This window comes from Lolium rigidum, chromosome 4 (assembly GCF_022539505.1).
Source record: "Lolium rigidum isolate FL_2022 chromosome 4, APGP_CSIRO_Lrig_0.1, whole genome shotgun sequence".
In the NCBI taxonomy this organism is placed as follows: Eukaryota; Viridiplantae; Streptophyta; class Magnoliopsida; order Poales; family Poaceae; genus Lolium; species Lolium rigidum.
The window spans coordinates 9,546,312-9,617,176 of record NC_061511.1 but is presented as its reverse complement, the minus strand read 5'-3'; the positions used below and the strand labels follow the sequence as shown (position 1 = coordinate 9,617,176).

General features: G+C 43.9%; 5 protein-coding genes across 9 annotated transcripts; all 5 read left to right on the top strand.

Moving 5' to 3' along the window:
* Nucleotides 1–21,551: 21,551 nt before the first annotated feature.
* Nucleotides 21,552–28,404, top strand: LOC124708188 (arginine--tRNA ligase, cytoplasmic-like). Its single transcript, XM_047239875.1, has 18 exons — nt 21,552–21,669; nt 22,184–22,302; nt 22,380–22,504; nt 22,582–22,657; nt 22,803–22,904; nt 22,994–23,209; nt 23,655–23,735; nt 24,560–24,643; nt 24,726–24,830; nt 25,580–25,758; nt 25,933–26,017; nt 26,179–26,380; nt 26,458–26,527; nt 26,642–26,711; nt 26,985–27,074; nt 27,281–27,349; nt 27,784–27,882; nt 28,019–28,404. Exons 1-18 carry the CDS (start codon nt 21,579–21,581, stop codon nt 28,127–28,129), a joined length of 1,974 nt encoding a protein of 657 aa, XP_047095831.1. The 5' UTR covers nt 21,552–21,578; the 3' UTR covers nt 28,130–28,404.
* A 382-nt stretch (nt 28,405–28,786) lies between these two features.
* Nucleotides 28,787–30,047, top strand: LOC124649259 (protein REVEILLE 5-like). Its single transcript, XM_047188911.1, has 2 exons — nt 28,787–29,034; nt 29,124–30,047. Exons 1-2 carry the CDS (start codon nt 28,883–28,885, stop codon nt 29,743–29,745), a joined length of 774 nt encoding a protein of 257 aa, XP_047044867.1. The 5' UTR covers nt 28,787–28,882; the 3' UTR covers nt 29,746–30,047.
* A 19,044-nt stretch (nt 30,048–49,091) lies between these two features.
* Nucleotides 49,092–50,256, top strand: LOC124646666 (protein REVEILLE 6-like). Its single transcript, XM_047186754.1, has 4 exons — nt 49,092–49,362; nt 49,457–49,649; nt 49,725–50,009; nt 50,128–50,256. Exons 1-4 carry the CDS (start codon nt 49,208–49,210, stop codon nt 50,254–50,256), a joined length of 762 nt encoding a protein of 253 aa, XP_047042710.1. The 5' UTR covers nt 49,092–49,207.
* A 2,215-nt stretch (nt 50,257–52,471) lies between these two features.
* LOC124650283 (probable E3 ubiquitin-protein ligase RHG1A) lies at nt 52,472–60,656 on the top strand. Of its 5 annotated transcripts, none has more exons than XM_047189828.1 (7): nt 52,472–52,604; nt 57,935–58,052; nt 58,139–58,825; nt 59,335–59,789; nt 59,877–59,975; nt 60,072–60,221; nt 60,320–60,656. In XM_047189828.1, exons 2-7 carry the CDS (start codon nt 57,971–57,973, stop codon nt 60,455–60,457), a joined length of 1,611 nt encoding a protein of 536 aa, XP_047045784.1. In that variant the 5' UTR covers nt 52,472–52,604; nt 57,935–57,970; the 3' UTR covers nt 60,458–60,656. The 5 variants fall into 5 exon arrangements, with proteins under 5 accessions (XP_047045784.1, XP_047045783.1, XP_047045786.1 ...); XM_047189827.1 differs by lacking the exon at nt 52,472–52,604 and adding an exon at nt 54,180–54,701; XM_047189830.1 differs by lacking the exon at nt 52,472–52,604 and adding an exon at nt 55,827–56,096.
* A 1,631-nt stretch (nt 60,657–62,287) lies between these two features.
* On the top strand, nt 62,288–63,249 carry LOC124705332 (fasciclin-like arabinogalactan protein 11). The gene has a single exon (XM_047237069.1). The coding sequence runs from the start codon at nt 62,301–62,303 to the stop codon at nt 63,084–63,086; it is 786 nt and encodes a 261-aa protein (XP_047093025.1). The 5' UTR covers nt 62,288–62,300; the 3' UTR covers nt 63,087–63,249.
* The last annotated feature ends 7,616 nt before the right edge of the window (nt 63,250–70,865 follow it).

Below are 70,865 nucleotides of genomic sequence, written 5' to 3'. Positions count from 1 at the left end.
AGTTGTCAAAGTCCTTGCAGGAGCTGTCCTTCGGAGTTTCTGACGAAGACATGACACCTCTAGATCCGAAGCAAATCCTGGCAGAAACAACTCAAAACAAAACACGTCGAGAAAACGATATACGGACCTCCAGGGGTCCGGGGGATTATATAGTAAAAAAATTCACAACAAACGGAAAGTACCAGGTCGAACCAGAGTCGGAGAGGGGCGACGAGGCGGTGTCCTCATAGGGCGGCGCGGCCAGGCTGGGGCCCGCGCCGGCCTATGGGGGCACGCCCTCGTGCGTCTCCTCCACTCCGTTTCGATCTCGTAATTTTTCATATTTTCCAAAAACAGCAAAAACATTGTTCGGAAAGTAAATCGCGAACTTTTTATTACCCGTACTTGTTACCTATTCAAAGTCGGGTTACGGCGGATCGTCAATTTGACCTTTGATGAAAGCCTCCGGTGTTTCCACTCGAATAACATCAACATCTACATTATAAGAATCACCTGAGATATAATGCTTGAGTCTTTGTCCATTCACCACTTGCGTGGCATTGCCTTGGAGAGAACTAATTTTAATTGCTCCTGAACGGTACACCTCCTCAACAACATATGGTCCTTCCCATTTCGAGAGTAATTTCCCTGCAAAGAATCTGAGACGAGACCGATACAATAGGACTTTATCCCCAATATTAAACTCTCTTTTGATAATCCTTCTATCATGCCATTTTTAACTTTCTCTTTAAAGAGTTTAGCATTTTCATAAGCTTCGCTTCTCCATTCATCTAGAGAACTTAATTGCAGCAACCTCTTATTACCGGCTAGTTTAGGATCTTTATTTAGTTCTCTAACAACCCAATAAGCCTTGTGCTCTAGTTCTAAAGGTAAATGACAAGCTTTTTCATAAACCATTTTATAAGGTGACATTCCCATGGGGTTTTTATAAGCAGTTCTATAAGCCCATAGTGCTTCCTTCAATTTACTAGCCCAATTCTTTCTAGTTTTATTAACGAGTCTTTTGCAAGATAGATTTAATTTCTCTATTTGATAGTTCTACTTGCCCACTAGTTTGAGGATGATAAGCGGAAGCAATTCTATGATTAATACCATATTTAGCAAGAGTTTTTCTAAAACCACCATGAATAAAATGAGAACCTCCATATGTCATAATATATCTAGGAACTCCAAATCTAGGAAAAATAATGTCTAAAAGCATTCTTAAAGAGGTCTCACCATCAAGCACTTTTTGTAGGTATGGCTTCCACCCATTTAGTAACATAATCAACAACAACAAGTATATGAGTGTTACCTTCCGAAGAGGGAAAAGGTCCCATGAAGTCAAATCCCCAACAATCAAATGGTTCAATAACAAGAGTATAATTCATAGGCATTTCATTGCGTTTGGAGATATTACCAACCCTTTGACATTCATCACAAGATAAAATAAACTTCCTTGCATCTTTGAAGAGAGTTGGCCAATAAAAACCTGATTGTAGAACCTTTTGCGCGGTTCTATCTCCGGCGTGATGTCCTCCATAAGCACTAGGGTTGAAAATGAAACGGAAACGGACGGAAACATGCTTTATCGTTTTTGTTTCCCTCTATCATGCCGGAATCGAAAATGGAATCGGAATCCCCGGAAACGAATATGGAAACGGAAATCATCGGATACGAATACAAAACGAATATGTAGCGGATACGTTACGAAAGCGGATATTTGCCACAATACAATATGGCATAATATCTTGATTCGTAGACCGAAAGAGACACATAAAGAAATAAACAATAAGATAATAAATATCACTTAACTTCGACAAGCGGCAGTTTAGCATAAAGTAACACACATAGTTTAACACTTTAAGAAGCACGGAAGTTCACAAGAGATTTTCGAGTAGACACTAAAACTCACAATCCTCATGAAAAATATAGAAAACATGGATGCTTCAGCAGTAAAGCACCACGTAGGCTTGATACAACTAACCCGTGGGCCAAAATAAGGGTTAGAGTAATTAGTGGACTTGATACGTGGCAAAGCCTGGTTTCATGTGTAAATATAGGCCTACTAAATACACATGCCTCTCTGGGTTATATTTTCGGAAATTTTCCGTATTTATTTTTCCGGAATTTCCTCTGCCGTTTCCGTTTCCGTCGGAAAGAGCTCCCTCGTTTTCTTTTCCGTTTCCGTTTATGCTTTTGCCATTTTCGTTTCTTTTCCGCAAAATGCCGCTTCCTTTTCCGTATTTGGCCCTTTATTTTCTTTTTTTTCGGAATCGGACGGAAAGTTTCCCTTTCATTTTCAACCCTAATAAGCACTACCATGACATTTACTCAATATCTCTTGTTGTTCATATTCGGGAACACACCTTCGCAGAATACCATCCACTCCTTCTTTATATAAGTGTGGGTCATCCCAAAAATAATGCCTCAAGTCATAAAAGAATTTCCTCCTTTCTTTGAGTTGAAAAGGTTGGAGGCAAGTACTTGGAAACAATAAAGTTAGCATAATCGGCATACCAAGGACTATCTCACGAGCTCACCTTTATTACAGCCAATTGTTCATTTGGAAAACTATCATTAACGAGAACAGGATCATAAGCAATATTTTCCAATCTAGACAAATTATCGACAACGGGATTATCGAGCACCTTTCCTATCTACAATATGTAAATCAAATTCTTGCAAAAGAAGTACCCATCTAATAAGCCTTGGCTTAGCATCTTTCTTTGTCATAAGATATCTAATTGCGGCATGATCGGTATGAATTGTAACTTTTGAATCAACAATATAAGATCTAAACTTATCACAAGCAAAGACTACAGCTAACAGTTCTTTTTCAGTTGTAGCATAATTTCTTTGAGCAGCATCAAGAGTTTTGCTAGCATAATGAATAACATTCAGTTTTTTATCTACTCGCTGTCCAAGAACAACGCCTACAGCAAAATCACTAGCATCGCACATAATTTCAAATGGTAAGTTCCAATCAGGAGGTTCAACTATAGGAACAGTTGTTAAGGCTTTCTTTAGAGTTTCAAAAGCTTCCTTACAATCATCATCAAAAACAAAAGGTACATGTTTTTGAAGAAGATTAGTAAGAGGCTTTGAAATCTTGGAGAAGTCTTTAATAAATCTCCTATAAAACCCGAGCATGACCAAGAACACTACGAATACCTTTAACATCCCTAGGATAGGGCATCTTCTCAATTGCTTCAACCTTAGCCCTATCAACTTCAATACCTCTCTCGGAAATTTTATGTCCCAATACAATTCCTTCATTAACCATAAAGTGGCATTTCTCCCAATTAAGAACAAGGTTAGTTTCTTCACATCTCTGCAAAACTTTATCAAGATTCCGCAAGCAATTATCAAAAGAATTTCCATAGACGGAAAAATCGTCCATGAATACCTCTACAATACTCTCACAAAAGCCATGAAAAATAGCAGACATGCATCTTTGAAAAGTAGCAGGAGCATTACATAAACCAAAAGGCATACGCCTATAAGCATAAGTTCCATAGGGACAAGTGAAAGTGGTTTTCTCTTGATCTTTAGTTTTAACGACAATTTGTGAAAACCCAGAATAACCATCAAGAAAGCAAAAATGAGTATTTTTAGATAACCTTTCTAACATTTGATCAATAAATGGTAAAGGGTAATGATGTTTCTTAGTAACCTTATTAACTTTCCGATAATCAATGCACATTCTATAACCTACAACTACTCTTTGAGGGATGAGCTCATCATTATCATTAGGCACAACGAGTCATTCCTCCTTTCTTAGGAACACAATGCACAAGACTAACCCATCTACTATCGGCAATAGGATATATAATACCAGCTTCAAGGAGTCTTAATACCTCATTTCTTACCACATCCTTCATCTTAGGAATTAGACGACGCCGAGGTTCAACAACGAGCTTCGCATCATCTTCCATATTAATGGCGTGTTGGCAAATAGAGGGAGAAATCCCCTTCAAGTCATCAAGAGTGTAGCCAATAGCACCTCGGTGTTTCTTCAATATTTCCAATAACCTTTGTTCTTCAAACTCTGAAAGCTTAGAACTAATAATAACAGGATATATTTTCTTATCATCAATATGAGCATATTTAAGATTATCAGGCAATGGTTTTAAATCAAAGACATGATCCTCCTTCGGTGGTGGTGTTGTACCCAGATCTTCCACCGGTAAATCATGCTTAAGAATAGGTTGACAAAGGAAAATTTCATCAAGTTCATCTCTTTCTTCCCTGAAAACTTCACTCTCACTATTCTCCAAATGTTGCTGCAAAGGATTACTAGGAGCAAGAGCAATAGATGCACACTGTTCAACTTTAAAATCACTATTAGGCGAATCAATTTTATAAGGAGTTAAACTCATAAGATTCACCAGCAAATTTAGTCAAAATTTTCTCTTTCTTGCAATCTATAATAGCTCCACAAGTATTTACAAAAGGTCTACCAAAAATGATAGGACAATATTTACTAGCAGCAGAACCAAGTACCAAAAAGTCAGCAGGATATTTAATCTTACCACATAGAACTTCCACATCTCGAACAATACCAATTGGAGAGATAGTTTCTCTATTAGCCAGCCGAATAACCACATCAATATCTTCAAGTTCACAAGAACCAATTTCGTGCATAATCTCCGTGTAAAGCTCATAAGGAATAGCACTAATACTTGCACCAATATCACATAAACCATAATAACAATGATCACCAATTCTAACGAGATAGCATAGGAACACTAGCTTTCCTAGACTTATTAGGGTGCGAAACAATATTAGAGGCATCTTCACGAGAAAATAATATGACCATCCTCCACATTTTCGGTCACAAGATCTTTAATAATTGCAACAACGAGTTCAACTTTTATTTGTTCTTCGGGTTCTACAGGTTTCTTTTCACTTTTATGAACCGCACTATTTATAACAGAGTACTCCTTCATTTTAGCAGGGAAAGGAGTTTTTTCAATATAAGCTTCAGGAATAACATGATCAACAGTTTTAACTACAACACATTTATTTATAGATGAATCAATTTTATATTTATACGGTTCATGATACTTATCAAAGTTCTTCTTAGGAAATTCATAATGAGAAGCAAAAGCCTTATAAAGATTTGCAGCAACTTGAGAATCAAGACCATAAGTAGCACTCATATTACGAAATTTATCAGTATCCATAAAAGCTTCAATGCATTTATAATCATAATTTATACCTGATTCTCTATCCTTGTCGTTCTCCCATCCTTCGGTATTTTCTTGGATCCGATTAAGAAGGTCCCTTTTAAACTCTTCCTTGTTGCGTGTAAATGATCCAGAACAAGAAGTATCCGAGCAAGGTCTTGTCTTGAAAAGAAAGTCTTGCATAGAAATTATCAATAATAATATTACCAGGAAGCTCATGAATGGGGCATTTGAGCATTAAAGACTTCAATCTCCCCCAAGCTTGGGCAATACTCTCTCCTTCATGAGACCAAAAATTATATATGCGATTCCGATCTTTGTGAATCTCACTTGGAGGATAGAACTTAGAATAAAACCGGGGCACAATATCATTCCATTCAAGAGAATCCCCATTATCCGAGTAATTTATACCAATGCGCCGCTTTACCGGACAGCGATACGGAGAATAGTTTCTTCCTCACTTCATCCATAGCAATACCTGCACACTTGAATAAACCGCATAATTCATGTAAGAACAATAAATGATCTCCATGGTGGACGGTTCCATCCCCAGTATAACGGTTACCCACTACACGTTCAATAATTTTCATAGGTATTTTGTATGGTATTTCTTCCTTACCAGCGCCTCATCCACTACCTTTGCAGTAGTAGTAGATTTCCCAAATAAACACTCAAGAGAAGATCTCTCCATAATGAATTATAGCAGCAGACAGAAATAAAATCAGCACAAACAGTAGAAATTTCCCTTACCAATTCCACTTACCAATAGCGCTTCACTCCCCGAGCAACGGCGCCGGAAAATAGTCTTGATGACCCACAAGTATAGGGGGTGTATCGCAGTATCTTCGATAAGTAAGAATGTCGATCCCAACGAGGAGCGAGAAGGTGTTGACAAGCAGTTTCGATGAAGGATTCACTGTAAATGCTCACAGACAAGTATTCAGGGGGTTTTGATGTAACAGATGAATAAAGTACGAGTAAATAAAGTGCGAGAGTAATAATTGCAGCGAGTGTCCCAATCCTTTTTAGCACAAAGGACAAGCCGGTTTGTTTTCTTATAATGACCAAACGTTCTCGAGGACACACGGGATTTTAGTCTAGTGCTTTCGCTACATACGGCTAATTAATCTTCATTGTTTTGATAAGTGTTGTGTGGGTGAACCTATGCTAATGTACCGCCCTTCCTAGGACTAATACATACTTGTGATTATACCCCTTGCAAGCATCCGCAACTACAAGAAAGTAATTAAGATAAATCTAACCACAGCCTTAAACTCAGAGATCCTGCTATTCCTCCTGCATCGATATACCAACGGGGGCTCAGGTTTCTGTCACTCCGGCAACCCCGCAATTGGCAAACGAGTACAAGATGCATTCCCCTAGGCCCATAAAGGTGAAGTGTCGTGTAGTCGACGTTCACACGACACCACTAGAAGAATAACACCACAACTTAAATATCATAACATTGAATATTACTCAACCATACTTCACTACTAACATTTAGACTTCACCCATGTCCTCAAGAACTAAACGAACTACTCACGAGACATCATATGGAACATGATCAGAGGTGATATGATAATGAATAACAATCTGAACATAAACCTTGGTTCAACGGTTTCACTCAATAGCATCAATAACAAGTAGAAATCAACACCGGGAGAGTTTCCCCTATCAAACAATCAAGATCAAACCCAAATTGTTACAGCGGTGACGAGGTGCAGCGGTGGAGACGGCGGTGATGATGATGAAGATGATGGTGATGGTGATGGAGATGATGTCCAGCTTGATGACGGTGACGATGGCGTCGATTTCCCCCTCCGGGAGGGAATTTCCCCGACAGATCTCAGCCTGCCGGAGAGCTCTTTTCTCTCTGGTGTTCTCCGCCCCGCAGAGGCGGCTGTGGCTCTTTTCGACGTACCCCTCGAGCTTAGCTTTTCGGGACGAAGGCGTACACGAAGAATAGGAGGCGAGAGGGGGCTGTGGGCCCCCTCCTCATAGGGCGGCGCGGCCAGGCCTTGGGCCGCGCCGGCCTATGGGGTGGGCCCACCTCGGGTCCCCTCGGCTCCCCCTTCTGGCTCCCTTCATCTTCTGGAAAAATACGATTTTTCATATAATTTCCGTCAACTGTTGATCTTCCGAAATATTGCATTCGACGGCGCTTTTTGCGACGGAATCCCGACTCCGGTGCGCGATCCTCCAATAATCATGAAACATGCAAAATAGGTGAAATAACATAAGTATTATCTCCAAATATGAAATATATCAATGAATAACAGCAAATTATGATATAAAATAGTGATGCAAATTGGACGTATCACGCGGCCAGGGGTGGGCCCGCGCCCCCCTATGGTGTGGGGGCCCTTTGGCCCCCCTCTGGCCCTTCTCTGGCTCTCTGGGTCCGTCTCGGCAAAATATTGATTTCTGTCTTCGTGGGGTCCAATTCCGAGAATATTTCCTGTGTAGAATTTCTGAAACCAAAAACAACAGAAAACAGGAACTGGCGCTTCGGCATCTGGTTAATAGGTTAGGACCGGAAATATTGATTTCTGTCTTCGTGGGGTCCAATTCCGAGAATATTTCCTGTGTAGAATTTCTGAAACCAAAAACAACAGAAAACAGGAACTGGCGCTTCGGCATCTGGTTAATAGGTTAGGACCGGAAAATGCATAAAAATGATATAAAGTATGAATAAAACATGTAGGTATTGTCATAAAACTAGCATGGAACAGAAGAAATTATAGATACGTTGGAGACGTATCAGGCTACCTCCAGCGGTCCGACGCATCTTGGACATGCAACTGTTTTTTTTGTGCTACTTCTTTTCAATTTTGTTGAATGATCAAGTTTTAAACGTGAAAAAGTTGTACTCATGATGTCATGTTGGTTCAATCGAATAGATTATAGCCTAAACAATTAACCGGATACTTCAATCGACTAGATTCAAACATATTTAACATACAAAGAAGAAGAAATTTAAAAACATATAAACTAAAACTATTTTTGGCCTTCTTGTTAGAAGGCCCTGCCTCGTCGTCGTCGTGGAAACTCCTGCGCCTCTTGCTTGTCACCTCCTCGTCGGAACTGGAGGACGACACACCCATCGAGGAGTTGAAACTGGAAGACATGGCGTCTTCGTCGTCGTCGTCGGTGAACGGACGACGACGCGCCGCCCGCGTCAGCGCCTTGGACTTCTTCCTTGCCGCCGCCTTGTCGTCCGCCGCCTCCTGCGCCTCCAACCGGGCGAACTTGCTGTCGGAGTCCTCCTCCTCCTCCTGGCCCTCCTCCTCGTCATCGGCGTCGCTGGCAGCGCCGCCTCCGTCCTCCTCCTGGCCTTCGCTGCCATTGCCGCCTCCGTCCTCCTCGTCCTCACTCGGTGTGGAGGAAGGGTAGCTGGGCGTGGAGCCTGGATCGCGGGGCGTCGCCGGGGATTCCCACCAATGCAGGAATCCGGGCGACTTGCCCTCACTCTCCAAGTCAGACGGTAGCGTGTAGTCGCTCATGGCGTGCCGGTGTTGGAGAAGAAGAAGAAGAGGAAGAAGAAGGAGGCGGTTGAACTTGAATTACCGTAGACGCGAGGGTTATAATGTGCGCGGATTAACGGCGGCGCGTATAACGAAGAGGCCGGCGGTTGCTCTTCCGCGGCGGTTCGGCACTCCATTGCGGCGGTTGGTCGCCACGGTTGCCACACCGGCGCGCGTTGTGAATTCGAGACCGATCGAACCTAGGTCGCTGCCATGAGGGCCCGTGGGGACGCGAGCGGACGCTCCGCGCGACCGCCGAGCGGTCACTTTGCGTCGCCTTGCCGGAGGTGGTGCCAGACGCATTTCCGGTCCACGCGGACGCAAACGGTCGCTCAACGTCCGTTTGCGTCGCGCCGCTGGAGATGCCCTCAGGTGAAGTGAGCGTGTCTGAACTTGATAACTTAATTTTATTTTTAGATTCTTTGATTCAGTATACACGGTTTGGTCGAACTGAGCTTATGTGCCATGCATGCTTGGGAATACATATCCACTCGAAATTGAAAAAGTTGAGTCATCTAAATATACTTGAGCTGCACAGTCAATATGTGACTATATATGCAATCCAGTATATTTACAGGACTATATGTATCATGTGATGGCACCACATTATTTGTCGACATTTGTCACATTTCTGAACAATATTTTGTACCACTGAATCTGAACATTTTCTTTTATATGGTTCAATGCAATCTGTCCTTTTGATTGATTCATTTAACGAGCCTGCATGTACCATTGGCATGACAGTTCAATAATTATAGAAAAACCTTTCATTGGTGGTATTTACAAGTTTGTGGTTTTGTATCTACGGTCATTAGAAAAATACAAGATTATGTTATTTAAAAAGAGTTTAAAGACCTTAAAGATTTGCTTTTTTTTTCTAGACTTTATTTTGTGTCGTGTATCGTTTATGGCATTGATCGAAAAAATTCCAAGCTACCCGTGTTCCTGAAAAAGGAGAAAGAAAATTAGTGCCTGTTTGGATGTTAAACCGGAGCATGGAATTTGGAAATTCGTATTTGTCAGCTCCAATTTGCCTTTGGATTGTCAGGGAAATCGGCAGACTACCCTTCTCGCCCCTGAAAACAGAGTGAGCACGGGAGACGGCCAGACGGGACTACGGAAGGACTAGCCAGGAGGCAAGGAGGGGCGGCGGCGCAGGTAAGTCCTTCTCCCACCTCGCCCTGCCTCCTCAATGTTTTGTCTAAGGATAATTTTATTGTTTATTTTACACATATTGCTTAATGCGACAATCTGTTACTTGTAACTTAATACTAGAAGAGGTTCGGATGATAACCTGAAGGTGGATTATTAGTCATAGACGCAATTGGATTACATCTATGTATTATATGTTGTAATGTCCAATTAAATACTACAGTAACATTTATCTTATCATAGCATGCATTGTCATGCCCTCATAATTATCAATTGCCCAACTGTAATTTGTTCACCCGACACATATTATTTGGAGAGTTACCACTAGTGTAGATAGCTGGAAACCCCGATCCTTCTATCATCATCATTGCTCTACAGTCAACTAAGCACTGGAATATTTTCCGGTGCCATCTCCTCTGTGCTACTGCTGTTTTGTTACTATTGTCATTGTTCTCATATTACTGTTGCTTTCACATCACCCCTGTTACTAGTGCTTTTCCAGGTGCAGATGAATTGACAACTCCGCTGTTAAGGCTTATAAGTATTCTTTACCTCCCCTTCTGTCGAATCAATAAATTTGGGTTTTACTTCCCTCGAAGACTGTTGCGATCCCCTATACTTGTGGGTCATCACGGCGTCACGGGTATCTCTGGCCATCGGCCTCGACCTTTTGGGAGGTGCGACAACGGAGGGCGGTGGCTGCGGCATGGAGGTCTTCCTCCTCATCAAATCTGGTTCGTGTCTCCCCGTTCGGATCTCTCTCCTCCACCGGTTCAGGCTGATGGCGGTAGTTGCTCCCTGACCTGGAATGTGATGGGTGCTGGTGGTAGGCTTGGGACCAGGGGAAACCCTAGGTCGGCTGGCCCGACCCAGCGGCGGCGACGCCTTCAGGCGTCGTTCTCCTTCCTTGGAGGTGTGGCTGAGGTCCCCCGTTTACACCCGACCTACCTGTCGGGCGCAAGCCCAAAATCCCGCGGATTGTGCGACGTAGACATGATACACGTCGTGTCCTCGTTGAGCGTCGCCTGGGGATTGTGGTGCTCGGTAAGAAGAGTTGTAGTTGGGAGCTTTGGTCTGTGTAGTTGCCTCCGGTGGCTTTCCTGTGTCTCTCAGGCTCTCCAGGGGGCGGCAGTTGTTTGGCCGGTGTGGTGTGTTCCATTGCTTTAGTGGTCGTGGTTTGGGGTTGTCCTGGAGCTCGAGTACAACACCTCTCCAATTCCCGGGTGAGCTGATCTCATGTTCGATGGTTCGACGCCTTCGAGCCAAGGTGAGGGGGTAGGGGCACTCTTCGGAGTGAGAACAGGAGGGTGTGTGGTGCTTGTAGTCCAGGATGTCTGATGGGGATATACCATAGGGGATTCGTCACCATGCTCACTCTCCAAGGAGATCAAGGCCCAGGAGGGAGCCACTTGGAGGCGACTGGCCCAACTACGCTGGCGACTGAAGCCTGATACGTCTCCGACGTATCGATAATTTCTTATGTTCCATGCCACATTATTGATGATATCTACATGTTTTATGCATACTTTATGTCATATTTATGCGTTTTCCGGAACTAACCTATTGACGAGATGCCGAAGTGCCGATTGCTTGTTTTCTGCTGTTTTTGGTTTCGAAATCCTAGTAAGGAAATATTCTCGGAATTGGACGAAATCAACGCCCAGGGTCCTATTTTTCCACGAAGCTTCCAGAAGTCCGAAGGGGAAACAAAGTGGGGCCACGAGGTGGGGACACAGTAGGGCGGCGCGGCCCAAGCCCTGGCCACGCCGGCCTAGTGTGTGGTCCCACCAGGACTCCACCGACCTTGCCCTTCCGCCTACTTAAAGCCTCCGTCGCGAAAACCCTATCACGTTTGACGAAACCAGAGAAAACCTTCCAGAGCCGCCGCCATCGCGAAGCCAAGATCTGGGGGACAGGAGTCTCTGTTCCGGCACGCCGCCGGGACGGGGAAGTGCCCCCGGAAGGCTTCTCCATTGACACCACCGCCATCTTCATCAACGCTGCTGTCTCCCATGAGGAGGGAGTAGTTCTCCATCGAGGCTCGGGGCTGTACCGGTAGCTATGTGGTTAATCTCTCTCCTATGTACTTCAATACAATAATCTCATGAGCTGCCTTACATGATTGAGATTCATATGATGATGCTTGTAATCTAGATGTCATTATGCTAGTCAAGTGGGTTTTACTTATGTGATCTCCGGAGACTCCTTGTCCCACGTGTGTAAAGGTAACACTGTGTGCACCGTGTGGGTCTCTTAGGCTATATTTCATAGAATACTTATTCACTGTTATGAATGGCATAGTGAAATGCTTATTTATATCTCTTTATGATTGCAATGTGTTTTGTATCACAATTTATCTGTGTGCTACTCTAGTGATGTTATTAAAGTAGTTTATTCCTCTTGCACGGTGTAATGGTGACGAGTGTGTGCATCGTGTAGTACTTGGCGTGGGCTATGATTGTGATCTCTTGTAGATTATGAAGTTAACTATTGCTATGATAGTATTGATGTGATCTATTCCTCCTTTCGTAGTGTGAAGGTGACGAGTGTGCATGCTATGTTAGTACTTGGTTTGGTTATGTTGATCTGTTATGCACTCTAAGGTTATTTAAATATGAACATTGAATATTGTGGAGCTTGTTAACTCCGGCATTGAGGGTTCGTGTAATCCTACACGCTTAGTGGTGTTCATCATCCAACAAGAGGGTGTAGAGTCTAGCATCTATCTATTTATTCCGTTATGTGATCAATGTTGAGAGTGTCCACTAGTGAAAGTATGATCCCTAGGCCTTGTTCCTAAATATCGCTATCGCTGCTTGTTTACTATTTTATCGCATCTTACTTCCCGCAATATTACTACCATCAATCGCACGCCGACAAGCACTTTTCCGGCGCCGTTACTACTCGCTCATATTCATTCATACCACTTGTATTTCACTATCTCTTTGCCGAACTAGTGCACCTATTAGGTGTGTTGGGGACACAAGAGACTTCTTGTATCGTGATTGCAGGGTTGCATGAGAGGGATATCTTTGACCTCTTCCTCCCTGAGTTCGATAAACCTTGGGTGATCCACTTAAGGGAAACTTGCTGTCGTTCTACAAACCTCTCGCTCTTGGAGGCCCAACACTGTCTACAAGAATAGAAGCACCCGTAGACATCAAGCACTTTTCTGGCGCCGTTGCCGGGGAGGAAAGGTAAAAGGCTCTCATACTCCGGTCCCAGGTAAAGTACTTTTCTGGCGCCGTTGTGTGTGTGCTCGAAGCTATTTTCTTTAGATCCTGCAATTGCATCTTTTTGTTTCTTGTTTACACTAGTTAGGCATAATGGACAACAATGAGCTTCTTATTCTATTTCCTGATTTAAGACATGGATGGTTTGATGCGAAAATTAAAAAACCTATGGAACATATTAATATGAACGCTTTGAACACCATTGTTGCTAATGATATGGAAAATTCTAAGCTTGGGGAAGCTGGCTTTGATGAGCATGATATTTTTAGTCCCCCAAGCATTGAGGAGAAAATTTACTTTGACGATACTTTGCCTCCTATTTATGATGATTATAATAATATTGGTCTTTTAGTACCGCCTGTTATGGAGGATAAATTTGATTATGATTACAATATGCCTCCTATATTTGATGATGAGAATAATAATGATAGCTACTTTGTTGAATTTGCTCCCACTACAACTAATAAAATTGATTATGCCTATGTGGAGAGTAATAACTTTATGCATGAGACTCATGATAAGAATGCTTTATGTGATAGTTATATTGTTGAGTTTGCTCATGTTGCTACTGAAAGTTATTATGAGAGAGAAAAATATGGTTGTAGAAATTTTCATGTTACTAAAACACCTCTCTTTTTGCTGAAAATCTTGAAGCTGCACTTGTTTTATCTTTCTATGCCTGTTGCATCATGCTTCATGAATTTGTTTATTTACAAGATTCCTATGCATAGAAGCATGTTAGACTTAAATTTGTTTTGAATTTGCCTTTTGATGCTCTCTTTTGCTTCAACTACTATTTCTTGCGAGTGCATCATTAAAACTGCTGAGCCCATCTTAATGGCTATAAAGAAAGCACTTCTTGGGAGATAACCCATGTGTTTATTTTGCTACAGTACCTCTATTTTATATTTGTGTCTTGGAAGTTGTTACTACTGTAGCAACCTCTCCTTATCTTAGTTTTGTTGCATTTTTGTGCCAAGTAAAGTCTTTGATAGTAAGGTTCATACTAGATTTGGATTACTCGCGTGAAACAGATTTCTTGCTGTCACGAATCTGGGCCTAATTCTCTGTAGGTAACTCATAAAATTATGCCAATTTACGTGAGTGATCCTCAGATATGTACGAAACTTTCATTCAATTTGAACATTTTCATTTGTGCAAGTCTGGTGCCTCAATAAAATTCGTCTTTACGGACTGTTCTGTTTTAACAGATTCTGCCTTTTATTTCACATTGCCTCTTTTGCTATGTTGGATGGATTTCTTTGTTTCATTAATGTCCAGTAGCTTTGTGCAATGTCCATAAGTGTTAAGAATGATTGTGTCACCTCTTAACATGTGAATTTTTAATTATGCACTAACCCTCTAATGAGTTTGTTTCGAGTTTGGTGTGGAGGAAGTTTTCAAGGGTCAAGAGAGGAGGATGATATACTATGATCAAGAAGAGTGAAGAGTCTAAGCTTGGGGATGCTCCCATGGTTCATCCCTGGATATTATAAGAAGACTCAAGCATCTAAGCTTGGGGATGCCCAAGGCATCCCCTTCTTCATCGACAAATTATCAGGTTCCTTCTCTTGAAACTATATTTTTATTCGGTCACATCTTATGTACTTTACTTGGAGCGTCTGTTTGTTTTTGTTTTTGTTTTTGTTTGAATAAATGCTTGTGTGGGAGAGAGACACGCTCCGCTGGTTCATATGAACACATGTGTTCTTAGCTTTTAATGTTCATGGCGAAGGTTGAAACTGCTTCGTTAATTGTTATATGGTTGGAAATGGGAAATGCTACATGTAGTAATTGATAAAATGTCTTGGATAATTTGATACTTGGCAATTGTTGTGCTCATGTTTAAGCTCTTGCATCATATACTTTGCACCCATTAATGAAGAAATACATAGAGCTTGCTAAAATTTGGTTTGCATAATTGGTCTCTCTAAGGTCTAGATAATTTCTAGTAAAGAGTTTGAACAACAAGGAAGACGGTGTAGAGTCTTATAATGTTTACAATATGTCTTTTATGTGAGTTTTGCTGCACCGGTTCATCCTTGTGTTTGTTTCAAATAAACCTTGCTAGCCTAAACCTTGTATCGAGAGGGAATACTTCTCATGCATCCAAAATCCTTGAGCCAACCACTATGCCATTTGTGTCCACCATACCTACCTACTACATGGTATTTCTCCGCCATTCCAAAGTAAATTGCTTGAGTGCTACCTTTAAATAATTCAAAATTTATCACCTCTGATTTGTGTCAATGTTTTATAGCTCATGAGGAAGTATGTGGTGTTTATCTTTCATTCTTGTTGGGCAACTTTCACCAATGGACTAGTGGCTTCATCCGCTTATCCAATAATTTTGCAAAAAGAGCCGGCGCGGGGTTCCCGACCCCCAATTAATCAACCTTCATTAATAATTCTCTTCACATGTTTTGCTCTGATTCATCAGTAAGCAACTTAATTTTGCAAATAGACACTCCTTCATGGTATGTGAATGTTGGAAGACACCCGAGGATTCGGTTAGCCATGGCTTGTGTAAGCAAAAGGTTGGGAGGAGTGTCATCCATAAATAAAACTAAAATACATGTGTAAACAAAAGAGAAGAGGGATGATCTACCTTGTCTGGTAGAGATAACGTCCTTCATGGGAGCCGCTCTTTGAAGGTTTGTCCGGCAAGGGGTTAGAGTGCCCACTACCATTCGTTGACAACAACAAACACCTCTCAAAATTTTACTTTTATGCTCTCTTTATGTTTTCAAAACCAAAGCTCTAGCACAAATATAGCAATCAATGCTTCCCTTTGCGAAGGGCCATTCTTTTACCTTTTATGTTGAGTCAGTTCACCAATCTCTCTCCACCTCAAGAAGCAAACACTTGTGTGAACTGTGCATTGATTCCTACATACTTGCATATTGCACTTGTTATATTACTTTACATTGACAATATCCATGAGATATACATGTTATAAGTTGAAAGCAACCGCTGAAACTTAATCTTCCTTTGCGTTGCTTCAATACCTTTACTATGAATTTATTGCTTTATGAGTTAACTCTTATGCAAGACTTATTGATGCTTGTCTTGAAAGTACTATTCATGAAAAGTCTTTGTTTTATGATTCAGTTGTTTACTCATGTCATTACCATTGTTTTGATCGCTGCATTCATTACATATGCTTACAATAGTATGATCAAGGTTATGATGGCATGTCACTCCAGAAATTATCTTTGTTATCGTTTACCTGCTCGGGACGAGCAGAAACTAAGCTTGGGGATGCTGATACGTCTCCGACGTATCGATAATTTCTTATGTTCCATGCCACATTATTGATGATATCTACATGTTTTATGCATACTTTATGTCATATTTATGAGTTTTCCGGAACTAACCTATTGACGAGATGCCGAAGTGCCGATTCTTGTTTTTTGCTGTTTTTGGTTTCGAAATCCTAGTAAGGAAATATTCTCGGAATTGGACGAAATCAACGCCCGGGGTCCTATTTTTCCACGAAGCTTCCGGAAGTCCGAAGGGGAAACGAAGTGGGGCCACGAGGTGGGGACACAGTAGGGCGGCGCGGCCCAAGCCCTGGCCGCGCCGGCCTAGTGTGTGGTCCCACCAGGACTCCACCGACCTTGCCCTTCCGCCTACTTAAAGCCTCCGTCGCGAAAACCCTATCACGTTTGACGAAACCAGAGAAAACCTTCCAGAGCCGCCGCCATCGCGAAGCCAAGATCTGGGGGACAGGAGTCTCTGTTCCGGCACGCCGCCGGGACGGGGAAGTGCCCCGGAAGGCTTCTCCATCGACACCACCGCCATCTTCATCAACGCTCGCTGTCTCCCATGAGGAGGGAGTAGTTCTCCATCGAGGCTCGGGGCCGTACCGGTAGCTATGTGGTTAATCTCTCTCCTATGTACTTCAATACAATAATCTCATGAGCTGCCTTACATGATTGAGATTCATATGATGATGCTTGTAATCTAGATGTCATTATGCTAGTCAAGTGGGTTTTACTTATGTGATCTCCGGAGACTCCTTGTCCCACGTGTGTAAAGGTGACGAGTGTGTGCACCGTGTGGGTCTCTTAGGCTATATTTCACGGAATACTTATTCACCGTTATGAATGGCATAGTGAAGTGCTTATTTATATCTCTTTATGATTGCAATGTGTTTTGTATCACAATTTATCTGTGTGCTACTCTAGTGATGTTATTAAAGTAGTTTATTCCTCCCGCACGGTGTAATGGTGACGAGTGTGTGCATCGTGTAGTACTTGGCGTGGGCTATGATTGTGATCTCTTGTAGATTATGAAGTTAACTATTGCTATGATAGTATTGATGTGATCTATTCCTCCTTTCGTAGTGTGAAGGTGACGAGTGTGCATGCTATGTTAGTACTTGGTTTGGTTATGTTGATCCGTTATGCACTCTAAGGTTATTTAAATATGAACATTGAATATTGTGGAGCTTGTTAACTCCGAGCATTGAGGGTTCGTGTAATCCTACACGGTTAGTGGTGTTCATCATCCAACAAGAGGGTGTAGAGTCTAGCATCTATCTATTTATTCTGTTATGTGATCAATGTTGAGAGTGTCCACTAGTGAAAGTATGATCCCTAGGCCTTGTTCCTAAATATCGCTATCGCTGCTTGTTTACTATTTTACTGCATCTTACTTCCCGTAATATTAATACCATCAACCGCACGCCGACAAGCACTTTTCGCGCGCCGTTACTACTGCTCATATTCATTCATACCACTTGTATTTCACTATCTCTTCGCCGAACTAGTGCACCTATTAGGTGTGTTGGGGACACAAGAGACTTCTTGTATCGTGATTGCAGGGTTGTATGAGAGGGATATCTTTGACCTCTTCCTCCCTGAGTTCGATAAACCTTGGGTGATCCACTTAAGGGAAACTTGCTGCTGTTCTACAAACCTCTGCTCTTGGAGGCCCAATACTGTCTACAAGAATAGAAGCACCCGTAGACATCAAAGCCCAAAGTTGATTTCTTCGAGAGTAGGTTAGGGCCGATCAGGCCTTTTAGCTTGCAGCAACCCCAATGCTTATCCTTGTAAACCCTAGCCGGGGTGCTCATATAAACCTCCAGACAAACCCTAGAAGGGATCCGATCTCATCTCCACTGTACGCCACAGCTCACAGTCACCCTAGCCAACTTGCCGAGAAACCCCATTGTAATATGTCCAAAGCAATAAAATCTAGCATGATGTATGCCTTTTAATCTTCGGAGGGGCCGAACCTGGGTAAAATCGTCCACGTGTGCAATCTCGTCCCGCAAATGGCTTCGTCCTCTCTGCCTCGCACCAACGAAGTGCTACCCCTCTAGCACATGTCGTGGTTAAAACCACGACAGTGTCTTCCTCGCGCATAATCTCCATTCTGCACCATGGCGGTGCCTCGTCGTGCCTTCTTTGCTTGTTGTCTTGGTGTCGGAGCATGCTAGTATTCACCTTGCAAGTTGCTTCATGCTTGCCTGTAGTATTGAGTTGTAAGTTGTTCAAGGTGCTCCCTTGTATCGTCCGGTTGTTGTCGTGTGTGGTGTTGTGTTGTGGGTGTGTTGGGGTTCTGGTTTCGGATGAAACACAGGTACCTCGGCGAAACCCTTGAGGTTATCAGACCACAGGGGGCTAGAAGCAACGCTCCAAGCTCAACATAGCCATGGCGAGTGATGTCTACGGGTGCTTCTATTCTTGTAGACAGTGTTGGGCCTCCAAGAGCAGAAGTTTGTAGAACAGCAGCAAGTTTTCCTTAAGTGGATCACCCAAGGTTTATCGAACTCAGGGAGGAAGAGGACAAAGATATCCCTCTCAAGCAATCCTGCAATCACGATACAAGAAGTCTCTTGTGTCCCCAACACACCTAATACACTTGTCAGATGTATAGGTGCACTAGTTCGGCGAAGAGATAGTGAAATACAAGTGGTATGAATGAATATGAGCAGTAGTAACGGCGCCAGAAAAGTGCTTGTTGGCGTGCAGTTGATGGTAGTAATATTGCGGAAATAAAGATGCGGTAAAACGAGTAAACAAGCGATGATTGCGGTATTTGGAAACAAGGCCTAGGGATCATACTTTCACTAGTGGACACTCTCAACATTGATCACATAAATAAATAAGTTCTCTTCCTTTGTGCTACATATACTCTTGTTTGATAATGAACACCATTCGTTGTGTAGGGCTACGAGAGCACCTCAATGCCGGAGTTAACAAGCTCCACAACATTCGACATTCATGTTTAAGTAACCTTTAGAGCATAATAGATCTTTGCAATTTAAACCGAGTACTAACATAGCATGCACACCTGTCACCATCACACTACGAAGGGGAATAAATCACATCAATACTATCATAGTAATAATTAACTCCATAACCTACAAGAGATTATGATCATAGCCTACGCCAAGTACTACATGATGCACACACTGTCACCATTACACCGTGAAGGAGGAATAGAATACTTTAATAACATCACAAGAGTAGCACATAGACTAATAGTGATACAAAACTCATATGAATCTCAATCATGTAAGGCAGCTCATGAGATCATTGTATTGAAGTACATAGGAGAGAGATTAACCACATAGCTACCGGTACAGCCCTTAGCCTCGATGGAGAACTACTCCTCCTCATGGGAGACAGCAGCGGTGATGAAGATGGCGGTGGTGTCGATGGAGGAGCCTTCCGGGGGCACTTCCCCGTCCCGGCGGCGTGCCGGAACAGAGACTCCTGTCCCCCAGATCTTGGCTTCGCGATGGCATCGGCTCTGGATGGTTTCTCGTACCGTGACTTTTCCGTATAGGGTTTTCGCGACGGAGGCTTTAAGTAGGCGGAAGGGCAAGGTCGGTGGAGTCATGGTGGGACCACACACTAGGGGGGCGCGCCCTACCCCCTGGCCGCGCCGCCCACACGTGTGGGTCCCCCAGGGCTCCCCTCTGGTGGCTCTCGGGTGTTCTGGAAGCTTCGTGGAATTCTAAGATGCTGGACGTTGATTTCGTCCGATTCCGAGAATATTTCCTTACTAGGATTTCTGAAACCAAAAACAGCAGAAAACGAAGAATCGGCCCTTCGGCATCTCGTCAATAGGTTAGTTCCGGAAAACACATAATAATGATATAAAGTGTGTATAAAACATGTGAGTATCATCATAAAAGTAGCATGGAACATAAGAAATTATAGATACGTTTGAGACGTATCAGCGACACCGGAGCAGAACGCAAGCAGCAAGACAGAGAGAGATGTAGAGTTACCCAGGTTCAGGGGCCTCGTGGTGAGGTAAAACCCCTACATCCTGCCTTGGTGTGGTATTGATCTTGCTCCGAGAGGAGTATGATGTTACAAGGTGGCGGGGGAGTTCTTCCCCAGATCTAGATGCGATGTAGAAGACGATGGCATCTAAAGGGAATCCCTAGGGGATCAAAATGGAGAGAGCGGAAGGGTCAGATCCAAGACCTCTCTACCGGGCAGCTGCCCTCCCTTTTATAATGGCGCTAGCCCTCCTCTCCAAGGAAACTTGGTAGAGGGGTAACCACAGAGAGCCCAAACTAAGCCTATGTATTTGATCCATGGCCACACCAACAGTCTTGGTCCAAGGAGAGTGGTTGAGGAGGATGTCGACATCCATGTTGTACTTGCATCGTCCACCCCGAACATTTTGGTAAAGGGGACAACGACCACTCCACTTTTATGCAGGAAAACTTGAACCTTCTCTTATCTTTAAGGCGGTGTTACCACTCCTTAGCTTCATCCCTACGCGACTGTACGTCATCTTCTTGTGATTCCTCTCGCGGAGGAAAGCTCCACGAGTCCTTCGGGTAGTTTGGAAACAGCCAAGTCGTGGACCCCTCGCGAGGTGCCTCCCCTCGCGGAGACCTCCTGTCTCTCGGAGAGGGAATTCTTGGGCCGCCGCGAGGACCAAGTAGTAGGTGTGACATGGTACCCTAGGTCCCATTACACCGACAATGTGGGTGGCCTTGTGTACCCTGACTGATTGATGCCTTCATTAATTTAAAGATGAGCTTTTTTTTTTAAAAAAAAAGAAGAAAACGAGTGCTTGGGATGTTGAAATTGGAGCATGGAATTTGGAATTTGTCAGGTCCAATTTGCCATTGGATTGTCAAGCAAATCGCTAGACCAGAGACTACCCTTTTCGCACCCCGAGGAACAGAGTGAGCACGGGATTACGGGACCACTCGACGGGAGCGGCGGCGGCGCAGGAACTCTACGGCGACGTCGCAGGTAAGTCCTCCTGCCACCTCCTCCCAGCCCCCTCTATCTCCGGCCACCCTCCTCCGCCCCTCCCCATCTTCCTTCTCTCTCGATCTCTTCCTCTGGCTCCGCCCAGGCCAGCAGTCAGTCGACCCAAGTTTAAATCATATCCACACCTAGACCTAGCCCCGCAAGGGATGACTTGGCGGGCCCGATAAGGTACACCAGCGAAAACCCTCGCCAGCTCTCCCCTTGCACGCCGCGTATTTATTCTCGAACCAGGCCGAGATGCGGGCACTCGCGGCAGCAGCAGCAGCAACAGCAGTGGCGGCGCCCTACCCCGCGCGACTCCTCCTCCTCTCCGCCCGCCCGCGATTCGGTGGGTCCTCCATTCTTCCTTCCCCAATCCCGTCCGGTAAACTTCCGCACCTCCGCTCCGGCAGCGTGCGCCGTCCCCGCGTCGCCTGGAGTCGCGAGGTCCGATTTGGCAGAATAAATCAGGGGGTTTAGAGTAGAGTTTGTGCCTACGCGCTCTGGAGATTTAGAGGGAATGGTGGATTATCTAGTGGACTTCTTTTTTGCGGGATTCAGAGTCTACGATGCTATGCTTGAATTTAGTTTCCCGTGGTTCGGGTTTACCGCTCTAAACCAAAATTTATCTGTCAGCGGTGATCCTTCCGCAGCAGTTTGAGGTGAGCACTATGAGCGTGTGAATTAATGCACAAATTTTGGGATTGGGGGTGAAAAGGGCCGCAGTTTATTCTCTCCTCTGCTCAATTTGACTTCTGAACATGCCATGTTTAGGTTCTAGCCAGTGGATTCATACTTCATAGAGCCCCTTTGTTGCTGAATTTAGGCCTGTTGGCTAATCTTTGTGCTGCCTATCTAGCTAGGTCACTGTAGAGCATCTGCCTCCGCAAGGCTACTGAGGAGGTCCTGCTACGCCTCCACCACCATGGGAGACGAGACCTCCACTTCCGCCTCTGCCCAGGCGCAGGAACCTGCACCACTGGTGAGTACTCCGTTGCTGGTTCGGGAGATGATAGTGATGATAGTGTGAGGACTCAAACATAATGCTGGGCCGTGCAGGGAGCTGGGAGCGTCAAGCAGCAGATCTCCAACTTTGCGGCTTTGTCACTAAAAGCGACGGTGCCTGAAGTGGAGGTAGAACCAGTGGTTGAAGTCTGCACAACAAAGTTCGGCGACTACCAGTGGTATGTTGTTGGCTCCTTGCATCTTAGCATCCATTCACTGTGCTCATTGAATGACCACATGTAAACGATATATGCAGCAACAACGCAATGGGATTGTGGTCAAAAGTTAAAGGATCCGGGACAAGTTTCAAAAACCCCAACGCAATTGGACAGGTTAGAATGATCCTATCCTTTTGTAGTGCTGATGGTTTACTTCAAGAAGATCTCATGGAGTAGAAGCATTCTTCAGTAGGCACCACTACCATTATTTCCTTGTTTGTTCATTTTTCTTTTCTCATACATACTGAAATTTTCACAGGCCATTGCCAAGAACCTGCCTGCGGGTGACGTTATTGAATCGACCTCTGTTGCTGGTCCTGGTTTCGTGAATATTGTATTATCCAACAACTGGGTTGCGAAGGTCTGGTTTAGATGTTTTACATGCAATTTTTGCATCTATTGGTGCTACGGTTCTTTCACGCTAACCGCCAACGAACTACAATGTTGCAGAGGATACAAAATATGCTTGTAAATGGTATCAAAACTTGGGCACCAGTTCTGCCGGTTAAGAGGATAGTGCTTGATTTTTCATCCCCTAATATTGCAAAGGAAATGCATGTTGGGCATCTCAGGTCAACAATCATTGGAGATACCCTAGCTCGCATGTTTGAGTTCTCAAATGTCTACGTTCTCAGACGCAATCATGTGGGAGACTGGGGTACACAGGTAACAGACTTGTTGATTCTTCTTAATGCTGAAAATTGCTGGTGCAAACGTATGATCCTTTAAGCTGTCTACCCATTTTGGTTTATGGACAATGTGGTTACGTGCACCAACTAATCCTTCTTTTTTCCTTGGTGGGGCTACCCCTTTCCTGGCCTGCATCCATTACCACCAGCTTCATGTACCTTCATTTTTGAGACACATCAATGATGTACTATTAGTATCTAGTCTTTCATATCTACTATTTTATAGAGCAAAAACTGAAAGTTCACTTGTGCTGTGCTGGAGAAAGTGGTGCCTTGGTATATTGCACTAGCAGAAATATTTTTTTGCTGCTTGTTCTGGGGACACAAGTAACTGCTAAAATGTTGGCCAATATGGAGGCCTTATAAGTTAAAACGGAATTTTTGCTTTGCATACTGAATCACGTTCGCCTTGGTTCATGCAGTTTGGAATGCTGATTGAATTTCTGTTTGAAAAGTTTCCGGAATGGGAGGAACTTGGCAGCCAGGCCATTGGTGACCTCCAGGTAAGGTGTTGTTCCATGCATTGATGGTACTATTGTAGTAATTGTGGCATAATAAACTTATAAACACATGCCTATAGGTATTATCGAAATATTTAACTTGGCTTATAAGCATGCATGGAGTTTGGTACTAGATATCCATGTAAGAAGCTACATGGTTGAAAGAAAATTGAATTATGAGTTACATGGTACTTTGTCCCAGTAAAAAATAAATCATAATATTTAATTGTTTGTGTTTTTCTTAGTAACATTCATATACACTTTTAATCCCGGATAGGTGTATCACTTATTTGGTATCCTTTATTGTTTAATCCATGAATCGGTATTATCACTGTAGTGGTTTATGCCTTAACCAATTCCAGTGGCATACAGATTATTTTAACCAGGCATGTGATGCTATTGTTTTGAATGCTATGTTTAATTGGATTGCCTTTTTTAATCGCCTAGCTTGAGCAGTAATGGCCGTGATGTTTGATTTCATATCACTGCATATTGGATTTTCCTCTTGGTTGCTTGTTCTCAGCCACCCACTTACCTGCTGTCCTTCCTCTAAGTCCTTCAAAGTACATTCTGAAATTTGAATAATTGGAGCCCATGACAGTAGCAAATCTGAATTGGTTGTCACTAGCATACAATTAGGGATGAAATAATTGTAATTAATCTGAAGCACATATTATGTAGATATGTGTTGCATCTAGGTGTATGTGTATGCATGCTCCCGATTGATCTATCTTGCGAAGGTGGAAAGAAGTGCTTAATTTGCTTTGTATTAGAATTTCTGATTTGGTAAACAAATGATCATGTTTCATTTTGGTTATTTGCTACAGCTTTTCTATAAAGCATCCAAAGAAAAATTCGACAATGATGCAGAATTTAAAGATAGGGCTCAACAAGCTGTCGTTCGGTTACAGGTAAGTTGACCTTTCTTATATGTGGAGTCTGAAAACATAGCAGTCTTCTCTCGTTCTCTTCTAAGCACTATATACTATGTAGGGAGGGGAGGAGAAATATCGTTCTGCTTGGAAAAAGATATGTGAAATCAGCAGGAACGAATTTGACCAGGTGTACAAGCTCTTAGATGTACAACTTGAAGAAAAGGTAGTATCACTTTCCACTGATGTTCGATTTATTATTTTAAGAAGTTACCAAGCAAAAGTATCAACACAATATAGCTGCAATCTGAAAAGAATTGTGTTAATTGGACTTCAGATAAGCGTGCACACATCTTTTTCTAGAATGTTTGCCCTCTTGCCCTGAACAAAATGAACTGTGTACTTTGTAAAACTGAAATCTGTGCAATGTTTGTTGACTAGCGCCCGCTCAAAGGCTTATGTTTTTCTTTCTCATTTGAACCGCAATGAAGAATATTCTGTCTAACATTTTAGTTAATTCACCCTGTCTTATTTTCACATTGTCATATGAAGTCTCAAAGATAAAAAAGTTATATCGTAAAAAAAAGATAAAAAATTATACAACTGCTACCAATTATTACAATTAGCTTCACTTATTAATTGGTATGCATTAATTTGCCATAGAAATGTATCGAACTCCTGATTTATTTAGCTTTTCATATTACCAGCTAATATTTGTGGAGGTATTCACAAGACTTCAGAAATATCTTTTTCTTTGTGGAAGTCATTTTTGTGCTACTTTTTTTTAATCTGTTGGTATTCATCTGAAATCATTCTGATCAAAGCATCTGTATCTCCCTGTGTTCAGTCTCTTGCCATTGAATGCTTATATACATATGCTACCTGTCTCTTCCTGCAAGCAATCCAAGAAGGTTATTGGTTTATGTTTACGGTGAGAATCAAAGCTAATTTCTCTCCTAATTACTCACCTTTCAGGGGGAGAGCTTTTATAATCCTTATATTCCACAAGTTTTGGAGTTATTAAATAACCAAGGTTTCATCAAGGAGAGTGAGGGTGCTCGCGTAATTTTCATTGAAGGTCATAAAATCCCTTTGATTGTGGTTAAAAGAGATGGTGGCTTCAACTATGCCTCAACAGATTTAGCTGCTCTCTGGTTAGTTACTGAATAATAATTTACTTTTTTTTCCCTATATCCCATCTTCTGGGTTCTTATTTAGCTGTTTTCTGTAATCTGAGACAATATATTTCATATTTGATGCAGTCTGGTTTCTTGCAGTGATTGAGTTTGTGAACTTAGAACTTTCTTTTTGTCTTTGCCTTTATGAAGGTACCGTCTTAATGTTGAGAAAGCAGAATGGATAATATATGTAACAGATGTCGGTCAGCAGCAGCACTTTGATATGTTTTTCAAGGCAAGTACAAAGTATCATTTATCTTTACCAGAAATATGTTATCATGATATTGATATTAGTTCGTTCTTAATAATAAGAGTACCATTTTTAGATCTTTATTGCTTATCCTAAAAAAAAATCTGTTTTGCATTGGTGGGGTTTGATTTTGTCTTCTGTTGCAGGCTGCCAGGATGGCTGGTTGGCTCCCCGATCCAAAGGAGAAGAAGTTCCCCAAAACAAGTCATGTTGGGTTTGGCCTTGTTCTTGGGGCAGATGGCAAGCGCTTCAGAACTCGTAGTACTGAGGTTGTTCGGTTGGGAGACCTACTTGATGAGGCTAAATCTCGAAGTAAATCAGAACTTGTCCAGCGTCTCAAGGACAATGGTAAGCGATACCATCATGGAATTTTGTTTGCTTCTTTAAATAACCTTTAATGTTAAATATGATATGTTTTTTCTCAGGTAAAATTGTTGACTGGACTGAGGAGGAACTTGAGAAAACTTCAAAGGCAGTAGGATATGGTGCTGTCAAGTATGTACCGAATTTTCTTTTTTGAAGACAAATTAGTCGTGCTGAAATTAAATAACTAAGATTTTTAGATCCTAATTTGATCAGTATCCTCACGTTTTTCTACCTTCAATATAGGTATGCAGATCTGAAGAACAATAGACTGACTAATTACACATTTAGCTTTGATCAGATGCTAAGTGATAAGGTACTTCCAAATTCCACTATTTCCTTACTCAGTTATTTGGCAGCCTTGGCAGTCTTCACCGTTTATCTGTTCTCAACTTTCCTAATACGAGCACCATATTTGTATACACTATATGCTCTGTGTTTAATCTTGTACTGATTTGCTTTTTGCTTTCTGTTACTGGCATAACTTTATGATCATTGTTTTGCATGAATGGGAATTTTATTTTCTGAGCTAGTCATCTTTTTTTGCTTACTCTCGTTATATTTACATCCTAATTTGCTTTGTGAACAGGGAAATACTGCTGTCTATCTTCAGTATGCTCATGCTCGTATTTGCTCCATTATACGGAAATCTAACATGGATGTGGAAGAGCTAAAGACGGTAATATACTCCCTCTGGTCATGTTTAATCGACGCAGCATTTGTACGTATGTAGCTGTTTTCCTTTGCCTATCTCACGTCAATTTAATCCAACCGGAGGGAGTACTTTTTAAATTTATGTGTCAATGCTGTCCATTTTATCAAGTTTCACCCTGAGACATTTTTAGCATCAGGCATGGATTAAATTGTGACTTTTCTTGTTCGCAGAATGGGAGTATTTCTCTTGACCATCCAGATGAGCGTGTCTTGGGACTGTATCTTATCCGTTTTGCAGAGGTATGATCGACACTATAAACTAAATAAATTTATTCATTCGATCGACTAACCCAGCATCAGCTCAAAGCTGTAATGTGGCGTATTGTGAGCAGTTAGTGACCATAGTGATTAGCAAACATTTTGGTTGTGCACTGGGATTTTGAGTAAATTTTTGGGTTCAAATAAGGCGTATGCACTTGATATGATGCTGTTTGTATTCAAGTTAAACAGACAAGTCTTAGAATTTCTTTTGTTAAGTCACCAGTAAAGCATTATGGTGACTGAAATTTAGTTAAGTCTAAGTTGCCTGAGATCTAGCCATGCCCTATTTTTAATGCAATTCCTTCATGACACTATATACTTAAATAATGCATCAATGAGGAGTAATATGGCTCGGTTGGGAGGGACTCGTCCTCCCTTTGTAATGATTATTTTTGTGCTGCTATTTGTGTCAGGTTGTTGAAGACGCTTGCACAAATCTCCTTCCCAATGTTCTGTGTGAATACCTATACAACTTATCTGAAATGTTCACTAGGTTCTACACCAATTGTCAGGTACAGTTCCCTCTGTTTCCATCGTTAAATTCATGTGGAGTGATAAAATGGCAGCACCTTCCACCCACCTACTAGGTGCTAAGCCTGCCACCCTCAGTGCTTGAGGTTGAACCACTGTCTTTGTTAAACTTCACAGGTGGTAGGGTCTCCGGAGGAGCCAAGCCGGCTGCTGCTGTGCGAAGCAACTGCGGTCGTCATGCGCCAATGCTTCCAACTGCTCGGAATCACACCGGTTTACAAGCTGTGATCAACCAATGTTGGATCTTTAGATCAAAACATCCGTTTTCACACAATCCCTTCTTCACAGTTGCAGTTTTTGTCCTTGTAAGAGTTGGCACCGCTAACGTATTTGAATTGATTGCCACATTTGAGAATTCAAGCATATTCAAACTATGTAGCAAAGGAAGGATAGCTGAAACATTTTTTTGTGTGTCCCCTTGCCTCATCGTCTGTTATTGTGCCTTCCAAATTTATTATGCGGCAGCTCCTCTGTCAGCAGAAAGCATAGTAACATTGTCGACCTGTCTTGGTACCCGCTGTGTTGCGGCTATTTTTGTGATGCTCGGTTCACTAACTGGGCTTGCAACTTGCAAGGCATGGCCGCTATAGTGCCACGGTGCTCAAGGTCGGCCAAACTCTACAACCTCGATCTGCCTAACCAGCGTTGCCGAAGTGAAGTAAGATGGTGCTCCCAAAACCGTGTGCCTTACTGGGGCACGTCTGAGCCTAATTCTCACGTTGGTCACGTTTAGTCTTGCTTTCGCCCGGTTTGCAAAGACATCATGCACGTGCTGCACGCCTCACACGGCTTCTATTATCGCGTCTCCAGTTGTCGACCGATGACTACATATACGCGCGCTCTGCTGCTACTCCTCCCTTCTTCATTACTTCACTGCAGTCTAGCGCCTCACTTTCTCTGTTGTTCCTGCTCCTGCGGCTGCAACAAAATTTCTCAGCTCTGCTCCTGGCAGAGATACAAAGAACAAGAGAGGGAAAGACGATGGCAGCGACGATGAGAGGCCAGAGGATGCGGGCGGCGCCGTTCCCGGCAGCGGAGAAGAAGAACAAGCTCCGGAAGCCTTACACGATCACGCGGCCGCGGGAGAGGTGGACCGACGAGGAGCACGAGCGTTTCCTCCACGCCCTCTACCTGTGAGTCGCCGTCTCCCCTGTCTCACCTGCTCTGCTCGCACTTGCTCGAAGCTCGAACTGACAAACACATTTTCCTGTTCCGGTTGCAGGTTCGGTCGCGACTGGAAGATGATCGAGGCGTTCGTGTCGACGAAGACGAGCGTGCAGATCCGCAGCCACGCCCAGAAGCACTTCCTCAAGGCCCAGAAGCTCGGCCTCGAGGAGTGTCTCCCGCCGCCGCTCCACCCTCGCCGCGCCGACCTCCTCCGCCACCAGCCACCGCAGGTCCACCCCGACGCCGACACTCTCCTGCCGAGCATGGACTGGCCATGCGCGTCGCCTGAGCCTCGTGTCCCGGACCTTCAACACGACATCGACATGCTGGTGCCAAACATGGACTGGGCGTACACCTCGCCTGAATCTTGCGTCCCGGACCTTCAACAGGACGCGCAAGCCGGGGCATGGCCGGATCACGGGAGCGCTTCCCTGGACGAAGAAACCATCGAGCTCCCGTTGTCTCCCGACGACCTGCGCTTCGCCCAGGTCTACCGGTTCGTCGGCGACGTCTTCGCCTCCGACACGGCTGCCCTGGTGGAGGAGCAACTTCAGAGGCTGCAGCTGGACGGCGTGGACCCCCTCGTCCTAGACACGGTAAGCACTTCAGCTGCTGAGCTCCCGCGTTACCATATTCTACCATCACCTTGCTGGTCCTGTGTGTTCGGCCTTATCTAACTTGTCTTCTCTCGTGCTTGATTTGAACAGATCGTGCTGGTGCTAAGGAATCTGGAAGCAAACCTGTGTGCTTAGTACTTGCCGATGGCATGGTTGTTTTCGATCGCCCGAGAGGACTGTATATACTGACAGTAGTGGGGCTGAAGAGTTAACATGTGAAAAAACAATTTCATAGGCAATAGGTTCATAGCTTCGTTGAATTGGTTCATTTTGCGTAGAAAACTAATTCTTTGTGTAAAACGTTGGCCCATGCTCTTGTAAAAAAGAATCCGAATTGGTGTGAACTAAATGGTTTTCAGAAATTTTAACAGTGTCCTACTTGTTTGAGAAATTATCATTCTTACTATTCAGTTGTGAAATAATAGTACTCCATGTTGATTGACTCCATGTAGTCAAAAAACTTAACTAAATACATATAAATCTAGATAAAATTAAATCAACTAATATGGATCGGAGGAAGTAACATTTTTTACATGTTCACTACTATTTGTTCCTTTTTAGTTATAAAGCTCAGAGAGCCGGACTTTAAATTAAGAAAACCCTCAACCGGCTAAGAATACATAAAGATGCTAGGGATATCATCTTACAAGAATGACACAAAGTGCAAAAAAAGAAAAACCAGATACAATGGGAGCATGACTACTAGAAGCTAGCTTAAAAAGAAAATTGTAGATCAATACTTTGAGTCTTCGTCTCACATAGTTCAAGAGCTTGGAATGTCGCCGGTAAATCCACACCAAACCCCACTTTGCAGGTGCAATTATCAGGAGAACCATGAGAACCTGCAGCGAGAACCATGAGAATGATGTTGATCATGTGCTCCAAAGGCAACGCCTTCAACAAGATAGCGACATTAAGATGATCCCAATGCCCGGCCCAGAGAGGGTCTACGCTGTTGGGAATGAGCAACTATCATTACAGAGGGTAAAAGACTAATACATGTACATATATGTAAAATGCAGGAAACCCATTATAGAATGGGGATATACATAAAAGGGAGACTATACATCTCTAGCAGCTCCCTCAAACTGATGGTGGATCAACAACACTAAATTTGGAGAGGAAGAACTCATGTTGGCTCTAGTCTGGACCTTTATGAAGAAGTAATTCAACTGTAACTCGGAAGGCACATACTGTTGAGCGGGAACCTGATCCTGCACAACAGTATATACAAAGGAGGCACCAACACCTATATACTTGGTGAGCTCATGCTTCACCGGGACACGCGCAACGCTGATAGCGCAAATACTGTCAGACAAGAGAGGAGTCAGTGTGGCAACAAAAAAACCAAAGTCCTCCAATTACCACCGTAACCAAGTCACCTCTTCCGTCAAGAGAGCCATCGCTCGCAACTCACCCTCTACACTCGAACGAGAGACTGCAGTTTGTTTATTGTTCTTCCAAGCAATGAGGGAACCACCAAGAAAAACACAGTAGACAGAAAGAGACCGGCGATCTGACGGATCACTATCCCACGTAACATCTTAGTAGGACTTGATCTGTAAGAAGCTGGAACGAGGAAATAAGGCGACGAGAGATCATGCCACGAAGATATCGTAGGACACAGAGAAGGTGACTGTAGTGGAATGTGGTGGGAGCAGACATAAACTGACTCATAATGTGTACATGATAGGAGATGTCTGGACGTGTGACAGCGATGTAGAGAAGACTCCCAACCAAGTGACGGTAGCGCGTCAGGTTAGGCAGAGGATCATAATTAGTGGCATGAAGGATGCACATTGAGCTCCATAGGAGTCTTCACGGTGCGCTCATTACCAAGAGCGACACGAGTGAGGAGATCCTGAATATACTTCTCCTGGGAGATATAGAAGCTATCAGAGGTACGTAGAGTTGCGACGATAAGATAAAATCGTGGGAAGGAAGATGAGCAACAACTTGAGGAATAAGGAGAAGCAACACACGATCGGAAAGTTCGTCGGCGGTGGCGTAGAACAACACTGAGTTGATATGTGAGGGGAGAGTCTAACCTAAGCTCTGGTACCATGTTCGGAGTGAGCAACTATCATTCACATGGGGGCAAAAGGCCAATACATGTACATGTGTCTAAAGTGAAGGAAACCCTTATAGAATGGGGATATACAGAAAAGGTAAACTATACATCTCTAACATAAGCTTTCACCTAGAGGCACAAGGTCAAAAAGGGAAAGGACTGGGGTTCAACGAGGATGCCTCCAACGAGGGAAAGGATGCCCATGAGCGCCATCGTCATCGGCACTAGACGACCAGGCAAGGCTTTCGCCTGAGCCCACGGTTTTCCTTAAGCTGCCACTCCAGAGAGCATGGAGCGCACCCACACTACCCTCCTGGACACCCACCCTGAGAGGCGAGGTGAGAGAGCACCGAGGTATGTCGGAGACGGATAAAGGACCCAGTGGAGACTGCACCTACATTTAGATGGCGAAACCCACCAGCAATCAGCAACATCACCGGAGAGGTACCGAGGAAGCAAAAAAGGAGGGACTAATTCCCGTAAGATCGCCGGAGACTAGGTGGCCGACGCTCAAGAACACCGGATATCACCACTGGGATCAAACACGAAGGAGAAGAGGGTTACCAAGGAGCCACTGCTCTAGCCCCGACGGCCGCGGTTCACCCTGACCGCGCGTGCACAAATTCCCCTCTTCCCATTGTTCTCAACTAGCAAGTCACCAAGGTCAAAGGAGCACAACCGCACCCCACTCCGCACCACACACACCAACCTCCATCGATCTGGCCGACTGCGCGGACCAACCTCCGTGCCCCGGTGACGTGGGGTAACCACGGAAATGCCCATAGATGATGGACTTGGGTTTTGGGGAAGAAGCTTATTGGAGGTTTCAAGGAACGGGGCGATTTTTACCCAGCTTAAGGCCTCCGAAGGAGAAACCCTACGTGTTGCTTGTCTGCTTGTACTATTGACGAGGTTACAAAGGTCGTCGAGATGTCTATGGTGTCGATTGATCTAGTGTAGCTAGGGTTTGGTGTATCGCATGCCTTTGCCCAGCGGCTCCTCCTTGCTTTTATATACAAAGCCAAGTCTCAGGGTACCGTGTCCTGGTAGGTTACCATGCAGGAGTTTCTTTAGTTGAGCTTAGTCCTTGCTGCACACACCAGATCCATGGATCTTTGGGTGCTTTGCGCAACCTAAATTTACTTGGGTTACTTGGTTCTTCCATGGGCCCCAGCTTGGACCGCACCGGGTATGGTAACGAGAGGTGCCTATTAATTTAGGTATGCCCGCATAAGTAGTCCTCGAGTGTCTAGAGGAGTCAAATACTCGCCTAGAGACTCAAACATTGTTTTCTTTGCCGAATCGGGGATGAAATGGAGGGGACGGGGAAGGTGATGCGGCCCAGTGCCACTTCTATACGAGTCCAAACCCTAGACACGTCACCCTACACGTGTCCTCAGACACGATGCAACGCACAGTCATACAAAAACAAAAATACGTACACTTGCCCCTTACATGCCATGTTGGGCTTCTTGAAAGGACCATTATACCCTTCAACCGAAGGGGTATCGCACAATCGTGGCTGCCCTTGTTTTCTCAGCCAAAACTGGGGGGGTACGGGGTGGGAGGGGGTGCGGGGTGGGAGGGGGCACTGAAGCAAAGGTGGTAGTTGAAATGTTAAGTTTTAATATTTTGTAGCTAAAACTAGACACATATACGGAATATCTCAATATTTCTGGACACGTACACGTATATATGCTCTTTGTCAGAAAAAAACTTACACATATGTATATTAGTCTTAGGGGGCCTGGTTACCTCGCCGTAGGACCCCGTAAAATATAGAGCGGGCCCTAACTCTAGCTAGCTTATTTGCCACTGAATTTTTGCAAGGCGCAGCTCAAAGCTCGCAACTGCATCACCCTTACCATTGCGAAATAGTTGCCCCCACAGCTCCTGCTCCATTTGGAAAGAAAAGCATCGATATTTAGTTTTTTTTTATAAAGGATGCTTTATTACTTTGAGAAGAAATTACATCCAGCATCTACATAACCAGGATGCACACAGCCGTTTAAGTGTCTGAAGTCAAAAGATATAAAAAACTAGGCGAAATACATATCGAAGCGATGAATCATATAACGCCTAAGGTGAGGGTGGAGCTTCTATCCGTATACTATGTTGCCACCCATGTAGGGAAAAAGTATCCCTCGCCGTAGCCTCCAACCGTGTACAGACCTCCGTAAATAGGTCTCGGTTCTCCACTCGCTGAAGAGGTAACCACGAACGGAGAATACCTGTACATCTGTAGATGACCTGCAACAAAGAACAATTTTTATCGTTAAAAATCTTGCCATTTCTACTTAGCCAAAGCGCCCAGATAACTGCTAGTGCCCCACACTAAGAAGCAACTTGAACCTTGAATCGATACCGTGAAGCCAATTGCCAAAGACATTGGCCACACTAGTCGGGGGATACATGGTAGACGCTACTTGGATGACTGACCATATAGATCTCGCAAATTGGCACTGGAAAAATAGGGGTTTAATGGTTTCATCATGATGACAGAAAACACACCATGAACTTCCATGCCAATTCCGCTTAACAAGATTGTCTTTGGTAAGAATAACTCCTCGATGAAGATACCATCCAATTTTTTTAATTTTTAATGGTATCTTCATCTTCCAAAATTTCTTATTATTATCAACTAGTATATCAGAATGAAGGATCACATTGTATACACATTTGACTGAGAAAGTGCCATCTACATGAATATTCCATCTAATTTCGTACGGTTCAGGCGATAGGTGAATATCTCCCAACCGGTGAATTAGAGCATTCCATGCCAGTAGCCTTTGTCCAAACAAAACCCGTCGGAACGTCACATTCGGGAGTGATGTAGCCATTATTGTGGCAATGGTATCACCTTTGCGACGAACAATACTATACAAAGCAGGATACTGTTCACTTAAGGGAGCCTTGTCTAACCAAACATCTTCCCAGAACCGTATATGTGCTCCATTCTTAATCGAGAAAGTACCATGGCGAAAAAGGACATTTTTTGTCGCCATGAGACCAGCCAGAAGTGAGAATACCCAGGTTTCCAAACCACTTGGGATAACGTCTTCGAGCCAATATACTTTCTCCGAAGAATAGTTTGCCAAATTCCATCCTCGGTAAGAAGCTTAAAAAGCCATTTACCTAGCAGAGCTGAATTCTTGACCTCCAGGTCGTGAACTCCAAGCCCCCCTTGATCTTTGGGACTACAAACTATACTTCATTTAACCAGTCGATATTTCTTTTTCTCGCTGTCCCCTTGCCAAAAGAATCTAGATCGATAATAATCAAGTTTATGCAAAATTCCTTTCGGTAGCAGAAAGAATGATAACATATACAGTACCATATTTGTCAGTACCGAATTAATGAGTACCAATCTTCCACAGGGACAACAATTTACCCTTCCAACTACTAATGCGTTTTTGTAATCTTTCTTCCACAATTTTTCATTCAGCAATTGTAAGTCTCCGATAATGAATCGGAATACCCAAATAGCGAATAGGAAATTGGCATTGCCCACAACCAAACAACTCTGTATATAGAGTCATATCATTTTGGGCATCACCGAAACAGAACAATTCACTTTTATGAAAATTGATTTTTAATCCCGACAACTGCTCGAAAGCCGCCAAAATTAATTTCAGATTGTGAGCCTTTTCGAGATCGTGATCCATAAATAGAATTGTATCATCGGCATATTGAAGGATAGATAAATCCCCATCAACCATATGTGGGACCACACCTTCAATCTGACGACCAGACTTGGCCCGCTCTATGAGTATCGCAAGCATATCCGCTACAATGTTAAACAACATCGTTGATAACGGATCCCCTTGGCATAACCCTTTTTGTGTTTGGAAATAATGGTCGATGTCATCATTAACCCGGATTGCCACGCTACCTCCATACACAAAATTATAAATTAGAGCACGCCACTCTGGAGAAAAACCTTTCATCCTGAGTGTCTGCTGTAAGAATGACCAGTTGACCTTATCATACGCCTTTTCGAAATCTAATTTTAAAATGACCCCATTTAATTTCTTAGTATGCATCTCATGTACCGTCTCATGCAAAACCGTCACTCCATCGAGGATGTTCCCTCCTTGCATGAAAGCGGTCTGTGACGGCTGAACGACATGATCCGCAACCGTATTAAGTCTAATGGTGGCCATTTTCGTGAAAATCTTGAAACTGACGTTTAAGAGGCAAATATGTCTATATTGTTGAATCCTTTCTGCCTCATTAACTTTCGGTAACAAAATTACTTCACCAAAATTTAGACGAAATAATTCTAGTTGTCCTATGTGCAGAGCACTGAACAAATCTAGAGGGTCCGGTTTAATAGTATCCCAGAAAGTTTGATAAAACTCCGCTGGAAAACCATCTGGACCCGGTGCTTTGTTGCATTCCATTTGGAAAATTGCCTTCTGAACATCTTCCTCACAATAAGGTGCGGTTAGTAGGTCATTTTCTTCTATAGAAACTTGGGGTATATCATCCGTTAGATCCTCGTTAAGAGAAAAGGAGCTTTCCTCCGGAGGACCAAACAGATCTTTATACTACCTCCGTTTCAAGGAATAAGACGCCCTCCTTTTACGAGATTTTTGTTTGACCAAGAATTACTTCAAATAGGTAAAGATTATTTGTATAAAATTAGTATCATTAAAAAATGATTTTCAATACGAATCCAACGATACTAATTACATATAATATAATTAAGATTTTGTTGCTCAATTTTTATGATCAAAGTTTGTCTTGAAATACGCGTGCGCCTTATTCCTTGAAACGGAGGTAGTAATAATTAGTAATGTATGATTTGAGTTGCTCATGGCCTTCAATCACCCCTTCATATTGAATGAGAGAGTGAATACGTTTTTTCCGATGTTTTTCATTGGCCAAGCCATGAAAATATCACGTATTCGAATTACCTTCCAATATGAATTGGGCTTTAGATCGTTGATACCATTTGAATTCACTCTTCGCGGAGAAGTCTCGCTATCGATATTCAGTTGAGGCTTGTACCATAGAACATCCTTTGGTTCAGCATTAGAGCATTGATACGTCTCCGACGTATCGATAATTTCTTATGTTCTATGCCATATTATTGATGATACCTACATGTTTTATGCACACTTTATGTCATATTCGTGCATTTTCTGGAACTAACCTATTAACAAGATGCCGAAGTGCCGGTTCTCGTTTTCTGCTGTTTTTGGTTTCGGAAATCCTAGTAACGAAATATTCTCGGAATTGGACGAAACGAAGACCCAGGGGCCTATTTCGCCACGAACCTTCCAGAAGACCGAAGAGCATACGAAGTGGGGCCACGAGGTGGCGACACCACATGGCGGCGCGGCCAAGGGGGGGCCGCGCCGCCCTATGGTGTGGGCCCCTCGTCAGGCCCCCGACTCTGCCCTTCCGCCTACTTAAAGCCTCCGTCGCGAAACCCCTGATGCGAAAAAACCACGATACGGAAAACCTTACTGAGATGCCGCCGCCGCCGATCCCATCTCGGGGGATTCTGGAGATCTCCTCCGGCACCCTGCCGGAGAGGGGATTCATCTCCCGGAGGACTCTACACCGCCATGGTCGCCTCCGGAGTGATGAGTGAGTAGTTCACCCCTGGACTATGGGTCCATAGCAGTAGCTAGATGGTTGTCTTCTCCTCATTGTGCTTCATTGTCGGATCTTGTGAGCTGCCTAACATGATCAAGATCATCTATCCGTAATACTCTATGTTGTGTTTGTCGGGATCCGATGGATAGAGAATACCATGTTATGTTAATTATCAAGTTATTACATATGTGTTGTTTATGATCTTGCATGCTCTCCGTTACTAGTAGAGGCTCTGGCCAAGTTTTTGCTTTTAACTCCAAGAGGGAGTATTTATGCTCGATAGTGGGTTCATGCCCGCATTGACACCGGGACAGGTGACAGAAAGTTCTAAGGTTGTGTTGTGCTGTTGCCACTAGGGATAAAACATTGGCGCTATGTCCGAGGATGTAGTTGTTGATTACATTACGCACCATACTTAATGCAATTGTCTGTTGCTTTGCAACTTAATACTGGAAGGGGTTCGGACGATAACCTAAAGGTGGACTTTTTAGGCATAGATGCAGTTGGATGGCGGTCTATGTACTTTGTCGTAATGCCCAATTAAATCTCACTATACTTATCATGCCATGTATGTGCATTGTTATGCCCTCTCTATTTGTCAATTGCCCGACTGTAATTTGTTCACCCAACATGCTTTTATCTTATGGGAGAGACACCTCTAGTGAACTGTGGACCCTGGTCCATTCTTTTAATACCGAAATACAAATCTGTCTGCAATACTTGTTTTATTGTTTTCTCTGCAAACAATCATCTTCCACACAATACGGTTAACCCTTTGTTACAGCAAGCCGGTGAGATTGACAACCTCACTCGTTTCGTTGGGGCAAAGTACTTTGGTTGTGTTGTGCGGGTTCCACGTTGGCGCCGGAATCTCTGGTGTTGCGCCGCACTACATCCCGCCGCCATCAACCTTCAACGTGCTTCTTGACTCCTACTGGTTCGATTAAACCTTGGTTTCTAACTGAGGGAAACTTGCCGTTGTGCGCATCACACCTTCCTCTTGGGGTTCCCAACGGACGTGTCAATTACACGCATCAAGCAAATTTCTGGCGCCGTTGCCGGGGAGATCAAGACACGCTGCAAGGGGAGTCTCCACTTCTCAATCTCTTTACTTTGTTTTTGTCTTGCTTTATTTTATTTACTACTTTGTTTGCTGCATTATATCAAAACACAAAAAAATTAGTTGGTAGCTTTACTTTATTTACTGTCTTGTTTGCTATATCAAAAACACAAAAAAATTAGTATACTTGCATTTACTTTATCTAGTTTGCTTTATTTACTATTGCTAAAATGGCCAACCCTGAAAATACTAAGTTGTGTGACTTCACTAGCACAAATAATAATGATTTCCTATGCACACCTATTGCTCCACCTGCTACTACAGCAGAATTCTTTGAAATTAAACCTCGCTTTACTTAATCTTGTCATGAGAGAGCAATTTTCTGGTGTTAGTTCCGATGATGCTGCTGCCCATCTCAATAATTTTGTTGAACTATGTGAAATGCAAAAATATAAAGATGTAGATGGTGACATTATAAAATTAAAATTCTTCCCTTTCTCATTAAGAGGAAGAGCTAAAGATTGGTTGCTATCTCTGCCTAAGAATAGTATTGATTCATGGACTAAATGCAAGGGTGCTTTTATTGGTAGATATTATCCCCCTGCTAAAATTATATCTTTGAGGAGTAGCATAATGAATTTTAAACAATTGGATAATGAACATGTTGCTCAAGCTTGGGAAAGAATGAAATCTCTAGTTAAAAATTGCCCAACCCATGGATCGACTACTTGGATGATCATCCAAACCTTCTATGCAGGACTAAATTTTTCTTCGCGGAATTTATTGGATTCAGCTGCTGGAGGTACCTTTATGTCCATCACTCTTGGTGAAACAACAAAGCTTCTTGATAATATGATGGTTAATTACTCTGAATGGCACACGGAAAGAGCTCCACAAGGTAAGAAGGTAAATTCTGTTGAAGAATCCTCTTCCTTGAATGATAAGGTTGATGCTATTATGTCTATGCTTGCGAATGATAGGACTAATGTTGATCCTAATAATGTTCCATTAGCTTCATTGGTTGCTCAAGAAGAACATGTTGATGTAAACTTCATTAAAAATAATAATTTCAACAACAATGCTTATCGGAACAATTCTAGTAATAACTATAGGCCATATCCTTATAATAATGGTAACGGTTATGCTAATTCTTATGGGAATTCTTACAACAATAATAGGAATACATCCCCTGGACTTGAAGCCATGCTTAAAGAATTTATTAGTACACAAACTGTTTTTAACAAATCTGTTGAGGAAAAGCTCAATAAAATTGATATTCTTGTTTCTAGAGTTGATAGTCTTGCCTCCGATGTTGATCTTTTGAAATCGAAAGTTATGCCTAATAGGGATATTGAAAATAAAATTGTTACTACAGCAAATTCCATCCAAGTTAGAATTAATGAGAATATAAGATTAATGGCTGAACTGCGTGCTAGGTGGGATAGAGAAGAAAATGAAAAACTAGCTAAAAAGGAAAATGTAGCTACAGTTTGGACTATTACCACCACTAGCAATGCTAATGATTCATATGTTGCTGCACCTCCTACTATTAATGGTAAAATAATTGGTGTTGGCAATGCTTCTACTCCTAGTGCAAAGCGCGCAAAATTACCTGAAACTGCTAAAACCGCTGAAACTGCTCGTGATAAAACCGCTGAAATTTTTTCCAACCTTGGGGATGATAATCCCATTGCTTTAGATTGTAATGATTTAGATTTTGATGATTGCCACATCTCTGAAGTTATAAAGTTCTTACAAAAACTTGCTAAAAGTCCTAATGCTAGCGCTCGTAAACTTGGCTTTCACAAAACATATTACAAATGCTCTCATAAAAGCTAGAGAAGAGAAACTAAAACTTGAAACTTCTATTCCTAGAAAGCTAGAGGATGGTTGGGAGCCCATCATTAAAATGAGAGTCAAAGATTTTGATTGTAATGCTTTATGTGATCTTGGTGCAAGTATTTCGTTATGCCTAAAAAAGTCTATGATATGCTTGACTTGCCACCATTGAAGAATTGTTATTTGGATGTTAATCTCGCTGATAATGCTAGAAAGAAACCTTTGGGGAAAGTTGATAATGTTCATATTATGGTTAACAATAACCTCGTCCCCGTTGATTTTGTTGTCTTGGATATTGAATGCAATGCATCTTGCCCCATTATATTGGGAAGACCTTTTCTTCGAACCGTTGGTGCCACTATTGATATGAAGGAAGGTAATATTAAATATCAATTTCCTCTCAAGAAAGGTATGGAACACTTCCCTAGAAAGAGAATGAAGTTACCTTATGATTCTATTATTAGAACAAATTATGATGTTGATGCTTCATCTCTCGATGTTACTTGAGTTACACTTTCTGCGCCTAGCTGAAAGGCGTTAAAGAAAAGCGCTTATGGGAGACAACCCATGTTTTTACTACAGTATTTTTGTTTTATATTTGTGTCTTGGAAGTTGTTTACTACTGTAGCAACCTCTCCTTATCTTAGTTTTGAGTTTTGTTGTGCCAAGTAAAGTCTTTGATAGAAAAGTAAGTACTAGATTTGGATTACTGCGCAGTTCCAGATTTCTTTGCTGTCACGAATCTGGGTCTATCTCCCTGTAGGTAGCTCAGAAAATTAAGCCAATTTACGAGCATGATCCTCAGATATGTACGCAACTTTCATTCAATTTGAGCATTTTCGTTTGAGCAAGTCTGGTGGCCTAATAAAATCCATCTTTACGGACTGTTCTGTTTTGACAGATTCTGTCTTTTATTTCGCATTGCCTCTTTTGCTATGTTGGATGAATTTCTTTGATCCATTAATGTCCAGTAGCTTTATGCAATGTCCAGAAGTGTTAAGAATGATTGTGTCACCTCTGAACATGTGAATTTTTATTATGCACTAACCCTCTAATGAGTTGTTTCGAGTTTGGTGTGGAGGAAGTTTTCAAGGATCAAGAGAGGAGTATGATGCAATATGATCAAGGAGAGTGAAAGCTCTAAGCTTGGGGATGCCCCGGTGGTTCACCCCTGCATATTATAAGAAGACTCAAGCGTCTAAGCTTGGGGATGCCCAAGGCATCCCCTTCTTCATCGACAACATTATCAGGTTCCTCCCCTGAAACTATATTTTTATTCCGTCACATCTTATGTACTTTGCTTGGAGCGTCGGTTTGTTTTTTGTTTTTTGTTTTGTTTGAATAAAATGGATCCTAGCATTCACTTTGTGGGAGAGAGACACGCTCCGCTGTAGCATATGGACAAGTATGTCCTTAGGCTCTACTCATAGTATTCATGGCGAAGTTTCTTCTTCGTTAAATTGTTATATGGTTGGAATTGGAAAATGCTACATGTAGTAACTCTAAAATGTCTTGGATAATTTGATACTTGGCAATTGTTGTGCTCATGTTTAAGCTCTTGCATCATATACTTTGCACCCATTAATGAAGAAATACTTAGAGCTTGCTAATTTGGTTTGCATATTTGGTTTCTCTAGAGTCTAGATAACATCTAGTATTGAGTTTTGAACAACAAGGAAGACGGTATGGAGTCTTATAATGTTTACAATATGACTTTTATGTGAGTTTTGCTGTACCGTTCATCCTTGTGTTTGTTTCAAATAACCTTGCTAGCCCAAACCTTGTATCGAGAGGGAATACTTCTCATGCATCCAAAATACTTGAGCCAACCACTATGCCATTTGTGTCCACCATACCTACCTACTACATGGTATTTATCCGCCATTCCAAAGTAAATTGCTTGAGTGCTACCTTTAAAATTCCATCATTCACCTTTGCAATATATAGCTCATGGGACAAATAGCTTAAAAACTATTGTGGTATTGAATATGTACTTATGCACTTTATCTCTTATTAAGTTGCTTGTTGTGCGATAACCATGCTTCGGGGACGCCATCAACTATTCTTTGTTGAATATCATGTGAGTTGCTATGCATGTCCGTCTTGTCCGAAGTAAGAGAGATCTACCACCTTTATGGTTGGAGCATGCATATTGTTAGAGAAGAACTTTGGGCCGCTAACTAAAGCCATGATTCATGGTGGAAGTTTCAGTTTTGGACATATATCCTCAATCTCATATGAGAATAATAATTGTTGCCACATGCTTATGCATTAAAGAGGAGTCCATTATCTGTTGTCCATGTTGTCCCGGTATGGATGTCTAAGTTGAGAATAATCAAAAGCGAGAAATCCAAAATGCGAGCTTTCTCCTTATACCTTTGTACAGGCGGCATGGAGGTACCCCGTTGTGACACTTGGTTAAAACATGTGCATTGCAAAGATCCGGTAGTCCAAGCTAATTAGGACAAGGTGCGGGCACTATTAGTATACTATGCATGAGGCTTGCAACTTGTAAGATAGAATGTATATAACTCATATGCTTTATTATTACCGTTGACAAAATTGTTTCATGTTTTCAAAATAAAAGCTCTAGCACAAATATAGCAATCGATGCTTTCCTCTTTGAAGGACCATTCTTTTTACTTTTATGTTGAGTCAGTTCACCTATTTCTCTCCACCTCAAGAAGCAAACACTTGTGTGAACTGTGCATTGATTCCTACATACTTGCATATTGTACTTGTTATATTACTCTATGTTGACAATTATCCATGAGATATACATGTTACAAGTTGAAAGCAACCGCTGAAACTTAATCTTCCTTTGTGTTGTTTCAATGCCTTTAGTTTGATTTATTGCTTTATGAGTTAACTCTTATGCAAGACTTATTAATACTTGTCTTGAAGTACTATTCATGAAAAGTCTTTGCTTTATGATTCACTTGTTTACTCATGTCATTACCATTGTTTTGATCGCTGCATTCACTACATATGTTTACAAATAGTATGATCAAGGTTATGATGGCATGTCACTTCAGAAATTATCTTTGTTATCGTTTTACCTGCTCGGGACGAGCGAGAACTAAGCTTGGGGATGCTTGATACGTCTCCGACGTATCGATAATTTCTTATGTTTTATGCCATATTATTGATGATACCTACATGTTTTATGCACACTTTATGTCATATTCGTGCATTTTCTGGAACTAACCTATTAACAAGATGCCGAAGTGCCGGTTCTCGTTTTCTGCTGTTTTTGGTTTCGAAATCCTAGTAACGAAATATTCTCGGAATTGGACGAAACGAAGACCCGGGGGCCTATTTCGCCACGAACCTTCCGGAAGACCGAAGAGCATACGAAGTGGGGCCACGAGGTGGCGACACCACATGGCGGCGCGGCCAAGGGGGCCCGCGCCGCCCTATGGTGTGGGCCCCTCGTCGGGCCCCCGACTCGCCCTTCCGCCTACTTAAAGCCTCCGTCGCGAAACCCCCGATGCGAAAAAACCACGATACGGAAAACCTTACCGAGACGCCGCCGCCGCCGATCCCATCTCGGGGGATTCGGAGATCTCCTCCGGCACCCTGCCGGAGAGGGGATTCATCTCCCGGAGGACTCTACACCGCCATGGTCGCCTCCGGAGTGATGAGTGAGTAGTTCACCCCTGGACTATGGGTCCATAGCAGTAGCTAGATGGTTGTCTTCTCCTCATTGTGCTTCATTGTCGGATCTTGTGAGCTGCCTAACATGATCAAGATCATCTATCCGTAATACTCTATGTTGTGTTTGTCGGGATCCGATGGATAGAGAATACCATGTTATGTTAATTATCAAGTTATTACATATGTGTTGTTTATGATCTTGCATGCTCTCCGTTACTAGTAGAGGCTCTGGCCAAGTTTTTGCTTTTAACTCCAAGAGGGAGTATTTATGCTCGATAGTGGGTTCATGCTCGCATTGACACCGGGACAGTGACGGAAAGTTCTAAGGTTGTGTTGTGCTCGTTGCCACTAGGGATAAAACATTGGCGCTATGTCCGAGGATGTAGTTGTTGATTACATTACGCACCATACTTAATGCAATTGTCTCGTTGCTTTGCAACTTAATACTGGAAGGGGTTCGGACGATAACCTGAAGGTGGACTTTTTAGGCATAGATGCGGTTGGATGGCGGTCTATGTACTTTGTCGTAATGCCCAATTAAATCTCACTATACTTATCATGCCATGTATGTGCATTGTTATGCCCTCTCTATTTGTCAATTGCCCGACTCGTAATTTGTTCACCCAACATGCTTTTATCTTATGGGAGAGACACCTCTAGTGAACTGTGGACCCCGGTCCATTCTTTTAATACTGAAATACAAATCTGCTGCAATACTTGTTTTACTCGTTTTCTCTGCAAACAATCATCTTCCACACAATACGGTTAACCCTTTGTTACGGCAAGCCGGTGAGATTGACAACCTCACTCGTTTCGTTGGGGCAAAGTACTTTGGTTGTGTTGTGCAGGTTCCACGTTGGCGCCGGAATCTCCGGTGTTGCGCCGCACTACATCCCGCCGCCATCAACCTTCAACGTGCTTCTTGACTCCTACTGGTTCGATTAAACCTTGGTTTCTAACTGAGGGAAACTTGCCGCTGTGCGCATCACACCTTCCTCTTGGGGTTCCCAACGGACGTGTCAATTACACGCATCAAGCATCTCCAGTCGCGTCCCCCAAAGCGTCCCCCAAAGGGATTTGGGGCGCGCCGGACAAAAAAAGCGTTCCAGCCGCGTCCCCCAAAGCCCTTTTTTGTCCGGCGCGGCCCGATACGGTGTCCAGCGCCCCGAGCCCGTCCCCGTCCCACAGGGGACGCTCCGGGGACGCCGGACACAACGAAAAGCGAGGCGGGCTCCCACATGTCGGCGACTATTTGCATAAACCGTTGGTTCGCGCCTCTTTCTCGTCGCTCCTTCCTTCCCGTGCCTCCCACCCCACCGCCGCCGCCGGATTTCCCGGCCGTTTGGGCGTCCGATCCGTGCTGCGAGTCGGCACCGTTGTCGCGGGCCGGGGCTCCCGCCGGTCGTGCCGCCGCCGCCGCGTCGCCGGCGCCTCCCGAACGCGCCGTCAAATCCGCCCCACCTCCGCGCACGGAAGGTGCTCGACGACTTGCCGTGTAGGCGCGATTGGTCGCTGTTTGTTGCGTCGTCTGCCTCGGCGCAATTTTAACCATTGATTTTGCTTTAGCCATGGACAGCGACGATGAGATGGTTGCCCTCGCTGCCGGAGGACGAGCAAGCGTTCGACGACGACCTGCGGGAGCATTTGCCGATCATCGCGTCCCTCCGGGACATGCTTGACGCCGAGGCGGAGAAGAGGAAGAGGCCGCGCCGCGGAGGATCAAGGCCGGGAAGAAGGAAGTCGAAGCCCCGGCAGAGGATGGAGGGGCATGCCATGCTGCACAACGACTACTTCGCCGACGGGGCAACACATGCCGACAATTTTCGGCGCCGGTACGAGATGAGCAAGGGCTTGTTCATGAATATCCTCCACGGCGTTCGAGAGTTCGACCCCGACTTCAAGCTCAAGCTCGACGCCGTAGGCGTTCTCGGGTTCTCATCCATTCGGAAGTGCACCGCCGCCATGAGGATGCTTGCATACGGAGCACCTGCCGATACACAGGACGACTACCTTCGCATGAGTGAGTCTACCGCCATTGAGTGCATGTACAAGTTTTGCCGAGCTGTGGTGGGAAAGTTTGGCAAATACTACTTGAGAGGGCCAACCGAGAAAGAGACTCGCAAGGATCATGGCACAAAATGCTGCCGGAGGATTTCCTGGAATGCTTGGAAGCATCGATTGCATGCACCGGGCATGGAAGAACTGCCCGTTTGCTTGGCAAGGTATATACAAAGGGCGTCATGGATATTGCGGTGTGGTGCTTGAAGCTGTGGCAGATTATGACCTGTGGATTTGGCATTCTTTCTTTGGCATGGCGGGATCACACAATGACATCAACGTGTTGCAGCGGTCTCCGGTGTTCAGCAGACTAGTGGAAGGGCATGCTCCACCATGCAACTATGAGATCAATGGCCACCAATATACCAAAGGCTATTATCTAGCCGATGGTATATATCCAAAATGGGCCACTTTTGTTAAAACAATCTCGAATCCATCAGGTCTGAAGAATTCTCACTTTGCTACACGACAGGAGGCTTGCAGGAAGGATGTCGAGCGGGCATTTGGTGTGCTTCAAGCACAATTTGCCATTGTCCGGTACCCTGCTCTAAGCTGGTCTCACGACCAAATGTGGGAGGTGATGCAGGCTTGTGTGATCATGCACAACATGATCATCGAGGATGACCGCAAGAATCATGTTAGGTCACATGTTGGTCCCTATGAGTGTCAAGGCCCTCTCGCGGAGGTTGATCATGAGTTGCCCGCAGATTTTGCTGATTTTCTCGCCATGCACGCAGAGATACGTGACAGCAATGTGCATGAGCAACTTCAAGCTGATCTCGTTGAGCATTTGTGGAGGATCAAAGGAAATACCGTGGCACCTTGATGTATCATCTAGCCCTTTTTATTATATTTGATTACTTGTTTTATTGTTTGTTGTAATTTAATTTGAAAACAATCCTCGAAAACATTTTTTTTCATATGCTACATTTGATATAAATGATTTATGTGTTAAAAAAATCATTTTAAATGTTTGGGGGCGGCGTTTGGGGGACGCGGCTGGGGAGCGACGTCCCCCAAACGTGGCACGAACAAAACACGTCCCCCAAACGCTCAATCCGGCGCGGTCTGGAGGACGATTTGGGGGACGCGGCTGGAGATGCTCTTACATGCTTAAATTGAGAACTTTCTTTGCGGCAGCTTCTTAGTTCCTGCTGGTTAGCGCAACAGGGCTGTCGACCTTTTGTGGTACACGCGCCCGTTCGGCACAGGCATGGCTGCTGTAGTGCTACGGCCCGTTCGGCACAGGCATGGCTGCTGTAGTGCTACGGCCTACGGTGCTCATGTTCGGCCGAACTCGACGCTCTCGACAGGCCTAAGAGCATCCCCACTCGTTTGACCTTTCCACGCCTGAAATTCGGGGTTAATTTCGTTCAGATTGAACGAAAAAATAGCGTGGGGAGGGCCAGTTTCCCAGCCGCGATCCTAGTTGTAGACGGCGATTTAATTTTGAAAAACGAAAACTTGACGAAATACGGTAAAAAACGATTGAATTTAGACTAACTTTAATGATATTTACTATATACAGGGCGAAGTTCATAAATAGAGGCCGAATTCGACTATATTTCGAATTCGGCTAGGGAAATACAATTCTAAATATTGAAACACGGCGCTCTACATGCCGAAATGGCGGTAGAACACCGTGTAGTCCAAGTCACCGTCGCCGCCATCGTCGTCGGAGCCGTCGTCGTCGAACTGCGGCGGCGCCGAAGCCGCCTGGCTGCTGCCTTGGCCGACGTCTCCCCACCGTCTACTGGTGCGAGGCGGGGACGGCGATGGCTTGTACCAGTCGTCGTCGGAGGCTTCGAGGTCGATGATGGGGACAGCGACGCCGGATGGAGGAGTCGCAGGCCGGCGGTAGCGAGCGGCCTGCTCGAGGAGCCGAGCCTGCCGCTCCGCCTCCTCCTTCTCCCACTGCTCCCTCGACCAGGACGAGGTCCTGGAGGGACCTCGCCATGACGGCCTCGAGGATGGCGGCTTCCTCGGCGTTGTGGACCTCCTCCTTCACCGGCTTACGCTTCCGCTCGTCGGAGGTGCCTGGTTCCCGCTTGGGGCGAACCAGGTGCTGGTGGCTGTGTGGCATCGATGAGTCGCGGATGACGATGCCGCTGCCGCTGCGCTAACGGTTGCGGGACGGGGAAAGGGACTCCCGTTTCACCGACGCCAAGGTTGGCGCCGACCTGGAGCTCGGCGTCGCCCTCGTCGCCGATCCGGACGATGAGGAGCTGGCAGCCATGCGCCGTGGCTGCCAGCTGCCCCGGCGGCGGCTAGCCGATGCCCCTGACGGCGGGGGCATCATCAGCACGGGGTAGTTGCCGCCCTCGATGTGTTCGAGGACGGCCTCGAGGTTCCGCCCCGGCGCGCTCCACCAGCGCCGGCGCCCAGCAGCGTTGTTGCGCGGAGGCGGAGGCGGCGGGCCGTCGTAGGAGGCGAGCTCCCGCACCCAGCGCTGGAGGAAGAAGGAATTCCACGCCGTGTAGTTGTCGGGGTGGAACTGGGGTTCGTCGGTGCTACGCGTCACGGCGAGTTTATGTAGGCGGAGCTGGCTCGGCGATTAAATGCCGCGTGGATGCTACGCGTCCGCGGCGAGCTGACCGGCGGCAGCCTTTACTGCGCGCGGAAGACGATGCGTCTGCCGCTGACTGGCCGGGTCCATCTCTCGCGCGGAAGCCGAAGCGAAAGCGCGGGAGAGAATTCTCGGCGTTTCGCGCGCTTCCGCTTCGTCCGGAGTCCCCGAGCGCGCCTCGGGGGACCGGGGATGGCGTGGGCTCGCCGGATGGATTTAGACCCAAATCCGGAGAAAAACGAGGAATCGGCGACGCGACTGGACCGAAATTCGCCGTCCGGTTGAGAAAAACGTCGCTCGGGTGCCTCATCGGGGAGACGAGCGGGGATGCTCTAACCATCGATACCGCAGTGAAGCAAAGCTGGAGCTCCCAAAGCCTAATCCACCCACGCGTTGGGCACGTGTGGTCTTGCTGTCGCCCGGTTTGCAAAGACATATTGCACGTTCTGCACGCCTCACACGGCTTCGGTTCTGGCGTCTCCGGCTGTCGACCGAACACTACATATACGCGGCTACCTCCGTGATTCATCACTTCACTGTAGTCTAACGCCTCATCACTCTATAGGCTCTTCATCACTTCACTGACATCACGTACTGTGAGAGAGCTTCTCAGTTCTGGTCCTGCGAGAGAGATCCTCAGCTCTGCTCCTGCAAGAGAAAGACGATGGCAGCGACGACGGTGAGAGGCGTCAGGATGCCACCGGCGCCGTTCCCGGCAGCAGAGAAGAAGAACAAGCTCCGGAAGCCGTACACTATCACGCGGCCGCGGGAGAGGTGGACCGACGAGGAGCACGAGCGTTTCCTCCACGCCCTCTACCTGTGAGTCGCCGTCTTCCCTGTGCTCACCTGCTCTGCTCGCGCTTGCTCGGAGCTCTGAACTGACGAGACCGCGTTTTTTCTCTTTGGACTGCAGGTTCGGCCGCGACTGGAAGATGATCGAGGCGTTCGTGTCGACGAAGACGAGCGTGCAGATCCGCAGCCACGCCCAGAAACACTTCCTCAAGGCCCAGAAGCTCGGCCTCAAGGAGTGTCTCCCGCCGCCGCTCCACCCTCGCCGCGCCGCCCTCCTCAGCCAGCAGCCGCCGCCGGTCCATCCCGACGCCGACATGCTCCTGCCGAGCATGGACTGGGCGTACGCGTCTCGTGAACCTTGCGTCCCTGACATTCAACACGACATCGACATGTTGGTGCCAACCATGGACTGGGCGTACGCGTCGCCTGAACCTTGCGTCCCGGATATTCAACACGACGCGCAGGCCGGATCATGGCCCGATGGCCCCGATCACGGGAGTGCTTACCAGGACGACGACATCATCGAGCTCCCGCTGTCTCCGGACGACCTGCGCTTCGCCCAGGTCTACCGGTTCGTCGGCGACGTCTTCGCCGCCTCCGACGCGGCTGTCCCGGTGGAGGAGCAACTTCAGAGGCTGCAGCTGCACGGCGTTGATCCCCTCGTCCTGGAGACGGTAAGCGCTTCAGCAGCTCCCACGTTGCCACATTCTACCATCACCCTCCTGGTCCTATTCTATGTGTTAGGTTTAGGTCTCATCTAACTTGGTCTTCTCTCGTGCTTGATTTGAGCAGATCGTGCTGGTGCTACGGAATCTGGAAGCGAACCTTTGTGCTCAAGACTTGCCGATGGAGAGAACTGGATGTACTAGCACTTGTGGGGCTCTAGAGTTAACATGCGGAAAACAATTTCCTAGGAAATAATAGGTTTTAGTTTCATTGAATTGAATTGGTTCATTTTATGTAGAAAACAAGTTCTTTGTGTAAAAAGTGGCCATGCTCCTGTAAAAAGGAATCTGAATTGGTGTAAACCAAACCTTTTGAGAATTTTTTGCAGTGTCCGAATTGTTTGAGAAGTTACCATTCTTCTTACTATTCACTTGTGTATACTCCCTCCGGCTCTAAATAGTTGTTGCAGATCTAGGTAAAATGTAGGCTAAAATATGTCTTGATTTATAGAACCTACGATAATTATTTAGGAAAAAACATATCTGAATAGACTGGCCACTTAAAAGTACGAATCACCATTATTAAAAACATAGCTGCCAAGACAAATATTGCAAGGCAATCTTAGAGAAATCATGATACAAAGTCTAAAATTGATTCGGCAAAGCAAAGGCCATACCAAGAGAAATTTAATCTTCTAACATTATCATTGATGTTGAGAAGATCTCTTCGCCGATGGAAAGACAGAAGATTATTTATTGTAGATTATGCTACCTCCATTGAGGCATATGCAAATAAAAAAAAGAGGACTACCAACCTAACCAAATTTATTAAAAAGCACTACTTTTTAGATGATTAAAAAGGAGATTTAATCATGCGTAAGGGCATCTCCAGCGGCCCGTCGCAAACGGACCACAAGTATCTATTTCGGTCTACGCGTGCCGAAAATGGGTAAACCTCCAACCCAATGGCCCGACGGGTAATGACTGTCATGTCCACCCATTCGATTTGCGTGGATATGGACACGCCCATGACACTACGCTTGTTCGTTCCCTACCTCCTCTTCTGTTTATCTTCGGTTTAGGTCTCATCTAACTAGCAATTGTGGAGCTCAAGAGTTAACGTGAAATTTGGTAGGCAATTTCTATTTTCTTTGAATTGGTTCATTTTTTTGTAGAAAGTTTATTCTTTGTGTAAAATGTGGCTCATGCTCTTGTAAAATGGAATCTGAATTGGTGTAAACCGAACTTCTTGAGAAATTTAAGCGTGTCTAAATTGTTTGAGAAGTTACGATAGTTAGTACTCAGTTGTGGATTATTCCCTTCAACACTAAATATTTGCCGCAGGTTAATGTAAAATGTAGGAAAATATGTCTAGATTCACGAAAATACGATAATTATTGGGCAAAAGCAACCGAATAGAGTGGTTGACATTGCTAGGAGCCGAAAGTATGAATCACCGCCGTAAAAAATGAAGTAGCCGGTACAAATATTGCAAAAACAATCCTAGAAAAATCATGATTAAAAAATTGTAAATCGATTCGGTGAAGCAAGATTTGGAGATCCATATCAAGATAAATTTAGTCTTCCAAGAATATCGTCGAGAACGACATGTCGTCATCGGGCATGTACAATGGTAGAAAAGGCATGCCTTGTCTTAGTAGTTCATCATCATCTAGAGAATAAAAAAAATGCGATAAAATGCATTATATTTTATTTTCGTCTTAGAAATAAATGAAAATTAATTAAAATTTGGTAGAAAATTGTGTGGCCAAAACATCCTTCTCTAATTATCCCTTAGCTGAGAGAAGACACACTTCTCTTTCTCCATTATCTTTTTTTCGACGAAACAAAAATCTGACGTGGCAAGTGTAAGAGATGATTGACATCACCCCATTATTCATGCCCTAACGGCCGAAGATTATTTATTGTAGATTATGCTACTAACTCCATTGGTGTAGAGGCAAAAAAGACGGCTACCAAAACCACAAATCTATTAACAACACTATTTTTTTATTAAAAGCTTCACTCATAGACCGGGTTCTTCATCCCTCTCGAGGCTGACGAGGCCGATCGGAGAAGGGGAGTCGTTGTTTGGTGAAGAAGAAGGAGGTGGAGACTATGTTTTTCAGAGAAGGCTACTATTGTAGAGGATAGGTAAATTGTTGTGTTAAAAGAAGATTATTTAACTGTTAAAAGAAGATTATTGTTTTTCACATGGATTAAAACCACAGTTCCGACACGTGGGCCCGTCAACTCTGAGTCACGAAAGGCACATTGCGTACCAATTACTCGCCCTCGTCCAAAGCCATTTCGTCAGGAACAAAACGAGCTACGCGCACTCTTCCTGACCGGTAGGCCCCTCCCGCACCCAATTAAATATTCCATCGTCCCTGGTCGCTTATAAATACGGCGACCCTCTCCCCTTTCCCTCGAAGAAGCAGGCAGACATCTCCCCATTCAATCCCCCAGTCCTCATTTCCTCTGACGGGAAGCGGTTGCGTGTTGGCGGAAGAAGAAGCAGAGACCAAACCCTCCTCCCCCCTCGCGCCGGCGGAGAGGCGCGCGGAGGACCGAGGTCGCGGACCGCGCCGCCCGCCCGCGAAGGTAACGCCGCCTCCTCCGATCCCCCAAACCCCGCTCAATCCCGTCGCGTGCGTGCGTGCGTGCGTGCGTCCGATTCGGTGGGGGCAGTTGGTCTGATCGGGGGTTTCCTCCCCGGAGCGGCCCCGCTTTTCCGGCGGTTGATCGGTGCCCGCAGGTGGATTCCGGGGGTGCTGCGGGAGAGGAGAGGGATTTGATGGGGTCAGATTGATTGGTTGATTGATTGGGGGATTTTGGGGCGGCGGGTCTCTCCAGTCGTCGATGATTGGCGGCTTCTAATTGGCGGGATGGGTGCGGTTTCGGGCTGTGCGGGTGGGTGATTCTGCTCCTGGGTTGGGCCGGGCTGCCGTGATCGTGCGATTTAGGTTTAGGCGGCGGAGCGACGTCCTGCCAAATGCCCTCCTTACTGCGCTGTAGGCTCTCTGCCGCAGCTTGTTTCGGTTCTGTACTCGCGACTTGCCTGCACAACTCACTTGCATAATATTCTATTGATTGCATTAAGCTATATATCCTCCCTTGACCTTGTATTTGACCGTTTTATGATATTTTGGTGAATCGATCATTGTGAAGGTCATCACCGTGCTTCTTCAAGTTCTGTCGATAGGTTCCTTCCCTTTGGGCTTCAGACCATTGGTGATTTGGTGTGACTAACGATCTGTGACCCAGCAAGCACGGTCCCCATAAACATGAAATGCTTCTAATCTGTCCTGACCTCAGTGCCCAAGATTGTGCTGTTCTGTACTCATCACTGGTCGATGTCAAACATGCTGTGCTGTCCAATATAATCTTCCATCGCTTGATGATTGCTCTACACAATTGCATGCCATCAGTTCATATACTCCTACTTGCTTGTGTTTGTTTCATCGAACCATCCATCTACTTGCTCCTGGTTGTCACTCGTCTAACTCAACCATTTTATCAGTTATACCCTTCAGTCGATTGGCCATTATTCATGTCACCAGTGCGTTTCAGCTTTTAGGTATACGTTCTGCCCAATTGGTGCTTCCAGACACTAGTCAATCCTGTTCGATGAGTTCAGCATCTTTTCCCCTAATCTTACTTCTTAAATCCTACTCTTGTAGTCCACAAAATCCTTGTACATTTGACCTGCCAAACTGCCGATTAAAGCCTTTGGACCTCTTTGTCGTTTTCTAACTAGAAATACATCCATGATAGGAGTCATTTCAGCTCCAGAAATTTTAGTCAAGAGAATTCTTACCCATGTGGCGGGGGTTGTACATCCACTTCCTTGGTCCCAACTAAGTGAGCCTACTTCTTTTGTTTCTATGTCCTTGCTCTCTTTGTTTGCAGTTTTTTCCCCTTTGCTAACAGCAGCCAGTAAAACCATATTATTATTATTATTTTCAATCTCAAAGCATCCACAGCACACAAACTATTTTATTTGAACTTGATCGTTTAAGTAGAACTTATGTGTGCACCATGCATTTTGATCTGTTCAGTGGTCACGGTTAATTATATATGTAAGCGTGAAGAATAAGAATGCTCACACTAAAAGGTAAATCAGTGGAAACATACTCCAATCTATCTCTTGACATCTAAGTGATCATAAGATAAAAACATCATGTGATATGCATAACTCGTGATATATCTCAGCCTTCAAGTGTACCTCGTCCTGCAATGGTACGGCCATTAGATCATGGAAGGTACTCTTTGATTCTTCCATCCATGCTGGTTGTTTATTAGCTCCATCCACCAGATCATACAAGTTCTACAGCTTCAGCTCTTCCTTAGATGCAGAACTGTTCTATATGTTAAGGGCACACCACTATAGTCCTATGGTTTGATGATTATGCATGAAATTCTACATCACTTGCTTCAACATGTCTTCTGTATTGTCAGGTATTTCTTGTTGAAATTTTGAAGACTACCATTACAGTATTTTATGTTGTCAGAAATGGCACACGAAACCGTTATTTCTTATGGAAATGCAGGTTATAGTGAGATTTGGCTTCCGGAGTAGCCCACGTCCTTGAAAGCAGTGACTAAGACCCGTTAGAGTTGGAGTTCAATCTGTTGGAACATGATTCAATATCATTGTTTGTTTGACTTCAAATTGGGCAAATGCGGGGATTAGGTTGGGTAAGCAATTGTCGTTTCCTCCAATTATCTGATGGTCAGGAACCCAGGTTAGTGAATAGTTTCAGAAATACTATAGCTGCAGATTTAAGCTGGCGAGTAAGCTGGAAGCCTGGAAGCAACCACTCCCACGTGCTAAACTTTATTCAATGGGTACTATCACCTTTTCTTGGGAACAGACCCTTTCCGTTCATCTCCCTTGCCTTTATTCGATGGGTTTGTCGTTGGCCTTCCTTTTTCTCTAGCTTATGGCTGCTCTGACTTATCCTGGAATAAGGGAAGTTGTATTTATTCTGGAGGATTATAGCTTTGGATCTATACAGATATTAGTATAATTTGAATCTTGTTTCCCTACTTGTTAGTACTTCTTTCATTTGGACTGAGTTATTAATAATGTTGCAGGTACTAGTTGATCTTTCAAAGTAATGGAGATTTTTGTTTTCTTGTTTGACTTCTTGATTTGCCAAAATGAAGCTATGGTCAAACAAATGGGCGTTTTTGGGCTTCTTGATTCTTGTTGCCAGTGCTATGTACTGACTGCAGCAGCAGCAGCAGCAGCAGCAAATGGAAGAGCTCTTCCATCTGAGTTATGCCATATGAGGACCTATTTGGCCTCAGAAAGGGCATATGCTCAAAATCATATGTTGTCCTCTTGCAAGACCGTGTAACAACAATATTCTTAAGCATTCCAAGTCAGGCCCCAATGTGGTTTTTGGAAGTGGCGCCCTTTCGGGAACTGGATAAGTGTACGGAACTGCTGCCAGACTTGGCACATAGTACGTGTAGCCTATTGTGGTTTGTTTCGTGAAATTTATGGACCAAGTATGTTGGTGACGGTATATGAACCAATGGCCACTGTTAATCTCTGTAGAAGGATTTCGTGATCCATGTGAGTATTAATTGGAGCAGTGCAGGCATGCACTTTATACAAGAACCATCAATTTGCTTGCCATGGTTTGGATGACTAATTCACCAATAGAATGGTTTAAAATCTGGAAAAGTAATGTAAGGCCTAATGGTCCCTGCCAAATTAGTTGAACCGAAGGCGCTTAAGATGTAGAACTGGCTGTGATGAGGGTAGCTGGGCCCTTGAAACAAGCTGAGTTCTTATGGTGTTGAGAGAATGCATTTGCAGATGGCCATTTGATGGGAATTGAAAGGAGAGAAAGGATATTGGAATATAGATCAATTGATGGGACTGGAACAAGATGCATGCACACATAAACAGAACAAAAGGGGACAACAATTTCATGGAGGAACCTTACCAATATCACACACCTGGAATCTATTTAAACGGGCCATGTTTCTATCTCACATGCTATGACCACCTGACTTGACGATATTTCCAGGATCGTCTGAAGCTGATAGCTAGGATTACACTTCTGTCTTAGACATCAAGTTATGTTACCTTGTTCATAGTATTGTGTACACTATCTATCTCTCCCCATGGCATAGCTCATTGTGATAAGAGCTCATCTCATACTATGTAAATGTTGAATTTTAAGTCAGATATTTCTTATACTTGCTAGAATGTAAATAATAGCCGTACTATTGGAAGAATGCTGTCACCAAAGTTCATAGTAGTTCAGTTCCAACTTCCTTTGCTATTAATTGTATTATCATGAGAACATGATTGCGGGTGCTTACCATATGTTTTTTGGCCATTAGAGATCTTTTATTTTACCTACTGTACACCAGAGATTCTGGTCTTATCTTTCTTGCCTGGCTTGGCAAAATATATTTCTGAAGGCAGTTTTACATGGTTTGTACTCAAGTACTGGAGATTTTTGTACAGCATAATCCTAAATTCCTAAAATACTTTTGCTGACTAATATCATGTGTGTCTATCACTTGATGAAAAGTTGGATGTAGTCTTGGTATGCTGCTTTGTATCTATTTTTGTCTAAATCCTGTCTGAAGTTGGAAAATATAAATGTTTAATCATATGAAATTGTACACGTAGTAAAATAGTTTCTTTTGGCTTTTCAGTATGAAGCCAAAATATCTTCAAAAAGATCGTCTTCAAAAAATTTGCGCACGAATAATCACCAAAACATGTAGGCACGTGAGTTGAATTTCTTAAGTTATCAATTTAATGGACTGTACTATATATTTCTTTACCAGTTTGTATTATCTATCATCTCTCAGTATCTTCTGTAACACAATCAAATTACAGAAAGCTGCAGTCAATTTTATCTGTACAATTTCAACATAGATAGTAGATGTAGTATTTTTTAGGAAACTAAAATCTTAAGGTGGATAATGTTGTCTGGAGTAACATAATCAGCATAAGATATGTATCCTACAAATAAACTAATACAAAGTCTTTTTAAAATTCTGGCCATCTGCAAAGTCAGACTATGTAAATAAAGTTTCAAAAAGATGAAAAATTTGAACTGTTCATAACAAATCCTGGACTCTGTTGTTATGTTCTAGCCCGTGGTGCTGCCATTACCAAAGCTATGTCATTATACTCTGCTACTTACATTTAGTGACAAGTTTTTCCAGCAATAAGTATGCCACAAAAGATTGATATGGGAAACCATTGGCATTGCCATCTCTGTTTTGAAAATATGCAAATCATAGTTTGTGGTCATTTTTCTTTTCTTTGGCCTTACATCTCAGCACCATTTGGATTTTTTTTCTTTGGCTTCATATATGTCAGAAGTTTTCTGCCGAATGGAATAGATAAATGTCTCAGCACCATTTCAAAGAGATATATAGCTATACATGTGAAATTATCATGTACTGTAAGGATGACTTGTGGGGTGAATTGTATTTTCCAACATAATTATCATTTTGCTGGGACTTAGCATTAATTCCCCAAAAGGTTGCTCGAACCGCCATGAGGAGTATCTGGTGTGCGTGTGTTGCTTGTTTTTGATCTCGTTGATCTTGGTCTTTGACACTTGCTGCTTAACTCTTCTATCTCTTTGCTTCTTCTCTTGAGATGTGAGAACGGTTGTTTGCATGTTATCTAATAAAACTATAATACGCAGTTAATAACTGCATAGGACTGAATCATTTGGCTTTGGGCATCTCTATTCCGTGTGACTAATCTCACATCTCACACGTGTAAGGTTTGAAATGGCTGCATTTTGTCTCTGAAGTTCATGCATTTTTATGCTGTATATACTCACCTCTCCTTTAAGTTTCCTTCTTTTAAATGCCAAGTTCTTATTTGCAGCTGCAGCTTCTTTAGCTGAAATACTAATCTTGAGCCTCAAAAATTCCAGATTAAGCAAAACATCTGATCAGACTGTACATGCGTCATGGCTGGGCATCAGTATAACAATTCCCAGATGTCCAGAGTGGATCATATGAACCAGCCACGCAATGAACCTCCACCTTTTGGTACGAGAGCTTCACTAAAATGCTGTTTTATTATTGATGCACCTAAATTATGGGGAACTCATTCAGTTGTACCTTGTTTATGTCAGGTCAAAAGTTATTTATGCATCCTAGAAGTGATGCACCTAATGGAGCTGGGCCATCTGGTTATGGGGGTACAGCAGTTAGATCAAATGACCTTCCATCTTCAAGCTACGCCAGTCAGTCTTATAGTCAGCAGAGTGGAGCCCCTGGAACCTTTCATGCTTCCCATGTTGCTTATCCTCCTGCTGGAAGCTCTAGTAGCGGCTATGCACCATTCAATACTCAACAGCATCTAAGCTACCCACATAGGCCTGAAGATAATTTTATTTCTGGAATCCATGTGGATAACAGAAGGGTTGCACTGAAGCGAAGAAATCCCATCACTCATCCTGTAGATGGTGTCAGTGCCAGAGGCTATTATCCTGGCAGTTCTTCCAGTAATCAGTTCTCTGGTTACATGCCTCCCAATCCAGTTCCTACCCCTGAATCCTGCCCTCCACAAATAACTTCAAACATGGGTTCAAGCCACTGGAATGATCATCACTTTATAAATCATGAAGGATCTCAGAGGAATGTGAGGGGACGCCATGATCATAATTCTATCCATTCAGAATATAATACACCTACAGCTTGCCCATCAAGCAGCATTCATGTGCCACCTTACCGTCCAAATGCAAATGCCCCTTTCGGAAGTGCACGAGTACAACGGGATAGAGCTCCTTTATCTCTACCTCCAAGAATTGTCCCCCCAGGTTAGTTTCAATTTTTTTTCTTTCAAGCAGTATCCTTTCCTTTTAATCTGATGTGTTTCCACAGTGTTTCTTTATGCTGTTCCTAATGATGTAGTACAACACTTTGGGTAGTCTGGTGGACTAGTCATATCTTAGATGGTAGATGAATGGAATAGTCGTGGCACGTTGATATCATGTTTGAAAAAAATAGACGCTAGGGAGGGAGGCCTCCTCGGTTTATTTTTAAGGAGGCAAGAAGCAATGGTTTATTCATCCCACAGGGATCGAACCAAGGCCGTCTCGAAGCACACACAGTTGCCGCACCACTGAGCAGCTCAGCTCTCATGATATTATATTTGGTTATCTTATACTACTAAGCGTAATTTTGATACCCAATTTCAACTATATTCCAGTTTTTAATGAAATATGGATTACCTGCATGGTAAGGTGGTATCCCATTTCTTTTAGTTTAATATTGTTCCAGATTTTCGCTATTCAAGAAGCTAAGAACTTTTTCTACTATTCCCCAGGAACAGATGGAAGCACTAGCATAGCATTCAGAGAGAGGCAATACTATCCTGCTCCGCAGGGCACCAACATAGGTGCTCACATGCCAGTACGTCCTGGTTCTTCTGACAGTGCACCATTTGTTCATGGTGGATATGCTCCTAGATCAGCTCACCATACCACTGTCCGCAATTATCTTCCACCAGCTTTTGCAACTTCTTCCCACTCTTCGGTAGTCCGGTGTGAGCCTTCTAACCCCCACTATCAACCTGCAATCCCCAGCTACCCTCCTGCAACCTCTGCAGCATCATCAAGTGTCCAGCCATTACATACTGAAGCTGCTGCATCTTTGAGACATCCAAGGCATGTATCCGTAGGGCACACTGGTAGTGCAAGGAGTAGAAGGATGAGGGATTCCTTTCATTGTTTCAATCCTTCGACGATTGAGGACAATAACTTGGGAAGATCTGCAGCCGAGGTAGATAATGTTTTTGTTCTCTCATTCTTGTTTCAACATACTACACATTTTGGCATTGTATCTGATTTAGTTGCACCCTTTTTGAAGCGGTTTATGATGCTGGATCAGTTGGTCATCCACGAATCAAGGGAAGCATTTGATCCTCACTGGGACATGAGACTAGACATTGATGACATGAGTTATGAGGTAGGAAAAACTTTTCTAGCCTCTTATTGCCTATTGGCTACAGTAGCATCAAAAATGTTTTTTGAAACAAATGTGATTGTTAATGTTGATGTATAGGAGCTCCTGGCTTTGGAAGAAAGAATAGGCAATGTGAACACTGGTCTGGCGGACGAGAAAATCTCAGGCTGTGTGATGGAGCTCGCCTGCCACAGCTCTTATGCAAATACACACAATGATCAAGACAATGCAAGATGCGTAATTTGCCTGGTAAGATGATACCCCTAAGTAAAATAATTACGAAAAATGACATTTCATAATCTGTCTTCCTGGCTATAAGTTTGTTCATCCATTACCGCCTGCTGTAGGAGGAATACAGGCACAGGGACTCTCTCGGGAGGCTGAAATGTGGGCACGACTTCCACGTGGGCTGCATCAAGAAGTGGCTGGAGGTGAAGAACGCCTGCCCGGTTTGCAAAGCTGATGCCGCAAACGAGACCACCTGAGGAGGACCAAATGGTGCATCCCTCCCTATTTATCCTAGTTCAGGCCAGATTTCATTTATGTCTGCTCAAGTTGGGTGTGTAAATAAGTAGTCCAAAAGTCAGGATTTGTTTTGTGAGTTGGCTGTGAACTCAAAAACCTCAGGATGTCCAATGTAAGTAAAAATATTTATTTAAGCAGGTTATCAGTTAGCTGTCCAAAGCATCCATTTCCCTAGCAATTAACTTACTCGCAAGATGTCCTCTTTTCTGGAGTGTCTTCGCTGTTCAGTGTTCACATCTCGAGTTTCTTCTCATGATTAGGCAGCCGGCCGTTAAGAGGTTGTTCTCGTGCCAGCTTCGCCTCTGCTAGCGAACGGTATGGTTGTGTCATCAGAATCAGTGATATCGCATCGAGCTGCTTGCTTGCTTGCTTGTTATTTCTTCATGCTTTGCATTTCTGACGGATGCACCACCCTCCTGACCCAGATGGTTGGGTACGGTGTTTGCATCTGCAAGGTGATGAACAGTGCAATGGCCCTAGTCTCCGTCTGATCAGCGTTCATATCACGATCAGACGGCCCAGAAGGATGTCCTCACGTGAGAGCCGTGAGATAATTGCTCGCCTTACAGCTCGGAAAGGCACTTCCAGGCTGCACGATAGAGTGTGATCTTCCAGCCTACGATGGATATATATCACTGTCCCTAGATAAACAGTCGTTATGTCTCCTCAGAGAAATCATCTTATGAATATGAGATCCCAACCCTTGGGGAATGAAGTTGTGCGTTTTTTCCCACAAGTTTCCAAGCCTTTTTTTTTGCAGGGAAGTTTCCAAGCCTTTGGATTAACATCTAAATAAAATCATCCCTGCCTCACTTGGTGTATAACTAACAACTAAAAATTGCACTAACATTTTGTCACACTATTTGTAAGTACACGTGTAATATGCGCGTTCAGCAAGGCAGGGAATGCAAGTTTCTGTTCCATGATTAGCATCTATTTGGATCACAAGAGTGAAGCACATGAATACAAATAAATATGAATATAACTCAAGAAAATTCCTCAATGTCACACAAATGTGTAAAATGTTGGCCGAGGTGCAAATTTTGTTAGCCATGTACTAGTATTAGCTAAGATATATAGAGTTGAGAAGAGAACGGAAGTATGGTTTGCCAATTTTCCTCCCGAAGGCCCCAACTGAATGTTAACATTTCTATAGAATTGTGTGAGAGAGAAGAAATCCTATAAAACTTGGGGCATATGAAAGAAATCCAGAGAAATTTGGCAGCACCATTCTATTTCCAAAAGTTCATTTGGAGCAAAAAAATGTTGAAGGATTTGAATCCTATAAAAAAAACTACAGTCCAAGGAAAGGACTTCCACTGTCACCAAATGTGTCATTCAGAAATAAGTAGCATGCAATTTGCGCAAAAAACGATTAGCAGCATGGTTCTAACCTTCTTTTTCTTCAGCCTTAGATCTTGGTATTGATATCAATTGAACCAAACAAAAAGTTTGTGTATTTATAATTGTATGTATAAAATTACACGCTTTCAGTATCATGATTTTAGACTAGCAATGTGCAGGTTTAGGTGACCGAGATCTACGCAAATTCCAGGCAATCGAAAATTATCGAAAGGGTTAATCAAAACCCACTAATTAGCACTTAGCTGCTCCAAGAAGCAACCAAGGCAATCCACCTGTTAATGTTCCATCCATCATTCGATCTACTTCCATCTCACCCTACGTACAGCCTCGCCACGATTAACCTTCTGATCCCACTTCCATTAATTGCATCACCATATATATAGCAGAGCAAGCTCGCCGTAGCACCACACGGAAAAAGAAGCTAAGAAACACAAGGCAATGGAGAAGCAAGCGCGATCCATGGCGGCCTCCATTCTCCTCGTGCTCCTCTCCCTATCCTTAACCGCCCCTTCGGCGCGCTGCCAGACGGTGGCGACGGCGCCCGCACCAGCCGCGGCCCCGGCGAAGTCAATCAGGGCGGTGCTGACCAAGGCTGGGCAGTTCACCAAGTTCCTCCAGCTGCTCAAGTCCACGCAGGAGGAGGATCAGATCGACTCCCAGCTCAAGGGCAAGTCCTCCTCCGGCGGCTTCACCGTCTTCGCGCCGACGGACAACGCCTTCACCTCGCTCAAGTCCGGCTCCCTGAACGCGCTCTCCGACCAAGAGAAGACGTCGCTGGTGCAGTTCCACGTGCTCTCGCAGCTGCTCCCCATGGCGCAGTTCGACACGGTGAGCAACCCGCTGCGCACGCAGGCCGGCGACACCGGCAGGGGCAAGTACCCGCTCAACGTCACGGCTGACGGAGCCGGGAGGGTGAACATCTCCACCGGCGTCGTCAACGCCACCGTCGACAGCACGCTCTTCACGGGCGACAGGCTGGTGGTGTACCAGGTGGACAAGGTTCTGCTGCCGTGGAAGCTCTACGGGCCGCCCGTGCCGCCTGCGCCCGCGCCGTCGCCGACGGTGGACAAGGACAAGAAGAAGGGAGGGCCGGTGGCAGTGGCCGACGGGCCGGAGGCTGATTCCGCCACGGCGTCGGAGGCGGCGCCTCGCGGGATGCGGGGTCTCGGCGTCGGTCTGTGCGGGGTGGCCGTCGCCGTGGCAGCCGCGTGGTGTGGCATGTGACGAGAAAGTGTTGTGTTGCCACGTCATGCACTTGAAGGTTGTTCTCTTCTCTCTTCTTCCTCGTGAGACGACAGTCGACAGGTTCTACAAATGGTCAGTTGTTCTGGTGTGCTTTTTTTTCGTTTCGGTGTTGTTTTTGTACGATTAATGTATATTTTCTGAAGTTTGGTGTACTGTAACATTTTTGTGCTCGCTGTTTATCTCTCCCTGCAAAAAAAAAAAAAAAGTTCAGTGAGTCACATGGATTAAGAGCGTCCTCCCTTCTCCAGTGTCGTTTCCCGTGGGAGAAAACACACGACCACGTCCACGGGCCACACCTGTTGTTGGTCTCTGTTTGTGTTTTATGGGTTTGAGTAATTCCCACTTAAAATGAGAACTAAATTAATTCTTAGTCAGTTGTATTATGTTGCAACTCACTAGTAGCATGAATCACGAAATAATCTAATGGTTTGGGGCAGTTGCAACAACTCATGCCTATTACGAATCACGAGGCAATCCAACAACCCGCACATTTTTCTTAGTTGCAACCCTATTTGCAACTAGAAAAATTTCAGTTGCAACTCATGCTAGCAAGAATCAACAAACCTAATTCTCAGTCGACTAAGAATTAGCAAAACCGTTGTTTTATTCCTCATCTTCTCCCTATCGCGAGCCACCAAAACCGTTTGCAGCACCGTCGGCAGAACCACCAGCTGTATGTCGCCTCCCGGTTGGCAGCATCACCGCATCCCCTATATGTTCCCATGGCTTCATAGGTATCATCCGTGGGCCCCCACTTGCCGAAGAAGACAGAACCACATCTTCGCCGATGCGGCGGAAATGACGGTTCTTCGTAGCTCTCAACGACGCCGCTTGCAGCTCGAGCAAAGGCCGCTTGCAACACCATCAATGACACTTGGATCTCCTAGCCACACCTCCCGTGCCGTCAGTATCGACCACTCCTTGGCAGCATCGTCTTCCTCCGCTTGCAGCTCCACCAATCCAAACTTGCAACATCGCCAACGACGATGAATCTAGCTTCCAGTGCCATCATTGGCACTAGCAGCACCGCCGCTTTGCGCTTGTAGCATCTTCGTCAATGTTGAATCCTGCTTGCAAAACCATCGCCCCCCCCCGCTTGCAACATCGTTGGACTTTCCTCGTAGCTCCGCCGCCTACCGCTCATAGCAATCGCTCCCACCCAGTGCAACAACGCCGAATCTTGCTCGTTGCAAAGCCGACGACCACGATTCTACCTAGAATTAGTCGACTCCACTTTTATAGTGGTAGGCAACACATATCATTAGCAACAACAAAAATACCACCACCGGTGGGAGAAGGGGGTAGGGCAATGGCGATAGGGAAGGATTTGGGGTCATCACAAAGCTACAAAGGATTTGCTCGTTCGCAATGGGAGGGATGAGGATTATGCGAGAGAAATGAAAGTGACAGGAGAAGAGATAAGATTTGGGGGTGGGCCCTGTCGTTGCCTACTCGACGGTACCTCGGAGGGATCCTCACGGAGAGGGAAATAAGTAGGGGCCATAGGGCGGAGAGCACTCGGGACGGTGGTTGATACGTCTCCAACGTATCTATAATTTCTTATGTTCCATGCTAGTTTTATGACAATACCTACATGTTTTATTCATACTTTATAATGTTTTAATGCATTTTCTGGGACTAACCTATTAACAAGATGCCACAGTGCCAGTTCCTGTTTTCTGCTGTTTTTGATTTCAGAAAAGCTAGTTTACAAATATTCTCAGAATTGGACGAAACAAAAGCCCACGGCCCTATTTTCCACGGAGTGTTCCAGAAGTCCGAAGAAGAGTCGAGGAAGGCCAGCAGGGGGCCCACACCATAGGGCGGCGCGGCAGTGGGGCCCCCCGCACCGACATGTGGGGAGGGAGCCCCCTGGCTCCCCCGACGCTGCCCCTTCGCCTATTTATTCCTTCGTCTCGGAAAACTCTAGTACCGAGAGCCAAATTACGAGAACAGTTCCAGAGACGCCGCCGCCGTCAACCCCATCTCGGGGGGTTCAGAAGATCTCCTCCGGCACCCTGCCGGAGAGGGGAATCATCACCGGAGGGCTCTACATCACCATGCCCGCCTCCGGATTGATGCGTGAGTAGTTCATCCTTGAACTATGGGTCCATAGCAGTAGCTAGATGGTTGTCTTCTCTTATTATGCCATCATTTTAGATCTTGTGAGCTACCTATCATGATCAAGATCATCTATTTGTAATGCTACATGTTGTGTTTGTTGGGATCCGATGAATATGGAATACTATGTCAAGTTGATTATTGATCTATCATATATGTGTTATTTATGATCTTGCATGCTCTTCGTTGCAAGTAGAGGCTCTGGCCAAGTTGATACTTGTAACCCCAAGAGGGGGTATTTATGCTAGATAGTGGGTTCATGCCTCCATTGAATGCGGGACGGTGACGGAAAGTTCTAAGGTTGTGGATGTGATGTTGCCACTAGGGATAAAACATCAATGCTTTGTCTAAGGATATTTGTATTGTTTACATTACGCACAGTACTTAATGCAATTGTCTCATTGTTTGCAACTTAATACTTGGAAGGGGTGCGGATGCTAACCCGAAGGTGGACTTTTTAGGCATAGATGCATGCTGGATGGCGGTCTATGTTCTTTGTCGTAATGCCCTAAGTAAATCTCATAGTAGTCATCATGATATGTATGTGCATTGTTATGATCTCTCTATTTGTCAATTGCCCATCTGTAATTTGTTTACCCAACATGTTATTTATCTTATTGGAGAGACACCACTAGTGAACTGTGGACCCCGGTCTATTCTTTTACATCTGAAATACAACCTACTGCAATTATTGTTCTCTTTTGTTTTCTGCCAGCAAACATAATTTTCCACACCATACGTTTAATCCTTTGTTTTCAGCAAGCCGGTGAGATTGACAACCTCACTGTTAAGTTGGAGCAAAGTATTTTGATTGTGTTGTGCAGGTTCCACGTTGGCACCGGAATCCCTGGTGTTGCGCCGCACTACACTCCTTCACCAACAACCTTCACGTGGTCTTCATCTCCTACTGGTTCGATAACCTTGTTTTCTTGCGAGGGAAAACTCGCTTCTTGTACTCATCATACCTTCCTCTTGGGGTTCCCAACGGACGTGTGCTTTACCGTCACAAGCAGCTACTTTTACGGCGTCGTTGCCGGGGAGATCAAGACACGCTGCAAGGGGAGTCTCTCACACCCAATCTCTTTACTTTGTTTATTGTCTTGCTTTATTTTATTTTCTGTCTTGTTTGATTTCTTTATATCAAAAACACAAAAAAATTAGGTACTTGCATTAAATTTATTTTGTTATCATGTCTAGTCATGTACTTGTTACTCTGTCACCTGAGGAATTGATCTTTACTTTTAAACAAGGGGATGAGGAGAGTTTTAAAGAAGCTTGGTCTAGAATTTTTGATTCTTATGGTAAAACTGAACCTAAAATGACTCTAAGCCTGCTTCTTAGTAACTTTTATTTTGGGCTTATTCTTCGCTATAGATATGCTTTGGATGTTGTAGTGGGAGGAGATTTCCTTCACTTCGATGGGGATCAAGCTTTTAATGCCATAAAAAAATTGGTTGCATCATCTAGGTCAGCTAATAACTTTGATTCATCTCTTGCTAGCATTCATAATAGATTAAACACTCTCGAGACAAATATATCTTGTTTAAAAGAAGGGTATAATCAGATTCGTGAATATTATGATTATGTTCCAGTAAGCTTTGAACCTTCGATGTGGGTCCCTACTATTAAGGTTGCTATTTGTGGTGAAACTTTTTATGCCCGTTGTGATATTATGTCTGAGTTTTGCCTTATGCCTAAAAGTATTTATGAATCTTTGAAACTTTGGGGGCTTACTGAAGGTGGAGAAGGAATAACTCTTACTGATAATTCTGTTATAATTCCTAAGGGGATAGCTGAAGGTGTGTTCATAACCTTTCTTGGAAGAACGGTATCCACTGATTATCTCGTTATTAAATGTGTAGGGACAGGATAAATCACACTTGGAAGATCCCTGCTGAAACTCTTGGGAGCAACCGTAAATGTGGGAAAAGGCACTCTAAATTTTACCTCTACACCCGGATGCGGTCATGTATTCCCTAGACCCAAGAGTAAGAATAAGAGTAAGAGGGGTAGGCGTAAAGCCCTTGGTAATAATGTTAATGTTTCTTCTCTTGATGTTACTTGATTTTCACTTTCTGCGCCTAGCTGAAAGGTGTTAAAGAAAAGCGCTTATGAGAGACAACCCATTATTTTATTTCTGCAATTTTTGTTTTATATTTGAGTCAAGGTGCTTGTTACTACTGTAGCAATACCTTTGTATCTTTATTTTCTTGCATTGTTGTGCCAAGTAAAGTCTTTGATAGAAAGTTGATACTAGATTTGGATTTCTGTGCAGAAACAGATTTTTAGCTGTCACGAATTTGAGTTTTTCTCTCTGTAGAAAACTCGTAAAATCCTGAAAAAATTCATAAGTAATCCTCAGATATGTACGCAACTTTCATTCAACTGGAGATTTTCCATCTGAGCATGTTAAGTGCCTCGAAAAAATTCGTATTTACGGACTGTTCTGTTTTTGATAGATTCTGCCTTTTATTTCGCATTGCCTCTTTTACTTGTGTTTGAGTGGATTTCTTTGCTCCATTAAATTTCAGTAGCCTTGGGTAATGTCCAGAAGTGTTGGGAATGATTGTGTCCTTGCTGAACATGTGAATTTTTGATTATGCACTAACCCTCTAATGAGATTGCTTTGAGTTTGGTGTGAAGGAAGTTTTCAAGGATCAAGAGAGGAGGATGATATGATATGATCAAGAAGAGTGAAAAGTCTAAGCTTGGGGATGCCCCCGTGATTCATCCCTGCATATTTCAAGAATACTCAAGCGTCTAAGCTTGGGGATGCCCAAGGCATCCCCTTCTTCATCGACAACTTATCAGGTCACCTCTAGCGAAACTATATTTTAATTTCGTCACATCTTATGTGCTTTACTTGGAGCGTCCGTGTGCTTTTATTTTCGTTTGTTATTTTTAGTTTTCTTAATAAATAGGATCCTAACATGCTTGTGTGGGAGAGAGACACGCTCCGCTTTTTCATTTGAACACTTGTGTTCTTCGTTTTATTTTTCATGTTCATGGCGAAAGTTGAAAGCCGCTGCACTTATTGTTATTTGGTTGGAAACAGAAAATGCTTCATGTGGTAATTGGTATATTGTCTTGAATAATTTGATACTTGGCAATTGTTTTGATCTCTCAAGTAGATTATGTTTAAGCTCTTGCATCATGTAGTTTAAATCTATTAGGGGAGAACTACCGTAGAGCTTGTTGAAATTTGGTTTGCATGATTGGTCTCTCTAAGGTCTAGATATTTTCTGGTAAAAGTGTTTGAGCAACAAGGAAGACAGTGTAGAGTCTTATAATGCTTGCAGTATGTTCTTGTGTAAGTTTTGCTGTACCGGTTTATACTTGTGTTTGCTTCAAACAACCTTGCTAGCCAAAGCCTTGTACTGAGAGGGAATGCTTCTCGTGCATCCAAAACCTTGAGCCAAACCTATGCCATTTGTGTCCACCATAACTACCTACTATGTGGTATTTTTCTGCCATTCCAAGGAAATACTTCATGTGCTACCTTTAAACAATTCAAAACTTTATTACTCCTTATTTGTGTCAATGTTTTATAGCTCATGAGGAAGTATGTGGTGTTTTATCTTTCAATCTTGTTGGGCAGACTTTCACCAATGGACTAGTGGCATATACATCCGCTTATCCAATAATTTTGCAAAAAGAGCTGGCAACGGGGTGCCCAGCCCCAGTTAATTAACTTTTATTAATAATTCTCTTCACATGTTTTCCCTGATTTATCAGTAAGCAACTTAATTTTGCAATAGACACTCCTCCATGGTATGTGAAATGTTGGAAGGCACCCGAGGATTCGGTTAGCCATGGATTGTGAAAGCAAAAGATTGGGAGGAGTGTCATCTATAAATAAAACTAAAATACATGTGTAAACAAAAGAGAAGAGGGATGATCTACCTTGCTGGTAGAGATAACGTCCTTCATGGGAGCCGCTCTTTGAAAGTCCGTTTGACAAGGGGGTTAGAGTGCCCACTACCATTCGTTGACAACAACAAACACCTCTCAAAACTTTATTTTTATGCTCTCTATATGATTTCAAAACTTAAAAAGCTCTAGCACATGATTTAATCCCTGCTTCCCATCTGCGAAGGGCCTTTCTTTTACTTTATGTTGAGTCGGTTTACCTACTTCTTTCTATCTTAGAAGCAAACACTTGTGTCAAGCTGTGTGCACTGATTCTTACATGTTTACTTATTGCACTTATTATATTATTTTGTGTTGACAATTATCCATGAGATATGCATGTTGAAAGTTGAAAGCAATTGCTGAAACTTAAATCTTCCTTTGTGTTGCTTCAAAACCTTTTATTAAGAATCTATTGCTTTATGAGTTAACTCTTATGCAAGACTTTTTGATGCTTGTCTTGAAAGTACTATTCATGAAAAGTTTTTGCTATATGATTCAGATTGTTTAGTCATTATCTATTTGTTAGCAAACTATAGACCATTGCTTTGAGTCACTTCATTCATCTCATATGCTTTACAATAGTATTGATCAAGATTATGTTGGTAGCATGTCACTTCAGAAATTATTCTTTTTATCGTTTACCTACTCGAGGGCGAGTAGGAACTAAGCTTGGGGATGCTTGATACGTCTCCAACGTATCTATAATTTCTTATGTTCCATGCTAGTTTTATGACAATACCTACATGATTTATTCATACTTTATGATGTTTTTATGCATTTTCTGGGACTAACCTATTAACAAGATGCCGCAGTGCCAGTTCCTGTTTTCTGCTGTTTTTGATTTTAGAAAAAGCTAGTTTACAAATATTCTCGGAATTGGACGAAACAAAAGCCCACGGCCCTATTTTCCACGGAGTGTTCCAGAAGTCCGAAGAAGAGTCGAGGAAGGCCAGCAGGGGGCCCACACCATAGGGCGGCGCGGCAGTGGGGCCCCCGCGCCGACATGTGGGGAGGGAGCCCCCTGGCTCCCCGACGCTGCCCCTTCGCCTATTTATTCCTTCGTCTCGGAAAACCCTAGTACCGAGAGCCAAATTACGAGAACAGTTCCAGAGCCGCCGCCGCCGTCAACCCCATCTTGGGGGATTCAGAAGATCTCCTCCGGCACCCTGCCGGAGAGGGGAATCATCACCGGAGGGCTCTACATCACCATGCCCGCCTCCGGATTGATGCGTGAGTAGTTCATCCTTGGACTATGGGTCCATAGCAGTAGCTAGATGGTTGTCTTCTCCTATTATGCCATCATGTTTAGATCTTGTGAGCTGCCTATCATGATCAAGATCATATATTTGTAATGCTACATGTTGTGTTTGTTGGGATCCTATGAATATGGAATACTATGTCAAGTTGATTCTTGATCTATCATATATGTGTTATTTATGATCTTGCATGCTCTCCGTAGCTAGTAGAGGCTCTGGCCAAGTTGATACTTGTAACCCCAAGAGGGGGTATTTATGCTAGATAGTGGGTTCATGCCTCCATTGAATCTGGGACAGTGACAGAAAGTTCTAAGGTTGTGGATGTCTTGTTGCCACTAGGGATAAAACATCAATGCTTTGTCTAAGGATATTTGTATTGTTTACATTACGCACAGTACTTAATGCAATTGTCTGTTGTTTGCAACTTAATACTGAAAGGAGTGCGGATGCTAACCCGAAGGTGGACTTT

What these genes read in the sequence shown, in the direction of transcription:
- LOC124650283 (XM_047189828.1), top strand. Translation starts at nt 57,971, where the DNA reads ATGGCTGGGCATCAGTATAACAATTCCCAGATGTCCAGAGTGGATCAT. An exon ending in CAATGAACCTCCACCTTTTG is followed by an intron (nt 58,053 to 58,138) that starts GTACGAGAGCTT and finishes TGTTTATGTCAG; the next exon opens with GTCAAAAGTTATTTATGCAT. An exon ending in CAAGATGCGTAATTTGCCTG is followed by an intron (nt 60,222 to 60,319) that starts GTAAGATGATAC and finishes CGCCTGCTGTAG; the next exon opens with GAGGAATACAGGCACAGGGA.
- LOC124646666 (XM_047186754.1), top strand. Translation starts at nt 49,208, where the DNA reads ATGGCAGCGACGACGGTGAGAGGCGTCAGGATGCCACCGGCGCCGTTC. An exon ending in TTCCTCCACGCCCTCTACCT is followed by an intron (nt 49,363 to 49,456) that starts GTGAGTCGCCGT and finishes TTTGGACTGCAG; the next exon opens with GTTCGGCCGCGACTGGAAGA. An exon ending in CGGTCCATCCCGACGCCGAC is followed by an intron (nt 49,650 to 49,724) that starts ATGCTCCTGCCG and finishes CACGACATCGAC; the next exon opens with ATGTTGGTGCCAACCATGGA.
- LOC124705332 (XM_047237069.1), top strand. Translation starts at nt 62,301, where the DNA reads ATGGAGAAGCAAGCGCGATCCATGGCGGCCTCCATTCTCCTCGTGCTC.
- LOC124708188 (XM_047239875.1), top strand. Translation starts at nt 21,579, where the DNA reads ATGCGGGCACTCGCGGCAGCAGCAGCAGCAACAGCAGTGGCGGCGCCC. An exon ending in AAGCTGTCGTTCGGTTACAG is followed by an intron (nt 24,644 to 24,725) that starts GTAAGTTGACCT and finishes TATACTATGTAG; the next exon opens with GGAGGGGAGGAGAAATATCG. An exon ending in ATCTTATCCGTTTTGCAGAG is followed by an intron (nt 27,350 to 27,783) that starts GTATGATCGACA and finishes TATTTGTGTCAG; the next exon opens with GTTGTTGAAGACGCTTGCAC.
- LOC124649259 (XM_047188911.1), top strand. Translation starts at nt 28,883, where the DNA reads ATGGCAGCGACGATGAGAGGCCAGAGGATGCGGGCGGCGCCGTTCCCG. An exon ending in TTCCTCCACGCCCTCTACCT is followed by an intron (nt 29,035 to 29,123) that starts GTGAGTCGCCGT and finishes TTCCGGTTGCAG; the next exon opens with GTTCGGTCGCGACTGGAAGA.